Source organism: Carassius auratus, unplaced genomic scaffold (genome assembly GCF_003368295.1).
Source record: "Carassius auratus strain Wakin unplaced genomic scaffold, ASM336829v1 scaf_tig00216229, whole genome shotgun sequence".
Lineage (NCBI taxonomy): Eukaryota > Metazoa > Chordata > Actinopteri > Cypriniformes > Cyprinidae > Carassius > Carassius auratus.
Genome location: NW_020528464.1, coordinates 1 through 55,709, shown reverse-complemented (window position 1 = coordinate 55,709; position 55,709 = coordinate 1). Strand labels below are relative to the sequence as shown.

At 36.5% G+C, this 55,709-nt stretch overlaps 2 protein-coding genes and 1 pseudogene across 3 annotated transcripts; 1 reads left to right on the top strand and 2 right to left on the bottom strand.

Annotated features, from left to right (window-relative positions):
- The first annotated feature begins 2,299 nt into the window (after positions 1-2,299).
- On the top strand, positions 2,300-7,420 carry LOC113097390 (paired mesoderm homeobox protein 1-like). Its single transcript, XM_026262629.1, has 4 exons — positions 2,300-2,401; positions 4,890-5,159; positions 5,334-5,515; positions 6,541-7,420. Exons 1-4 carry the CDS (start codon positions 2,300-2,302, stop codon positions 6,671-6,673), a joined length of 687 nt encoding a protein of 228 aa, XP_026118414.1. The 3' UTR covers positions 6,674-7,420.
- Positions 7,421-26,459: 19,039 nt separating this feature from the next.
- LOC113097392 (major facilitator superfamily domain-containing protein 12-like) lies at positions 26,460-32,999 on the bottom strand. 2 transcript variants are annotated; one of them, XM_026262630.1, is made up of 11 exons: positions 32,330-32,999; positions 31,856-32,066; positions 31,599-31,731; positions 30,570-30,776; positions 30,305-30,397; positions 30,110-30,202; positions 29,249-29,419; positions 28,890-28,984; positions 28,668-28,798; positions 28,490-28,540; positions 26,460-27,596 (listed from the first exon to the last, which is right to left on the bottom strand). In XM_026262630.1, exons 1-11 carry the CDS (start codon positions 32,598-32,600, stop codon positions 27,520-27,522), a joined length of 1,533 nt encoding a protein of 510 aa, XP_026118415.1. In that variant the 5' UTR covers positions 32,601-32,999; the 3' UTR covers positions 26,460-27,519. The 2 variants fall into 2 exon arrangements, with proteins under 2 accessions (XP_026118415.1, XP_026118416.1); XM_026262631.1 differs by lacking the exon at positions 28,490-28,540 and having other exon boundaries at positions 32,330-32,998.
- A 1,459-nt stretch (positions 33,000-34,458) lies between these two features.
- LOC113097393 (casein kinase I-like) lies at positions 34,459-52,084 on the bottom strand (annotated as a pseudogene).
- Positions 52,085-55,709: the final 3,625 nt, after the last annotated feature.

Sequence of the window (55,709 nt, the reverse complement as noted above, 5' to 3'; positions counted from 1 at the left end):
AGGCTACTTTATCCAGATCATTTTACAATTTTACTTTCTTTTTATTGCTACTTTTCTGGGACAAATAATAGAGGTTGCTAGAAGTATACTTTTTATACTGTAAATTTTTTATATATATATATATATATATATTATATATTATATATTTATATATATATATATATAATAATATATATATATATATATAGGGCCTATATATTTTTATATTTAGATTACTCTTAAGCCTTGCTCATGAAGAAAAAAATATGTTAACGGAGGCTGATTAAAAATATTCTCCTATATGGGCCTAGTTTTGCATTCCTCAAAGAAAAGAACTATCATTCTTCACAAAGATTCAAGGTTTCGATATGTGGCAGATTTATGGGCAGAGTAAAATAATAAAAGCAAAGCTGCGCGCTGGCACAGGGCAGCGAGCTGGGCTTCGAGGGAGAAATGGGATCTTGGGGGAAAACTAATGATGAAGAAAGATCTCCTCAATCCAAGCTCCTTAATTAAATGCACGGAAAGAACGAGAGAGGCACTGCACATCTGGATTCAATCTGCACCCCTTTGATGGCATCAAGTGTTCTTTTCCCAGACCTAGAAGGCTGAGGAGTCTGCTTGGAGCCTGAACCCATGTCATTGCGACACAGCAGAGCTCGATCCCCTCCTGTCGAGAGACTCTTTAAAAGCGCACGCAACGCTTCGATCATCTGTAAACCGATTCAAGAAAGAACAACATTTTAGTGTCACATCATGAACTGACACCAATACAGACGCATATACACCCATATTATCCAAGAGCTTTGCCAGTGTTTAACTTTGATCATTTTGAGAGCTCGTGTTAACATCGGTTAAGCTTAAACAAGACCGTTGTCCCTTTATTCAAACTTGTCTTTAAGACCACATAATTTGGTGACAATTTTATTTAGCATGGAAAAAAAAGTAATAGCTTTTTTTTAAAGAAAGAAAAATATAGCAAACATTTTTTCAATGTAGTAATAGTTTCTGACAAAAGAAAAAAAATACTTAGTGACTGACAAATTCATGAGGATCTTCTCTGTTTTCTGGCTTTCTAATGGATTTCTAATGATTGGTTACTGCGTTGAGTGTGATATAAAAAATGTATTCACGCCTTATTTTTTAATAATAGTAATAGTAATAATAGTATTAGTAGTAGTAATGATAATAATGATAATAATAATAATAGTAATAATAATAATAATAATAATAATTTTACAATTATAATAATAATAATGGGAAACTGTGGGAAAAGTTAATTAGACATGCATTTTTAAACTATATACTTTGAAATTTAAACTAGCTATGTATTATAAGCCCTTTATTATATATAGGCTATAGGCTAGCCTACGTAGGCCTATATATTTTTTAAAGCCCAAATATCAGTGAGTTTTAATTAGGAAATTGTTACAATTCTGTTATAAGAGTTTGTATTCAAGTCTGTTACTGTATAAATCGCGTTCTTATTGAAGCCTATTACTGAAATCAACTTAATAGACCAGGACAAAAAAAAAAAACATAAATATAAATCACATCACGTCTCACTGCTGACCCATTAACTTATTGAGATATTTCAGTGGGATGTTAATGGGTGGAGATAAGAGATGACTTCGTTAAACTTTTAGAAACATTTGTTTTGCCACGTAATTCGCTTCTTGAGTGTGTATCATCCCTCCCCAGGGCTTCAGAAGCGCGTGTTCTGCTCTCAGGCTTCCCCCCTCAGCGCCAGTGTGTGTCGTTTGAAGAACCGGAGAAAAGCTCGTCCGACCTCCTACTATTGGGCGTAAGTCGATCATCTGTGCCATCAAAGCTTTCTCGCCAGTTTACTCATTCCCTCACTCTCTGAACGAGAGGAGAGAGTCTCTGTTACAGAAACTAAAAGGGAGTCATCAGGTAAAAGGCGGAAGACTTTGGAGTTCTTGAATTGGAGATGTGTTTCGGTGAAGCCTTTTTTTCCATAAAGACTCATGATTGTCCAGTAAAAGAGCGGTAGCTAATTCCGCCTGTTTTTGGAACACATGACCACTGTACTACGGATGAAGAAATCAAAATCGATCTATCTGTCGAGCATTAGACTGGTTTTTCATGGTCAAGACTTAACCCATGTTGGTTATGGTTAGAGAATATCTTGGGTTTCGTCAGTTTGCGTCATGACTTCCAGCTATGCTCATGTAGATGGACAGACAAGCCACGCTACCTAACCGACTGGAGAGTCCGATCAGCGCAAATCAGGATCATCTGCAGGCAAAGAAGAACTTTTCCGTGAGCCACCTGTTGGATCTGGAGGGAGGCGCGGGAGATGGTGGGGAGCTCAAGCGGAGGAGAGCGCAGGGGAGGCGGGGAGGAGTATGATGGAGTCCCCGGGACTGACCAGCGGCAGCGACACGACACAGCAGCGAGAGTAAGTTCATGAGCAAAACATGATCCCCATGTCCCATAGATTCTTTTAATAGCGAAAACATTCGTAGCATTTAACTCTAATTTAATAAGAAATTATTATAGCGAAGATTTCAACTTCAAAAGACGGATAGCGGGAAATGAAAACTTCTGCTTAGGGTCTCCAAGTTAGGGTAAATGCAATTAAATTGTTCATTCTAGTAATCTTTAATTGGTAGGCCTACACACCCTAGAAAGAACACAACATATGAACTAATAGATGTGATTAGTACCTTACTAAAACTGTCATGTTAGCAGATGAGTGACAGACATCAGTAATGTGTTCTGTAGGCCGTGTATTAGGCGCTATACGAGGGAACGATCGCGTTCTCATTCATTTAGACTAGCTACTCCTTATGACTTTAGTTAGCAATTAATATAGGAAGGCTACTTACTTAATTGTGGTGTGTAAAACTGTTGTAAAATCCCGAACTGTCTCTACAATGAAAATATAGTTTTCATTGATATTAAGGTGTGTAAGTATAAATCAAAATACAATTTTAAAAAGTGATAATTTTGCAAACCCCAAAAAAGTCTGCAAGGGCTGTCATGCATGTAACCTACAATATTTAATTTTATTAGTAGGTCCATTTCTAATTATCTTCTATATTTTCCCTAAGCCAACAAAACAAGTGATCTATAGAATCTTACAAATTCATAATAGGAAAAAAAAAAAAAAAAAAAAAAAAAAAAATATATATATTATATAGCCTATTTTTAAAATCTAGGGCTATTTAAAGACTTAAAGATGTAGGCTAGTCCAAAGTTGCAGTGAATTAAGTATTTTATGAATGAGGTTAATAGACCATTTCAAATAGTAAATTAAACATAATAAAAATTTGGCCATACTGAATGTACCATTTATTAGAGTTAACTCTGTATTTTGTTAGGCATCATCCAAAATTTGCAATTTGAAACATTACGAAAATTATAAGCAAGAGCCTCTTGATAAAGCAACCATTAGCTGCATTCTTACTTTTTTTTTTTTTTTTTTGCACATATATTTTAAATCTGTTACTTTGAACTAAACGTAAATAAATAAAATAAAGAGAATAGGTTGGCGCGTATTCCGCTAGGCTGCTTCGGGGAAACAATAGCATAGCAACACGAATTTAAGCCTCGTGTAAGGGCATTAAGGCCTATGTAAAAAAAATTATTAATATTTTGTGCAACAATTTTACTCAACATTTCAGATGTGATTTAAGCATTCTTTTAAGAAAAAATGACTTCTGAATAACCATAACTGAAGTGAAGATTAATCTCGTGTAGGCCTAAGCGCAGAGTTAATGAAAGACGATTTTCGTTCTCACTATAAGCACAGCTGTGACATGTAGAGCTGTTCTTGCTCCAGACCCGGCACTGATAACCTCTTCTTTCAACTTTGCTTTGAGTTTATGGCCTTTGAGGAATTGGGGGCGAATCAATTCTTCACTGGGGTATTTTCTCCTCATGGGAAGTTTTATGGAGCGGTTTAAGAACTGACTGATGAATCAAAAGAGGCCTGAGTCTGCAACGATCTGCTTTTTTGTCCGGACCAAAACAGGCCCAAACACTGGAATTTTACTACTAGAAGAGGCCAGAATAATTATAGAAATAAAGACAGAGCATAATATATAAATATATATATATGGAAGTATATATATGGATAAATAATTTAAGTGGGAAACTGATTAATTAGTTTTACTTCATAATACAATTTGGCTGATGGGAGCTAATTCTATACAAAACCTGATGACCGCATGTTATTTATAGTTTTATGTTCTGTATTCTATTTCTGTAGGTGTAATATAATTTAAGATTATCATAAAACAAGACTGAGATGACATAAAATATTACAAAATGCATCAATTACTTTATTTGATGATATTTTCCTATAACTTAAATTGTAAAAAAAGGCCAAGATTTTTTTTCTCTCTCTCTCTCTCTCTCTCTCTCTCTCTTTCTTCAGTTATAACTAGCAGAGAAACATAGTCAAAATCACATTTCTGAAAAGATCTAAAGAAATCATGAGGAAAAGTTACTAAATATTAATGAAAAAACGTGCATCAAATAATTTATTGTGAATGAAAAATATAATTTATTAAGGGTCCGGAGTCATATTGACCTCAAAAAATGTTATTACTGTATGCCGGGTGTTTGTTGAAGATGTGTAGAATACAAGAACATTTTCAGATTTTTAAATAAACAGAGATCAGGTGTCCTGCTTACACACTCTTTAAACTTTGATTAAGATATGGTTTTAGTTTCATCACTTTTAACTAAAGTAGAATCAAACTGGAAAATCTGTATTTACTCTCTGTAGCTCCTTTCCATTGAGCTGACTGTTATTAAACGGTTATACATTTCCAGTTCTAAATATTAAAAAAAGAATCTTTGTTTATAATTCCATAACAAAAACGGGTTTCACTATGACTTAACTGTAACCCTATAAATGTAATGTTTTTTTTTTTCAGGGTAAGGCTATTGAATGGGTACAGACCTACTATAATGAAGATATTCATGTCATCCTTATATATGTGTGTGTGTGCTTGTGTTTGTCCCCCATAGATGAGCAACTCAACTCAGAGGAGAAGAAAAAGCGTAAACAGAGGCGGAATAGGACCACGTTCAACAGCAGTCAACTGCAGGCTTTAGAGAGAGTGTTTGAGAGGACGCACTACCCCGATGCTTTTGTCAGGGAGGACTTAGCACGCCGGGTCAACCTCACCGAAGCTCGAGTGCAGGTTAGCAGGTTATTTGTCATTTTATGGTCCAATCATGCTCAGTGTTGTCACATCATGTGGATGCAGCAGTGGCACATCCCTGTACTTTACCTTCACACAGTGCTCCATTCTGATGGTAGGGCTGTCTTTACACTCTGTGTATGTCAAACAGAGCACCTTTTATGATTTTTCTAGGTGTGGTTTCAAAATCGGCGGGCTAAGTTTCGGCGAAATGAACGTGCAATGCTGGCCAGTAAAAACGCCTCATTGCTCAAGTCTTTCTCAGGAGAAGTAACAGCCGTAGAGCAGCCCATTGTCCCACGACCCGCTCCCAGACCCAATGACTACCTGTCCTGGGGCAGCTCACCGTCGTACAGGTTAGATGTCACCACACATTTTATACCTCTGCATTACCATTAACACTGCTGCTGTTTCTCCTAGAGCGGACATTAAATGGGCAGAAGTTAAAGAATATTCTGGGTTATTTACAAATTTATGACAATTGGACAGCATCTGCGACATGAATCTTGTCATCCCTCATTTAGCCAAAACTGTAAATGAAAGAAATTTACTTGTGAATTAATGCTTCAAATATTCAACTATAGCACCATTTCAAAAGTATAACCATGAGCTTGAAATATTAAAAACGTGTTAGTCTGAATTACAAATGTGACTTCTGACTTCATAGGAATTAAAAATCTATACAATAATTGGTAACAGTTTACGAGAAAGTTCCATTTATTAACATTAGTTAACAAGAATGAGCAATGAAAAATTATTTTAATGCATTAATTAATGCTAGTTAATTTATTATTCAAAAACAAAAGCGGCATCTGTTAATATTATTTAATTGACATGCACTATAATGAACGGTTGAACTAACGATAACAAAAAATAATAAATGTATTAATAAATGAATAGTTACTTAGTTAGTGCATTAACAAATATTAACAAATGGGACCTTATTGTAAAGTGCTACACAAATATTTATAATGCAAGTAGCTTTGGATAAAAGCGTATATATAAATCTAGGCAAATATCTACAGAACACTATTTACATGGATCAAAATTGTGCAAAATCCACCGGCAGAAATGACATCAGTGATTCATAACCATACATTTGAGAAGCTAAAGCATTTTAGGGAAAATTTCATGAAAGTGTTTTAATCAAAATACCACCATACATTTCTGTATTTTCTTGACTGAGGGAGTCAAAATGATTAAAAGATATTAAATTATTTTCTTGAAATCAAAATATTGTGCCACAAATGCTGTCCATACGAATGAAGTTTTGACCATTTTTGCTCAAATAAATAATTCTGAAATGTTAATATTATTGAATAATTTATTAATAATAAAAAGTGTGAAATCTCATCCTGACAACTTAACCCTTTCCTTGCAGTGCCATGGCAACTTATTCTCCATCATGCGCTGCCAACAACACAGCCCAAGGCATGAATATGGCCAACAGTATCGCCAACCTGAGACTGAAGGCCAAAGAATATAGCCTGAACCAGGTGCCCACCGTCAACTGAAGCGGACAGCAGGGCTTTCAGAGACTCTGAGCCACATGTCAGAGAACAATCCCAATGTCCTGACAAAACCGGCCCCAAACTATTGACATTAATGTTGTTTTCTGTCCTCTTCTACGTGTTTTACTCTTATCCATCAAACAAATGAAGTAAAAGAGAATATCTTCAAGGTACAGAGCTTTCCTAAACCAATGATTTACATAAGGATGTCATGTTCTTGGTATGTGGGAAAATGACATGTGGGAAAATTCAGTTGCGGAAAGCACAAAATGGACTCTTTCTCTGTTCACACTCACTGTGGCAGCATGAGTGTGGTCATCCCGTTTGAAGACTATAGATTGCTTTCTCGAGACTGTTGCTGACCACAGGGATTTGATGACCTCTGTGGAATCCATGTACTTCAATCTTGTGGACATCTGGGAAGTTTTTAGGATTTCCCCTTGATTTCTCCTTGGAACTCATAAATATGCACCGAGGCCACAAAGTGGGATTTGGATATTTTGATTATTTGGAGCCGGGTGAAATTTGGCTTCCTTGTTACCGTAGTCTAAAATCACCCTTCACTGTTTTCAGTTTAAAACATGCCGGGGTTATTTGTTCATTTTGGCATACACAGAACTCTAGCCATGTATGCAAGTAATGAATTTGGAGCCTAGTTGATTTTACCCATTTATATTGTCGAAATATATCTAAACATGTAATACTCCTTTGCAATAAAGATGTCCAAGCAGTGTAACAGCCTTATGTTTCGGGGAGTGTCCTCGAATGTCTTTATGGCCTAAAAGAGAACACTTCTGCGATTTACGCTGTCAATGTTTTTACCACAAATGTGCTCACTATTGAGCTTAGACTGCTCTCAATCTCTGATTTCACAGTTCCACATATCAGATATTAAAACCTATTACATTATGCACTCGTATAGCCTTGGAGGAAGTGTTTTAGAATAAAACCAAATGTAAAGCATACTCCCACTACTGGCCCATTTAACTTACAGTATTACGCAATAGAAGGCAGGTGAAATCATTCAGAAACCCAAGAGCAGTGAGAGTTAGAGATGCGAGTGCAGATGTTACGTGTGCTTTTCCAAAGCTAAACCTCTCAAAGTGTGTTTGTAGGCTCCCATAGTGTGAACTCTCTGTGTGAACATTTACCTTTAAACTGTAAAATAACTCTTCGTCAGGACTCCCGGGGGCTTCGTGAGAAACAGCAGAAAGCTTCGCAAAAATTCCTGCGGCTCTTTTCCTCTCCACCCTGTTTTCCACTCCACTTCGCTCTTTTATAAGTTATACAAGGCAAAGCAAGGAAATGACAAAATTTCGCTAATCAAACTAGCCATTTACAATGAGTTTCAAACGCTTACAGCGCTGTTGTTCTTCCCCTGCCAGCTATCGTTCCATTAAAGTGCTTGTGTGTTTGCTTTGGATTTGAAAACGTTTTAAAGGTTGACGTGAAAAATCAGCTGAAAAACAGCCTGTGCGTTTTACTACCTGATGATGGAGTCTTTGGTGTCGCGTGGTGAACTTTGATTCCTTTAAGCAGTCTTCAGGGCCGGCACTGTTAATTTTTTGTTGAACAGGAATGTTTACTTTCAAAACAGTGTGTTTATGGCACAGGAAGCGATCGTTCGAGTTTAAGTGGCCGAGGGCTGTTTTTGAATGGCTGACACTGGCTTGTTTATGTACCTGATGGCTCCCTTGGCCTGCTGATTACATGTGACCTTGAGTGACCTCAGGGACCGTCAATTGGAGGAAGGGTGAGCCGGTGAGTTGTTTTTCTTTTCATCTGTCTTTCAGCTCCGTGAACGAAATCTGTTGGCTGTCATCACTGTAATGTTACTCTTTATATATGCCCCAGTGATTTGTTTACATCATGTTTTGTGGGATAAAAGCAGATTCTCAGAATTAATGAAATTAAATTAAAATTTATTGCACGTTATTGCACTAGGATACTTGCTTTTCATGTGCTTAAGATTGTGTTATTTTTTAATTGTCAAAAATATTGCCATTTACAATATATCAGTACTGTGATATTTTGTAAATGGCAATTGGGATTAGAGAATTGTGGCCTAGTGGTAAGAGAGTTTGAATCCTAACCCTAGGGTTGTGGGTTTGAATCTCGGGCTGGCAATACCATGACTGAGGTGTCCTTGAGCAAGGCATTGAACCCCCAACTGCTCCCCGGGCACCACAGCATAAATGGCTGCCCACTGCTCTGGGTGTGTGTGTGTGTGTTCACTGCTGATTGTGTGCACTTTGGTTGGGTTAAATGCAGGGCACGAATTCTGAGTATGGGTCACCATACTTGGCTGAATGTCACGTCACTTTTTTTTTCATTGGTCATCAGCTAATTATTTATTGGTCAATATTATTGTTCATGCTCATTTCTTTACACGTAGACTAACTTTGTGGTCATCTAAAGGTTAATCGAGTTAATCTACACTACTGTTTAAAAGTTTGGGGTCAGTAAGATTTTATTTTTTAAGAAATTAGAATAGCTTCAGTCAGATGAGCTTGAACATACAGTGTCATTCCAACTGTAAAAAAATGGTTGAAAAAGTAGCTTTACATTAAATAAATTGTCACTTCTTTGTAATGTTCTGTTCCTTTCCAAATACACCTCTTTGCATCCAATAAGTCTAGATTAGGTCCGTGTACTTTCCTAAATGGTTGACCTCTCTCAAGTTAACATTGATGGACAAGATGCGTGTTTATCAACGATCCCAGTTTGAGCTTTTTCTAAAATGATCTAAAATCTGTATTAAAATTCCAGTCATCATTCCAATTGTGATGCCTTTCATGTGGCTTCTCCCCACAAGCTGGGCTCGTTCCATCCAATTTACAACGGACTCTTTATGATCCAAGCAGTTCATGAGTCAAACCATTTCCAAATACAGCCGTACTCTAAGGACCTGCAATATATGGGATGTTCACTTTGGACAGAAAGCCATTTCCTTTTATTTCAACAGTTTTAACTTGACACAGCTCTCTTTGAACCATTTATATCAAGGTCAATGGGCCTTGAAGGTTTCTTAACAAACTGAGTCTCTGGTTGGACGATTTTTTAATGACACATGCAGAAAACTGGACGGAATTGCTACTGTCCTCATGCCAACATCAACCTTACACCTAAGAATGAATCTAAAAGTGAAGAAGTTTTCTCCTGTAATGTTCTTAGGTGGGCTCCTATGCTCATATACGTTTGCTCACACTTTTGATCCTATAAATAACAAAAAAGCTCGTGTCCCTAGGAGAGTTGTTAGAGGAAGCCACTAGAATAGAAAGAAAAAACAACTTTCATGTTGTCTCCTCTGTCCCCCTGCATGAGCGTCCATCTTACCTTTCACAGCCTGGGCTCGCTGACCCCAGTGCTTCCAGATGTCTGGAACTCTGACCTGAGCCCCAGCGGCCCAGATCATACATCCACCCCACCCCCACATCCCTCTGCACCCTGCAGCCCACTGACAGAGCCTCCCCATGGACAGACAGCTCACCCCCATCAACCTCCACATCTGGAGCCCATTAGGAAGGAGACAGTCAGAGAAAGAGAGAGAGAGAGAGAGAGAGAGCGCTAAAGAGAAAGGGGTGGGGGTTCAGTTAAACTAGAGTTTGGCTGGAGTTGCGGTTTGATCTCTCCTCGTGCCGTTACCTTTGAAAATCCACTTTTCTTATGTATAGCTCTGTATAGTAATAATCACAATGCTCTTGTGTTGTTAATCTCAGAGGGAAATGAATACAATTACCATGCAAGAAATAAAGATTTATTATAATTATGGCCACATGGGTTATAGTCTCATGTTTAGACTTGTACAGATAACATATAATTTTTTATGGAAAAAGGAAAATAAAAGCTCTTGCCATATAACAATTCATTGTAATCATGGGCTGTCAAACACAACCCCCATAGAAGCACCACAGAGCCTAAATAGACTTCTTAATGACTTTAAAAAAACTTGTTTTCTAGTAAAAATCTCTAAAAATCATTAAAAACTAAAAAGTGATTTGAGAAGCAACACTGCATAACTTGGAAAACGTCTGCCAGTTCAGTAAGACAGAATAAACTTAGTCTTAATATCTTATGTAGTTTTGTTCTCAATTAAATTGGTATTGTTTCAAAGATATTTCAATAATGAAATATTAAAATTAATTTCAGTTGTTTGTCTAACGGATATTTTGATTAGCGATTTTAAAAGGAAAGAAAAATTACATAAGACACACCCATTAAGATTTTTTTTGTAGTTCATGAAAGAATTATAAATATTCCTAATGCAATATAGTTCAAGTCTTTTGATCCTGAGTTTTTAAGTCATAATTTTCACCCCCACTAAAGTTTTAGTTGACATCAACGTCCAGATTTGAAAATGGTGTGTAAATATCATTGACAGTGACTTCAGTCAAACTAGTTTGGAATACACTTGAGCCAAATATAAAATAAAATGTAAACAATAGAATGTAAATGATAAAATCTGCTTTTCAAATGAATTATATGTCAGAATATAGAAAAAAATAGCTTGTTTCTTGAAGACGGCATTCCAGATCGTGTGAGTTATGAGTCTTTGAACGTTGTTATGAATTTTTCAGGCATGACGAATGCTGGAGATGATGAATGCAGGCTTGAAAATGACCCTGGTGATCCTCAAGCATTGAATAATATTCTCTGAGAGCCCCGAAAGAAGCCACTCCTGACCTCATGAGATACACTGACCCAGCAACAGTCATGATCAATATGTTGGAGTTTAGAGAATATTAAATTGAATTTCAATTCTTTTTCTAATGGTCTGTCCTCAAACAACCTCTAATTTCCATGATGGAAGTCTTCCAAATTGTCTTCAGGAGAAGTTAGTTGAAAAGGACATCTCCAGTTGATGATAATGCCTACTGGGAAAGTTCAAACCCAGAAATCATCAACACAAACAATCCCAACAGTCTCTGTTCTCTCTCAGAGCAGCACAAACCTGTCTGACTCTCATTTCCTCACCTTTGTCATGCTTCATTACTTTAAATACACAGGCGTTCAGGGCGAGAGAGTGAGCCAGATTTGAGGTGAAACTATAAATGTTCCATAATGGAGGAAATATGTCTGAAATGATTCAACAGCTGTTAGGAGCATAAGTTAACTAAACCATTTCAGTCTCTATCCATTTTGGATCTTGTGTATCTGAAGTAGTTGGATTAATGAATCATTTTGAGAATAAAAAGGCTGGTTCTTTAAAAAAAATAAAAAAAAATAAAAAATAACATCCAGAGGTGTCAGACATGAGATTCAGTTTCAATGGATAATGTGATGGCACTCTATAATTCAGTGGGTCAAAGAGTTTATTATAGATCTATGTATTATAGACCATTTGTATATCATTATAATTTACATATTATTATAATAATTATTTTAGATCATTTATTTATCATTAAAATGTACATATTATTATTATAATTATTTTTTTTAATTTATTTATCATTATTATTTGCAGTACATATTATTAATAATAATAATAATATAGTTGTTGTGTGGGTTTACCATTTTAGACTGTAACAATAGATTATATATTATAGATTTTTTTATATAGCATTATTAGTTATTATTCTATATATTAGTATATTATTATATGACTACTATATCATTATTATTTTAGATTATATATTATAGTTATTTTATTATAATGTATGTATATATGTATTATTATTATAGATCATTTCTAAATTATTATCATTTACACATTATTATTATTATTCTTATAGATTATGTATTATCACTTATTTATATAAAATTATAGGTTATATATATTATTATTATTATCAATATTTTATTTATAATTGTAACTTACATATTATTAATTATTATTGAAATTCTGTATAATTATTGTTATTATTATTCTCTCCCCCACATTTTACAATTCAATTTTTTATTTCATAGTAGCTTAATAAAACTTTTATCTTTTATTTTCTTTTATCTTGAGTGGGTCACCTCATGTTTGGCCTCCATATTGAGATCACATGACACTTCAAAACTGGTCACTTTATCTCTGTAACTGACTTTATCACTCACTGCAATCATGAGAATACTGTGTTTCTACAAAAACATGAGCTTTTGTGTGATGCTGGTAAGTCTAAATGATGGTATATGGGCCAGTACAACATAAACAAAAAATACTGAGTGTACCAAATGAACTTCACCTTTCCTTTTCTTCTATGTTGCTTTAATGGCAACTCCCTCCTTCCTAAAGTGAAGGAAACAACACTACACTAAAACTCCAGGAGAAGGAAAACAGGTTGGGGCGGAAGACGGCATGAGAGAGTTTTTCTAACAAAGTAGCCACACCATAAATCTGCAGCACGGGCTTATGGAAGGAAGTAGTGATATTATACATCTGTCCCAGAGGCTTTGCACCTTCCTCCTCAGGCTGATTAAGTGGACTCATTCATAAAGGCCAAAAACAAGCCTACTATTGTGCTACCTTATCATAACTCATCCGTATATTCAATACAATCAGCCCCCTGCTGCAGGTAAAAAAAATCCACTGATTTACACACTTAATTACAGACCTCACTGGACCAAAGATTTGATGACAAACTAGCATGTTATCACTTTGTTGAGTTTGATGAGAAAAATGCATTGATAGCAAATGATCACATTATGGAAAGTGATTAACAAGCAGACCCTGGAAAATGACCCTGACTGAGATATGTTAAATCACAATTTTTATAAAGTCTGTAATAGAACTGAGGATTCATTTCAGATTCATTTCAATCGCCTAGTAGTTTGTTCGTTACATTACTTAGTTAGATCTTGTTTTGTACCAGATGAATACTACTTTAAAGAAATTTATACTTTTATTGAGCAAAGATGCATTAAATGGATTAAAAGTGTTGTTTGATCCAAATAAGTACATCTGATAAAACTTCAAGTGATTAATCTGGTCGAAATATGTATTTTAACGTAATTTTTTTTATTTTCCTAAGATTTCTAATTCAACAAATGTTCTCTTGAACATTTTATTCATTGAAGAATCCTGACTAAAATGAATAATGGCTCAACAATAAGTTGTTTCTCAAGCATCTAGTTAACATTTAAGAATGATTTCTGAAGAATCGTGTGACACTGAAAACTGGAATAATTCATCACAGTAATAAATGACATTTTAAACATATGAAAACAGAAAACTGTCATAATATTTCACAATATTACAGATTTTACTGTATTTTTACTCACGTCTTAAGGCCCGTTCACACCAAGGATGATAGCTATAAAAATAACGATAAAGATGTAGTTCTAAAAATCGTTCTCAGTATTAAAGAATAGCAGAGTCCACACCACAGCTAAAACGATAAAGAAAGACACAGAAAAAAATCTATCATTGGAATCACTCTCAAAACTATTTTTCTCCAGCTGATGAACGAGAAAAAAATGACAGCCAATCAGAATCCATCCAATGAGTAACAAGCTCAATAATTAAAAGTGGCAGACGAGCATGCGCTTAGAGTAAACAGACGATATCGTTTGCTGGTGTGAACGCTAATATCGTTGTCTTTATAGTTATCTTTATAGTTATCGTTCTTCTTGTGAACGGGGCTTTAGTGAGTCTAAGAGACTCCTTTCAAAATGTTCAAACAATTTTACCGACCCCAAACCTTTAAACAATATATCATTTGCCACCTTAGGTTAACAGCATTGTTATTTTAGTGTAAGAGCAGCAACAGAAGTCGAGCTATTTTAATTCATGAGTACCTTGACAAGCAAAGATTTAAAAGTAACTTCCTGGATATGAAATCCATTTTAGGTTTCAGTCATACTAATGAGATATTTAATTATATCACATCCCGTGTATGTGAGTGTTCTTTCCAAACAGGGTCTGGTCAGGAGGCCGAGAAAAATCTGCCTTCAATTTCCTTTCTGGCAGCAAACTGACAGCACGTGGAAGTGAACCGTGATGTTTAGCTTTCCAATTACCAATTATGACTCATTGGCGAGAAGATCTCCATGATACTAAATGCTATTATCAAGCACTTTAGATCTGATAGCTGCGTTTGTAGATGCTGATAGCAGTCAGAGCTGATTTGCATCTTTGTTTGGTTTTGCAGCTGTTTCCCTTTATTTAGCAAGTCTGGTGTAGTGATTTTCTCATATTATTAATTTTTTTTCACTATGAAGTCTTCTAAGAGACTTTCGGAGTATCAAAAAAAAAAAAAAAGCAACAGTTCCTAAGCTAGTATTCATAGTATGCAAACTTCTTTGTCATATGTTGACTTACAGACGTTACATCATAATAACATTATCTTTGATGACTTACAGTTTTCATTCACTTTTATCATAATCAGACGGGAAGTAGTTAGAAAGCCTGTGTAAACAAAAAAATAATGTGTAGAAATTAATCTGGTTGATCTGGTAAGACAAAAACATGCTTGTGTCATCTGTTTTAAATCTGCTAGTAATTGCGTTGGATAGTATTTTAATGACGTTCACTCTCTTTCTCTTTCTCTCCTTGCGTTTTCTCACTCTCCATCTCTCTCTCGCTTTTCTTTCTCGCTCTCATTTGGTTTTGATTAGGGTTGATGAGGATCTCTGCCAGAGTGTTTCACAAACACACTGGTGGGCAACCGCGGCAAGCCCTGCAACTAGATTCCAATGTGTGTTTTATTTACATGCTAGATTTACAAGATTCCCTAATTCATTTTCCAGTCCTTCATGATGAGGGGTAAAACGTTGGGTCCTCCAGCCCTTGTTGGTGATGTCAGTGTCAGATCGAGTACAAGTGTAAAGCTGCACATAAAAAAGAAATACAAATTTTATAATAGAATGCAACACAAAAAAAAAAAAAAATGCAAAAAATGGAGGATCACATTCAAAGGTTTTCCTTTGCGTTATTTGTTGGCAGTGTTTGTTTCAAATCAAATTCAAGATGTTGCTTATTGATTCTTTTAAATGGACACTTGATCCAAAAACATCTCTCATCATTTATTCACCCTCATGATGTCCCAGATGTATACAAATTTTCCTTCTTTAGATGAACACAAAGGAATATTTTTAGAAAAATAATCCATCTCTGTGAGTTCATATAATGCAAGTGTACAGGATTTCGCTTCAGAAACAACACAAAGTGAACACAATGGTAATCTATACAACCCCGGTTAATGAATAAATAATGTATTCTAAAGGAAAACGATAGGTGTGTTTAAGAAAAACATTCATATTTGTGGTTTGTGTGGTTTTTGACGCATCAGATTTGGAGGTCCCATACACTTGCATTATATGAACTCACAGAGATAGATTATTTCTCTATAAATATTTTTTTTTGTTCATCTGAAGAAAGAAAGTTTCTACAAAATAAAAAACTGGGATGGCACAAGGCTAGATAAATTATGAGAGACCTTTTTTTTGGGGTGGAGTATCCCTTTAAGAAACACACACACACACACACACGTTTGTTTTTGTGAAAAGTGGGGACATCCCATAGGCATAATGGTTTTTATACTGTACAACTGGTATAATTCTATGGCCCTACACCAACCGTACACCTAACCCTAACCCTAACCCTCACAGGAAGCTTTCTGCATTTTTACTTCCTCAAAAAAGCTCATTCTGTATGATTTATAAGCGTTTTGATAAATGGGGACATGGGTTACGTCCTCATAAGTCACCCTCTCCTTGTAATACCTGTGTCATACCCATGTCATTATACAGAGTTGTGTCCTGATATGTCACAAAAACAAGAGCACACACACACACACACACACACACACACACACACACACGGAGCATTGCTCTCTTCACACGAACACTGCTCCATTGCAACTCCTACCTACCACAATTGTCGAGTTAAGTTGCTAAGAAAGTCATACTGACTCTTGACTCAGAGTGGAAAGAATTCCCTCCTTAAATCTGGAAACTCTGACTACAATGTCAAGGGGAATAGCTGAAAGACCACTTCAAGGGTGGAGAGTGAAGGCGTGGGTTTTTGTTTTCCATCATCATGCGAGTCCAAAGAATGACTAAAGAGAGGGATCAGTTATCCTTCGCCACCACTGCACAGGAGAGGAGGTGTGAGGGAATTATTATTTATCCCACACTACAAATGGTAACAAACACTCTTCCATGCCTGAAGTCTTTAACAGACTGACTTGATATGTGCCACATGGTTTCTGACACATTAAAACACCACACACAAACGTGTACACAAACAAATGCACTGTGCTTCAGAGGAGTGGGTGCTTTGAACAGAACTGGGCTAAATACAATTTAGACAAAAATCATTTGCTTAAACCATACATCTGAAGCCCAAATTCCTACTTTGAAGTTCATATAAATGCAATTAACTCCGCGTAGCAATTTACTGTTAAACTGAATTGAGAAAAATGATGTTAGTGGTAGAGAGTGATTCTGAATCGCTCTTTCATGCCGTGCTGTTTGAATCTGGCCCTTGTAACCATGCCGTGCGCTGTACATCAGTACTATCAGTTTTCAGCCAGTCCTCAGTAGGGATCGTTGAGGAATGCTGTGCATTTCCCCTCTCCGAGCCCAGCCTGGCTTCAGCCTCGTGTCACATGATCAGCTCCTCATCAGCCTCACAAACTCCAGCCAATGGCAAATTATCTGAAATGAGGCAAATATTAACACACCGGAGCGAGCTGCTGGGTGACTCTTAAGAATACATTGGTGTTCTGTGGGATGATCAGACGGTACACACACTACTACTACTACCACTACTACTACTACCACTAATTAGTATACACTAAGTACTGTACAGCACCATATTTTTAGTATTTGGCGACTATTTATAATGCATTGTAACCTCAAAATTGGGCAGCAAGAGACCCATGTTTTAAGCATGCAGTAATCCTTAATACTCTTCTGTATGTTCTGTATGACGGGAATTGCATGTCCTTTTCAAATAATACCTACTCCACTTTTCACAAACTGAAATATAATAAATAATAAATAATGCTTAAATATAATAAACATATTTGTTAGTCTAGGCCAAATGTTTCAACGTTCAAATGTGGTTTAATTTTTTTCCCCCTCCAAAATAGCACTTTTTTCTAATAACAAACTGCTTAATATTATGCTGTAAGTTCAGCCAGTAGTTAAAAGACCTCTTTCCCCCCATCTTGGCCTTCATTTTTTCCTTCGTTCATGTAGTTTAGTCATTTTTTACAGTCACACAACTCGATTACATTTATCTTCTTTGTCTTCTCTCTCTTTTCTCAAATGATTAACTGAATCCAAAATAAACCTCTAAAACGGTCTGGTTTGAGCACAGGAAAAAACGTCAACACACCGTACGTTCACATCTACCACATTGTTGAGATCATCCATTTTTATATTAAGAGACAATCTGCTTGTTTATTATACACCTAGGCCAGAACAAAATGTAACTTTTTGAGAGACCGTGGCACTGTGAAGCTTTTGCTGCGTTTTTGCTGGTGGGATGTTTGGCATACTCTTTTCAACATACTATGCTTTGAGACACTTACTCAGAATCTCACATACTATTTAGGATGGATAGTATGTACACTGGGACAGTGAGTCATTTACTCAACTGATTCATTCAGAAACTGATTCCCTCAGTAGTAAAACACCAGTGCTGTGTGTTGCTTCGCTGCTGTGCCTTTATTTGGAAATATTTTAGCAGAAAAAAAAACTGTATAAAATGTCAGTTACTTATTACGTACGATGTTTATTGAACTGTTGTGTAAAAGCAGTTTCACGCCTTAAATAATGCTGTTGGTTTTAACATCAGTACTGAAAAAACCTAAGTGCCTAGAGAGGTGCCAACAAACCAATCCAGTGAGGTATCATAACATGGTACTGTAGTTTGAAGAGGCAATTCTTATTCTGTAAGTGTTCTGCAGAGATCTCTGTAAGCTTTACCAACTCCATAATAGAGATGATTTACGGCTATGTGGAGTGCATGTTTCTTGTCCACAGGCAGGTCATTTGAACAGCAGCTGTCTAAACACAACACACGTGGTGGGTGTGACGATCCAGTGGCAGCGTGCTCTCTTCCACTCTTCTCCGTCTCTCACTCGCTTTATTCACCCGCCGCAGCAACGGTGAATAAAACATGCCAATTTCAACAGGGACTGATAGTAAATCACCTCAACAGAGACATCAGACGACACAGATATGCGTGATCGAATCCAAACCTCTCTTCTCAAAACTCAAAAAGTTTAGATAAATATGCAAACCTTAAAAATACTTACTTCATGACTAATAATACAATTGTGTAGTTATTCATGGATAAATTCCAGTTAATTTCCCAGTTTTTGTTTGTAGCATATTTTAGAAGTGAATGTTGAATTCTGGCTTCAATTTGTAACATATGGCACCAACATGGTCCAAAGAGATTCTCCAGAATCAGCCATTGGAAATATGAGCATGTTACTCATTGATAATCAGGCCTTGGGGCCTGAATCATGTTAAAGAAGGGGGATGAATACATGTCTTTCTTGGAAAGCAACACTAAGTTCATGTTTTTCCCAGGCCCTGGTGGTTAGAGGTCCAGTTTGCTAAGATATCTAGAGGAGAGAGCTGCCTCCCTGCATAACAACTGATGGTGGCATTGACAGCTTGTTTTCTATAGGCTCTGTCAATGCCAATCACATCTAATTTACATATAGCTTCAGTCATATTCAAACATACTACAGAAGGGAGACTTTAAATTTAAAAAATGTAAATAGCCTATCAAATCCCATGATTGGTTCCTTGGAGTATTGTGAATCTCAGTTAAATTGCAGTTGTCTTTTAGCCCACACCAGTGCTGTTTTACACATTAGGATGCTGAAATGTGCACTTGCACAAAGATTTTTGGAAACTGACCCATGGTGTTCCTCCTGGATTGGTACTATATCCACACCGGTTGTCTTTGGATGGAACAACAAACTTTTATAGCCCTGGACAAAGTAGCTTGATGGATAATAAATAGACATATTTTGAAAGTGCCAGATGATGTAATATGATGAAAAATGAATATAGCCATATTTTAAATAGTAATAAAACATTGAAAGCTCTGAGTGGACCGATCAATACACCAGAGAACAATAAATGAAGATGATTAACTCATTCATTGCATGAATTCAAGTACAAGGCTAAATGCGAGCCAAAGTCGAGTCCTTCTATATTTGCAAAGCTGAAACTATGAAACATTCGGTTTATTTGAGTGTTAAGCTATGAAACATTACGAATATTTAAACTTTGAAACATTTTATTTATTTGAACTCCAAACTTTGAAACATTCTATTTATTCGAACCCCAAACTATAAAGCATTCTATTTATATAGTGACTTTGTTTCTAAAAGAAAAATGTAACTTTGTTTCTAAAAAGACAAGTAATAAAGCGGAGGTTTTATGCACTAAATGCTTGATCAGAAGAAACTGACATTATTTTAAAATCAAACAGAACAGAGAAAAGAAACTCCAAAGTTTCCAGCTGTTTTAGTGTAATTATTATCATTAATTTAGGCCATTTGTTGCAACAGCCTCTCTTTTTTATTTCTGGACAACTTTGTTCATTTCAGTTTCATTCTAACTGTCAGATTGATCATGTTCTTTAACAGCTGGATTTTATTTTATTTTTTTCCAGCACCAACTGTTTCTATTTCCTGTTGTTGTTTTCAATTAGGTTATGAAGTCTTTAAATGTCCCTCACCATTAAAACCTGTCTGATCTGTTCCCCGTGATGGTTTTAATCATCTTTAATGAGTGTGTGCAGTAAATGTTTAGGACCTGCTACATGTTTGATTGCTGCCAATATGGATGTGATTGTGGCCTCTTGGATTCCCCCAAATAAAAACCATACCAGCATTATTATCTCTCTTGAGGTTTCACCTCCTGGATTTTTCTCTCACTTTAACCAGCAGGGCACTGCTTGCCATCTGACTACAAGGCTTTAAAGTGTTGTGTTCTAACAGGGGAGTGAAGAACAGACCCTTTCTTGTCAGCTGTGAGAATATGCCGAAGGTTAAATGCTTGATTTCCAACAGCACACGATCAAGAAAACACTATTATTCAAGCGGTCTGAGCCTATATTACAAAGGTTGGGATTATATACCTTATGATCCAGACATCTCACTATAAAAATGTCTTTTGTAGATTTTAGATGCACGCAAACTAATATTATTTTAGTATATATATATATATATATATATATATATATATATATATATATATATATGATAATTAGTAATACAGTTTATTTGAAATAATGCATGGTTTTAGTCAACTATAATAAAATATGGTCCAATTTTCCTGAATTAACCCATATTTGCAGTGCACCTGGACAGCGTTTAATCATGTTCTCCCATTTCCAAAATTTGAAAAAGTTGAAATCAGGATATGGCACCCTTCACAAACAAGCAGTTTTGGCTCCACTCGATGGCCATTAAGAGGAAGTCCATCCAACCCTTTCACAGGCACAGAGGGCAGGAGAAAATAAATGCTGTATAAGGACAGAAAACCTACTTGACCACACATTACAACAACTGCAAGCTTAAGTGTAAGCTCAAATCACAATGTTGCTTCCGCTTCCAACATAATAGTAAATTAAATGCACAGTAAACTTGGCTAAATAAGAAAAGAATAAAACCTCTATACTTTTCTCAAATGATTAACTGAATCCAAAATAAACCTCTAAAACGGTCTGGTTTGAGCACAGGAAAAAACGTCAACACACCGAGTATGTTCACATCTACCACATTGTTGAGATCATCCATTTTTATATTAAGAGACAATCTGCTTGTTTATTATACACCTAGGCCAGAACAAAATGTAACTTTTTGAGAGACCGTGGCACTGTGAAGCTTTTGCTGCGTTTTTGCTGGTGGGATGTTTGGCATACTCTTTTCAACATACTATGCTTTGAGACACTTACTCAAAATCTCACATACTATTTAGGATGGATAGTATGTACACTGGGACAGTGAGTCATTTACTCAACTGATTCATTCAGAAACTGATTCCCTCAGTAGTAAAACACCAGTGCCGTGTGTTGCTTCGCTGCCGTGCCTTTATTTGGAAATATTTTAGCAGAAAAAAAAACTGTATAAAATGTCAGTTACTTATTACGTACGATGTTTATTGAACTGTTGTGTAAAAGCAGTTTCACGCCTTAAATAATGCTGTTGGTTTTAACATCAGTACTGAAAAAACCTAAGTGCCTAGAGAGGTGCCAACAAACCAATCCAGTGAGGTATCATAACATGGTACTGTAGTTTGAAGAGGCAATTCTTATTCTGTAAGTGTTCTGCAGAGATCTCTGTAAGCTTTACCAACTCCATAATAGAGATGATTTACGGCTATGTGGAGTGCATGTTTCTTGTCCACAGGCAGGTCATTTGAACAGCAGCTGTCTAAACACAACACACGTGGTGGGTGTGACGATCCAGTGGCAGCGTGCTCTCTTCCACTCTTCTCCGTCTCTCACTTGCTTTATTCACCCGCCGCAGCAACGGTGAATAAAACATGCCAATTTCAACAGGGACTGATAGTAAATCACCTCAACAGAGACATCAGACGACACAGATATGCGTGATCGAATCCAAACCTCTCTTCTCAAAACTCAAAAAGTTTAGATAAATATGCAAACCTTAAAAATACTTACTTCATGACTAATAATACAATTGTGTAGTTATTCATGGATAAATTCCAGTTAATTTCCCAGTTTTTGTTTGTAGCATATTTTAGAAGTGAATGTTGAATTCTGGCTTCAATTTGTAACATATGGCACCAACATGGTCCAAAGAGATTCTCCAGAATCAGCCATTGGAAATATGAGCATGTTACTCATTGATAATCAGGCCTTGGGGCCTGAATCATGTTAAAGAAGGGGGATGAATACATGTCTTTCTTGGAAAGCAACACTAAGTTCATGTTTTTCCCAGGCCCTGGTGGTTAGAGGTCCAGTTTGCTAAGATATCTAGAGGAGAGAGCTGCCTCCCTGCATAACAACTGATGGTGGCATTGACAGCTTGTTTTCTATAGGCTCTGTCAATGCCAATCACATCTAATTTACATATAGCTTCAGTCATATTCAAACATACTACAGAAGGGAGACTTTAAATTTAAAAAATGTAAATAGCCTATCAAATCCCATGATTGGTTCCTTGGAGTATTGTGAATCTCAGTTAAATTGCAGTTGTCTTTTAGCCCACACCAGTGCTGTTTTACACATTAGGATGCTGAAATGTGCACTTGCACAAAGATTTTTGGAAACTGACCCATGGTGTTCCTCCTGGATTGGTACTATATCCACACCGGTTGTCTTTGGATGGAACAACAAACTTTTATAGCCCTGGACAAAGTAGCTTGATGGATAATAAATAGACATATTTTGAAAGTGCCAGATGATGTAATATGATGAAAAATGAATATAGCCATATTTTAAATAGTAATAAAACATTGAAAGCTCTGAGTGGACCGATCAATACACCAGAGAACAATAAATGAAGATGATTAACTCATTCATTGCATGAATTCAAGTACAAGGCTAAATGCGAGCCAAAGTCGAGTCCTTCTATATTTGCAAAGCTGAAACTATGAAACATTCGGTTTATTTGAGTGTTAAGCTATGAAACATTACGAATATTTAAACTTTGAAACATTTTATTTATTTGAACTCCAAACTTTGAAACATTCTATTTATTCGAACCCCAAACTATAAAGCATTCTATTTATATAGTGACTTTGTTTCTAAAAGAAAAATGTAACTTTGTTTCTAAAAAGACAAGTAATAAAGCGGAGGTTTTATGCACTAAATGCTTGATCAGAAGAAACTGACATTATTTTAAAATCAAACAGAACAGAGAAAAGAAACTCCAAAGTTTCCAGCTGTTTTAGTGTAATTATTATCATTAATTTAGGCCATTTGTTGCAACAGCCTCTCTTTTTTATTTCTGGACAACTTTGTTCATTTCAGTTTCATTCTAACTGTCAGATTGATCATGTTCTTTAACAGCTGGATTTTATTTTATTTTTTTCCAGCACCAACTGTTTCTATTTCCTGTTGTTGTTTTCAATTAGGTTATGAAGTCTTTAAATGTCCCTCACCATTAAAACCTGTCTGATCTGTTCCCCGTGATGGTTTTAATCATCTTTAATGAGTGTGTGCAGTAAATGTTTAGGACCTGCTACATGTTTGATTGCTGCCAATATGGATGTGATTGTGGCCTCTTGGATTCCCCCAAATAAAAACCATACCAGCATTATTATCTCTCTTGAGGTTTCACCTCCTGGATTTTTCTCTCACTTTAACCAGCAGAGCACTGCTTGCCATCTGACTACAAGGCTTTAAAGTGTTGTGTTCTAACAGGGGAGTGAAGAACAGGCCCTTTCTTGTCAGCTGTGAGAATATGCCAAAGGTTTTATATATATATATATATATATATATATATATATATATATATATATATATATATATATATATATATGATAATTAGTAATACAGTTTATTTCAAATAATGCATGGTTTTAGTTAACTATAATAAAATATGGTCCAATTTTCCTGAATTAACCCATATTTGCAGTGCACCTGGACAGTGTTTAATCATGTTCCCCCATTTCCAAAATTTGAAAAAGTTGAAATCAGGATATGGCACCCTTCACAAACAAGCAGTTTTGGCTCCACTCGATGGCCATTAAGAGGAAGTCCATCCAACCCTTTCACAGGCACAGAGGGCAGGAGAAAATAAATGCTGTATAAGGACAGAAAACCTGCTTGACCACACATTACAACAACTGCAAGCTTAAGTGTAAGCTCAAATCACAATGTTGCTTCCGCTTCCAACATAATAGTAAATTAAATGCACAGTAAACTTGGCTAAATAAGAAAAGAATAAAACCTATATTTGCCATTCATTAACAGCATATCATGAAAAGTAGGGTAAAAGGAAAAAAGCAGTGATTAATAGCACCATTAGTAGTTTACTTTAGAGAGTGTTCCAGATCTTCAGGGAGCAGTCTATTATTATTACACAAAGCATATTAGAAATACACTGGCTGAAAGGCACAGCAATATGCAAATAAAGCAAGTTAAAAGAATGGCTTGCCTGTAGATTTTGGTTTTCATTGCAAACAGATTAGTGCCTAATGAGGAGCAGATCATGGCATGATTCTTGTGTAAATTAAACAGCAGGTGTTAAGGGCTGCGGGAGGCACAAGCTAATGTATACTACATGTTTTTTAATGTGTATCAACAGTACTGCACTTAAAGGAATATTTCACACACAAAATAAATACATAAAAATAAATAAATTAATTAATTAAAAATGGCTGAAAATGTACTTATTACTCCTCAGGCCATCCGATGTAGACGAGTTTGTTTCTTCTTTAGAACAAATTTGGAGAAATGTTGCATTATATGACCTGCTCACCCCAGTGGTTTTCAATCACTTTTCAATCACTGAAACAAGACATTAACTTACGGACTGGAGTCGTGTAGATCACTTTTGGATTATTGTGATGTTTTTATCAGCTGTTTGGACTCTCATTCTGACGGCACCCATTCACTGCAGTGGATCATTTGGTTAGCAGGTGATATAATACTTAATTTCTCCAAATCTGTTGTGATGAAGAAACAAACTCATCTTGGAAAGCCTGAGGGTGAGTAGTTACGTATTCAGCAAATTCTCATTTTTGGGTGAGCTCTTTCTTTATAAATGCAAAGGGAAAACTAAACGTTTTCTCAAATGATCCACATATAAGAGATCAGTCCAAACATGCTGAAGGTTTCTCTCCGAAAGTACTAATAAAAATGCCTGAAAAGGCGGAAAGTAGGCTACAACCGTACAGACAAGTAACTTCTACACAGCACTGTTATTGTTTAAAGCTCAAAGAGAAGCAAAGTGTGCTGTGCCGTACAGCGTCTCTTAAACAATCTATTGTTACACAATAACATAATGGATAATTCACAGTGGTTTCTATAAATGCTGTTCCAATTAGTGATAATTGCCCTTAATAGGATACAGCTGAAGGCATGGTTTTGATTCGTTTTCTTCCCTTCAAAACAAAGATGTTATTAATAAATATTTGGGGGGATTTTCCGGTGGTCAATTTTGAGCAGTGTTGTACATGAATGGAGATGAATAGATCAGGTGCAACTAAAAATTATTTACACATTAACAAACGAATAAACTCCAGGTTTGGATGAATAACCAACTCATGCCGCTTTTATTTTTATTTTTTTACTACCCACACTGTTTTATAAAGAGAAATTATGCATTAATGTATTGAAGTACTATTACTATTACTCTTGTATACTCTCGCAACACTCATATTAAGCAAACTTTGATTACTATTATTACAATAATGTGTGAACAGTATTAAAACAAATGAATGAGTCTCTTTTATAATGTGTGTAATTGTTTGGAGCATCAGGAAATGAATGCAGTCACACAGCCAGCACACAACAGGCATTAGTTAACATTTTAAACATGAGACTGTATCCACCTCTCGGACTCTTCTGCCACCTTCTGGACAAAAGCTACACATACGGGACATTCAAGATGTCACACTCCTCACCAAGGCTGTATGTATTTGATCAGAATGCAGCAAAAACAGTAATATTGTGCAATAATATTACAGTTTCAAAAGGACTGTTTTCTATTTGAATAGGTTTTAAAATGTAATTTATTCTTGAGCTGGCAAAGCTGTATTTTCAGCAGGAATTACTCTAGTCTTCAGTGGCACAGAATCTTTCTAACTTGCTGGTTTGGTGGAGAAACAAGATTTATTATAATTTTTTAAAATTAATTATTATTATCAATGTTGAAAAAAAAAAAGCGGTGCAATTGAATGATTCCCTGCTAAGTTTTTTTTTTTTACTCTTTTATTTAAAATTTGTTTTGAACAAGAGATCAAAAATAAAAATGACAAATACAAATGCAATCGTCTTTTACAAACAATGATTCCACTACAGTTGACTATTTGATTCAGTCCAGTTACATTAGAGCATCAGCCTTTGATTGGTTTATTTGAAGTGTTAAAAGTCTTGAGCATCACGCAGGATCAGCTGACCAGATGTTGAAACTACTCACAATGACACTGCATTCCTGCTAAACAGTAACTAGTTACAAAAACAGGTTACATTGCATCACCTCTAGATACAGAAATGTCCGTTCATAAAGAACATTTATTCTGTTCAGTAGATTCTATGAACAGAAAACATGTCAGACACAAACGTCTCACATATGAAAACATATTTATGCATATACATTTCTTTTGAAAGATAACAATGCTAGTGGATACGTGGAAAAATACTCATTATTGACTCTCTGGTGATAAGCCACGTATCTCAGAGCTGAAAACATGCCTCGAAATGTCAAAACATGGCTTCATATCACCTGATTTAAAATAGCGATTCTTCCCTTTTCGTGAATTCCCTTATGAAACATCAGTATAATCTAAAATCCTGCATCCATCATAACATGTGCATCTTCTGTTAACTTCATGATAACGTCAATAGTTTTACAGAGTATTTAAACAAATTCCCTTATTTTTATGGATTTGATTTTTTTTAAAAATTGAATAAATGTATAATCATACATAAAAACAAACTGTAAATGATAAACAAAACAAATGTGCGTTAGAAAAATAGTCCCTTCATAAAAAAAATAAAAAAAGTGTCTGTCTATGGAGAACTATGAAAAGAGAAGCCACAATTTGAACACACGGTAGTGTTATCAACTAATCAGATCTAAAGATTCACCACATCTTTGGGTCTCAGGGAAATGATCTTGTGTGTCGAGATGTGGCCTCCCTGTAGTAAAAACTGGCCTGTGCCAATCTGATTTGAATTCTAACCTTCACCACTGTGATGTAAGTGTCAACCCAAAGCTCTCTGCATCTGAACTGATGAATCTGCTGCGTGTTCAGTTGACTGACGGCTGCTCAGAGCTCTCCGAGTCCTCTCCATCACTCCCCATGAGGCCAGGCACCTCAGGCAGATCTGAAAAACATTACAGACATTAGATATTGCATGTACAAATTCATGTACAGTATCGGTCAAATGTTAAGGGTCAGTACAATCTTTTTTTTTTTTTTTCAAAGAAACTTAACAAGGGCACATTTAATTGATAGTAAATATTTATACAATACATATATTTATTTTTACAAAAGTTATGTTGTTTTAAACTTTCTATTCATCAATGAATATTAAAAATATAAAAATAAATGTATCACCGTTTCCACAAAAATACTGAGTAGTACAATTGTTTACAGCACTGATGATAATAATAAGAAGAAACATTTCTTGAGCAGCAAATCAGCGCATTTACACTGATTTCTGATAGATCACGTGACACTGAAGACTGTTGAACATATAGCTTTGATCACCAGAATAAAATTACATTTTAACATATTAAAATCAAAAAGAGTCATTTTTAATCTGTAATATTAAACAATACATATGACTGACCCTAAACTTTTAAAATAGGTAGTTTAAATATTTATTTTAAACCTATGGAAACAACCTTTTATCATCTGATTTTTTTTTTTTTTAATACTTTTAAAAAGGTCATAATTTCGTTTATCAAGACCATTTTCCACATTCTTCACCTTCAGTAGCACAAGGTTTTGCAAACATTCGCACATTGTATCATTAGTTCTTCTGGGGTTTTCAACAGATGTGCTTAGAATAACTGCATCAAAGTATTTCGAATAGATTCGGTTTATATGAATTCACACTGACTTTTCTGACAATCCATCATCTCAAAACATTTTCAATCATTTCAATTTGCCTTGTGATTTGGCCCCTTTAAATTAAAAGTGGAAGATTGATGTTTCTGATCATTCCGTTCAGATTTCTGATTGTGATTTCAGATGCTGACGTGTGGCCCTCACCCTTTAAGTCTTTGCTGTTTATTGAACCATTGATATGATCCTGCTTAAATACTGTAATACAAAACATCACGTCAGCCATGAGGTGAAGCGGTTATCGAGTAACACTATTAAAAAGAGTAAGTCAAAGAGGAAGTACATGTTTAAACGTGAGAAAGACAGGACTTGTTTAGGTTCTTACAGCGCACAATCTTTATAGGCCAGATAAGGATTGTGCAGAGGCTCAGAGCTGCTAAAACGGCCACTCCACCAGTGACGATGACCATGATATAGTGATAATACCACACGCAGCCTGGACAGCATACCATTGTCCTAGAAGAGAGAAATCACATGCAAATATAAGTAGTCTTTCTCTCTCACTTCAAATTCTAGTATGCATTCATGCAAGCATGTGCATGCTTACCGGCATGGGTGTAGCGTCTGAATAATCATAACTCCCAGCCCATTAGCCACCTTGTCTGTGAAGCTCATAGCTCCATAAACAAAAGCCCCACTTTGCTGTCAGGAGGACAAGAAAAGTCTTATTAGAAACTTGAACACTTCTTTAAAAGCATATTTTTAGTTCTCTGCAACCATTTTTACACTTTTGAGTCGCTCTGAAGCATATGCCTTTTTCACTGCTGCTGACGTTTGCATATCTTACTGGCTCGATCATGCGTTAGTGTTGAAGCCGCTAGTGCTGAATAAGCTAAATAAAACATTAGCTTGAAGCTGTTCCTTCTCATGTTTAGTTCCCCAACACAGACTGAAATCAGCACTTACTGTTTGGTCTCCTATGAGCTCAGCCGTCATGGCAAGCGACATCACCAGGATGGTAGCAGAGCCCACCCCCAGCAAGACCGCTGTGCCGTACACCTTTTCTCCCATGTGTGCGTCCAGCAGCACCCAAAAGGAGAACGCCATAATCAGCAAGAGTCCCAAAAAATAGGTCATCTATCGATAAAGACAATGAAACTTCAAAGTAAACAAAATTCTTCTACCATATTATATTAGTTTCCAATACTGTACATTAAATATCTAGTGAATGTTTTTTTTCTGTAGTTTTCAGATGGTCCTTAGGGCTTACAATGATTTAAAACGAGCTTTAAATAAGCTAAAACAACTATACAAGATTTCTCTTATTTTAATTGACCCACCAGCTTTTTTAATTATTTTGTGGAAGAATCCGGGTTCTTGAAAAACCTGCCAATCTTATTTGGCAGTTACAAGATCAGTTGATTAAGAATAGAAGGGAAGCATTGCAACACGATTTAACAGTTATATAGGCCAGAATAAAATTGGCTTGATAGGCAATTTCCTATTTTGTTCTCTTTTTGCCCTCTTAACGAAGAAAAGAAGATTTGGATCACTAATGCAGCCAGGATGCACTTCATGTGTGTTTTTAAAATCTATAATGGACACCTCCAACTCAAGCTTGGGCTCAAAGAAAAAAATAATAAATCACACATCCCCCCACTTGTAATTGCAGCTTTACAGTGGTGTTTGTGTCTGCTCAACTTCACACGTATATGACGCAGCAAACCTGAATGTATCTCTGGATTGTTAATCACTTCCAGCAATGGGAAGATTGGGTATTTTATCTTCTGTTTCAATCAAAAGACACGCATGCAAACTCATACTCACACATTTGCCTATTAGCTTGCTTAGAGGCTTCATGATAAATGAGGAAGCAAAGCCACTTAGGAACATGACCAGGGGAATGATGGCTATGTACTTCTGCAAGAAAGAGGATCAAACAGAGATCAGTGCCTTTTTCTTCAATGCTTTTGTTGATGAACTGGGTGCAAACTAAGTGTAGTATTACTATAGTTGTTTTACCTTTGGCAACATTAGTGTGTAGGTCAGATACATGGATATGTATGTTTGCGACAGGTTCACTATCAGTCTGGTGGACATATAAAGCAAAGCCACCTGAATAACAGAGCAGGGATTAGAGAGGTTGTCAGTTATAATGGACAGGTGCTGAATACGGTCCTGAATGTTTTCACACCGCTGTGATTGAGTGATAAAATTGTGTTTCAAGTCACTATTCAGATTAATCACAAAAACTGAGAACTGCATTAGTAACAGGGGTACTGCTAACCTGGTAGAATGATGGCTGTCGCAGCCAGTTCTTCCACTGCAGTAGACTTGTGGGAGGAGCAACAGTGGTGTTGTTAAGAAGAGGCTGGCGCTCCCCAGGACTAGACCCCTCCTCCTCCTGACCGGGACGTGCCCCCTTCTCCCGTGTGCCCAGGTGAAAGAGCAGCGAGAACAGAGCACCAATGCCCACGACTGTAAGACTTAGACCCTGAGTGTGAACAGATGTTAACAAAATCAATTTAATAAGTCATGGCACTCGGTGGCCATCTCTGAAATGCTTCCAGGGCATGCAAGTGCAGCTCCTATCTCTTTGAATGGGGAAACATCAAATTCTCCAAAAAAGTTCACCTAGTTTACGATTAAATTTCCTATTTGAAATCACCAATGAAATCAGACAACAACGGTCTTATAAATGTTGTTGCTTAAGCACCAATAGCATTAAAAAAGGGATATTTTTCAGGCTAGACCAGCCAACGCACAAGCACAGTCCTGAGCATGCATCTCCAGAACGCTGACTGGCGGGGCTTCCTTCGATAGAGCGGCCAGACTGAGCGTTGCATTGTTCCCCATTTAAAACTATACGAGTGACATGTCTTGGGTGTTCTATAGTCTTTGATATCACTGCATAAAACTTGTTTAAGAGCTGTTTGACCAGGCCTACATTATGTAACATGCCATGAAAGCAGAGAACATCACCCATTTTCCTGTTTATACTTCATTTTTCACTGTGATACAGAACGCTCCCCAAGAGAGCCAGCTGACAACATTACTTGTCCTCTATTTGTTTTTTATCAAGTGTCACTGTGAAATCATTCCTACTATCATCAAGTGTGTGGTATCGTGGTCTGGTCTTCTTGCCTGTGGTCTCCCATGGTTTGAAATCGGCTGAGATTTTAAAATCATCTAGTGTGCAGCCAGCTAAAGCAGTACACTAGCACACACAGTGGGATGGGATCATCTTTAAATTGACCTATTTTTAAAACAGGATGAAATGACAAGGAAACCGTTCAGCATTATGACTTAAACTCACTCTGAAAACAGGGATGTCACCCAGGCCAAGGTTTTCCATAATGGCAGGATCATCTCCTTCCTGAGTCTGAAAATGAAACATCAGCCAGGCCACTCCATACACTGTGATGTTGGCTATCACAGTAAAGGCATACCTAACGGATACAACCAAAATACAATAAAGAGCTAAGACATCAGCCCGGTCACTACAGACAAAGTCCTTCAAACAACATCACGAGAATAGTTGATCATTACATGCGCAGATGTGCACGAGTTTACCTGTACGCAGTGAGCTCCACCTTTTCATGTTCGCAAGTCACCAGCTCGGGAATGAGGGAGAGATGGGATATCTGGGTGGCCGCCCATCCAAACTGGAAGATGACGATGAAAGGGGTGAAGTAAGTGAGACTGACCCACTGTGGGGTGTCCACATCACAACCCAGGCACTGGTTAAATATAAAGGGGAACGACAAGAGGACGCTAATAGTTCCTAAATAAAGTACAAAGAGAGTAAATTAGAAAAATATCCTACATTAATATGCAAATGAAAAACCTGAAACAGACAATTTACCCCAAAACAAATAGTGACATAATTTACTAAGGACATACTATCAAAATTAAAGTGAATTCATTCCTGAGGAGTTTTTTTTTTTTTTTTTTTTTTTTGAAAGTCATACAGGTCTAGAACAACATGGTGAGGACAGACAGACTCATTTTTGGCTGAACTGTCCCTTTAAGTTCCTCGTCACTCACCGATTAAATGCCATGTTTTTCTCTTCCCATATGATCCACAGCCGGGTGTCTTATCAGACTCATAGCCGATGAGCGGTGTACACACTCCATCCGCTATCTGCCCCACTAGCAGTAACACACCAGCATACGTGTTCTCAAAGCCCAGCACTGAGTGATAAAACACCAGCAGGTATGTGAACCACATAGAGGCGCACAGGTCGTTGAGAAAATGCCCCACTGAGTAACTCAAGCGCCTGAACGCGGGTAAAGACTCTCCTGAGGAGTCCGGCATGATCAATGCGATACAGTCAACCCTCAGTCGGCTAAAAATGCGTATTTCCTTTTAGCAACCTCAGCATATTGTCCTCTCCAGCGCCGGCGTCCACACTGAAGGGAGAATGAGTCTGGTGTGAAGTCCAGGGCTCTTCCATCACTGTGGAAAGAGAGTCCGTTCCTAAGGATTTGGTCAGCTGACTTCGTAAATGAGTCACGGTGGAGGAGGCGCGAATCGAAATTGTAACATTCTCTTTCATGGATCGAGGATTACAGTTTTAAATGTCATGTTGGTAAATGTTAATGCAGCATGGTTAATGTTGAATTTGTCTAGTGCGAAAAAACGTAGTACAGCGTAACTTTAGTAGCGCCATATTTTCGGTTCGTGTTGTCATGACGTGTTTATTAAGCCACACCCTCTCTCGTCCGTATCGTGTTGCCATATCCTTTTTAATACAAGCGACTGAGGTGGTCGCAATATATGAGCAGTCGTGGTTTTTTTTGTAATTTACACAACACGCGGTTTTTAAGCTTATTTCAATAATACAGTCGCGTATTTTTTTGGAGTACTAGTGTATGGACAACATAACAATAATGTAGCTCTTGTCAAGTCCCCCTCTGCTGTTCAATCAGTACTCTACATACAATATATTATTTTCGTTTTTCTGCTTTGCTTTCGTTATCTCATGTGCGCTCGAGAGATTTAGTTTAGTAATTTCTTTTTGTCGATTTAGGTTATTGTATTTTTTAGGGAAATCTGGCAACACTGCGTCCATTCATTCATTCACACACACACAGGAAATGTACTTATTGCCACTCAGCAACACTAAATTCAATGCGCATTTAGTTTATTTAAATTACTAAGTTTAACCCCAAAAATTCATTTACTCAACTTCATGTTATTGCATGGACCTGTTTGGTTACCAACATTCTTCAAAAAATCTGTTGTGTTCCACAGAAGTCACACGTTTGGAACACCATAAGGGTGAGCAAATGAAGACCGAGCTGATTTTTGTGTGTGTGTGAGATGAACTATGCCTTTAGTTCACACACTTAAAAACATTTTTTTTCGTTAAAAAAATTACATTAAAACGATATATGAGGTAGTCTGATTTTAAATGCATTTTCTAGACCCCTTCTAGTCATTTAAATGAATACAATCATAACGATTCATGGACATCTTTATAAAAAAAATAAACCTTTATCATCAACCAATAAATCATGAATTAACTGGAAAAGAAGCATTGCTCTACACTAGCAATGCTCTACATCTAAGAACAGCCCATTCATGTTTCTTGACATTCGGTTATAAAAGGTTAATGATTGAATAATCACAGGATGTCATAATTGGTTGCCTTTTCTGCGTTTAAGAAATGAAGAGGAAAAAAGGGAGTTTGGAAGTTTTAAAAAAAATGTCCTGCTCTAGAACTGTTCAGTAAACTATAAGGATGTGACACCCTTTTTTATTTTGAAGATTGCTGGTAATCAAATAGTTGGTGGTTGCCATTGACTTCCATAGTATTTTTTATTTTCCTATTATGGAAGTCAATGGCAACCACCAATTTTGATTACCAGCAACCTTCAAAATATCTTCTTTTATGTTCAACATAAGAAAGCAACTCATACAGGTTTGGAATGACATGAGGGTGATTAAATGATGACAGGAGTTTCATATTTGGGTGAACTATCCCTTTAAGGCACTTGCCTTGCAGCTCCATTTGTATTATATTGCACCGTAACCCGGTGATGCACTGCAACTGCCTCTGTATGTCACATGATGTTGACTGTACTGAAATAATTGTTGCAGAAATAACCGCAATAATTAACCACAACCATAAACTCAAAACAGTGATTGTGCACAGACACAACATGTAACATGAGGCATAAAAGGAAAGCAACATTTAATAGGCATGTAAATCAATACACATCCTCATTCTGATAGGCAACCTCTGTTACTGCGTATAAACCCACAGACTCAAATCGTGGAGCTTTGCTGTGATGCACTTTACAACAGTGAAAAAAAAATAAAATCAGAGAAAAGCCAACAGGCTCCAGTAGACTGGCATGGAGCACACAGTAGAGAACAAACAATCTGAGAGGGCCATGGACACTTCACCTGGATAGGAACCATAGAAAGGGACACATTAGTGTTAAATGTTTTACTTGGAAAGGCACAAACTATGATTCTCAGGTAAATTAATCTAAAGCGAAAAAGAAACGAAAAAGCACAATTTTGACTGAGAGAATCACTTCTGTCCCTTTGGGAGAGACCAGCCTGCTGTATAAATGATCCAACATCTGCCTTTTATTTCTGTTGCTTTCTGTTCATTTCAATGCCGAACGGTTGCTTTTCTCCCCCCAAAAGTGCAATTCACATAGGAGAGATCCAATGCATTTCTCTCCATCTCCCACAGTACCTGAGACCAGCCACTGTGCTACAAGAACATCATCCACATCAACAGGAAAAAAGAGAGGAAGAAAACAAAAAAAGAGCAAATAAAAAAAACACTAAGAACGGTTAAAAAAAAAAATGTTCACACATTCTATAACATGAGTAAAACTGGGAGAGCAGACCTTCAAAACAACTTTTTAAATTACAAAAACAAAAAGGAAAGACAGAATTTACATTGGTTGTCTGAATCTGTGTACTTTTCTCCATACGTCAGTCAACGAGTCTTTCCCCACCTATTTTGATCCCATAAAAAACAAAAACACCTTGGATCACTCATCCAGCCAGCGTCAAAGTGAACAGATGTCTGTGTGTAAGTCTGAGCCTGGTTGCCTTTTAGTTCTCAAATAACAGTTTTGCATGTCATCTAAAATACAAGATTAAACAGTCCATCTGGGTTTAAGTCACATAACATATATCATCTTATTTCTGACCACTGAAGTCTCTTCTGGTCTCCAACATTGTACAAATATATTTATTTGTTCCACTGAATTGTTTCCTTACAAAGGTTGTCAGAGTACTGAGGGGTCCTCTCTGAGCAGATGCCAAACGTGAGGCAGTGAGTTTCTATTCTGAGGTGGAGCAGAGACAGAAAGGGAGAGAACTCCACGTTTCAGCTCAAGTCCTTTGCTTTTGTTTTTAGTTTAAACGCACCAGTGACTCTTAACGTTTCAAAGAGGCCCCTCCTCACTTGTGCCGCTGGAGCGTTTTCCTCTTCCTCCTCTTGAAGAAACAACAGCACCTGAAAAGAGTGAATGAGTTGAAGACAGTTTTGCAATCTCCTCTCTTCATTTTCAAACAGTTTTAGTTAAACAGTTGAAAAAATAAATAAAATTAGAACAAAAACAGGACCAAATGTCTCCTAATGATAGCATGATTCAGACTGCACAAATGTGTAAAACTTTTGTAAAAATTCTACTTACTTTGTATCATCAGCCACCTCTACTTCAGCAGGGGCAGTTATGGGAGCGTTGGAGTGTCCCGCTGTGGGATCGTCTGTATTCACTTCTCCGTTGGTTGAGCTCATAACCTGAACATTAATTTAATGCAGCAGGTAGTGAGTTTTTAATACAGTTTGGCAAAGATGAGTAACAACACAAAACCACAGTACACACTGGAATTTATTTAATCTAAGGGTGCTTTCACACTAGCACTTTTGGTGCGCACCCGGGTTCAATTGACATCAGAGCTCGACTCGTTCAGATGATGTGATCGCTGACTTCCGAACTCGGGTGCGCAATCTGTGAACCGTACCATAGTCCAATTAAAAAGGGTGGCCTGGGGTACAGTTCATGTGAACTCCAATATGGTTCACTGTTGATATGAACGCAATCTTACCAAATCACGGATGTGAACTGCTATTAATGACGCATTATTTGATAAAAATGTGTGTTAGTTTCACTCACTTTCCCGACAAGCATGACTTACACACTGCAAACAGAGAGCTGAATATATCCAATTTCTGTTCGCCTTCAGCATTCTTTAGAGCATTTGCAGTACATTTGTTAGACAGACGTTAAGTGCCATTATGTACCGGAGCTTTGTAAACAAAATGAATGGTTAAAAAAACGTAAATATATAAAAGTGCAGAGAGCACTTACTAAGTTACTAAGCAATGGGGTAAACAGCTGCTGGCTTGATGACGCAAACGAACCGTGGTTCGGACCTAAATAAAATAATATGAATGCAGTCCAGCAGGAGGAGGGGGGAGCAACCAAACTCGAGTTCGGATCAGGCAAGCGAACCAAGTGTGAAGGCACCCTAAATTACACATTATATTTATCAGTTCATGTAACTTAAGTTGGGGCTTAGTAACCTATTAAGGACACTTTTTTAAATAATTAGAGTTGTTCCGATTCCGATATTAGTATCGGAAATATCACCGATACCACGACATATTCTGGCATCGGCGAGTTCATGAATTCATATACCGATCCGATACCATTTTCTTAAACAAGACACAGTTATGAACGCTAGCTTTGCCTAACAGCTGCATGGTTCTTCTTCGCTGCTCAGAATGCATTGCAAACACAGGAAGTTGTGCTGTGTTGCCACAAGCAACCCCTGTTTAGAGCAGCGAAGAAAATAAAATGCGGTATCAGTATGTCCGCTGTTTAGCAGTATTTCAGACTGGACCAACCAGACGGTAAAACGGGGACTAGGATGCCACAAGTACTGGCACTTCACTAACAAGTCGGTGCTGAAAATTAAAAAAAATGTGATGATACCAGCGTCTCTGTAGTACCGGTAGTTACCGACTCCCAAGTATATTCGGTACCCGCAGCTGCGTTCAGTCGCTTCTGTGTTAGTCTAAGTGCAGGGCTCCAGACTGTAGCCGAATATATACTAGTGTCTGTGAATATCAAACTGCAAAATACTATTTAAATATTACTCCTGCAAATTCTACATCTCTGTGAGTGACGGGCGCAGATGCACGGGAGCTCGCTGTCTTGTAGTCTCTTCCATGTGTCACTATATGAGGACACGAACGCATAAACCTTCACTTCATGAGAATTTACCGGTTCAATTGAGAAAACGGTCATATCATAAACACAGACACTCAAAGATCTTCATGGCAACCCATCAAAATAAATATTCAATTTAACGTGAGTAAATTGACAATATATTAAGCTACTGTTGCCTACAGTAGATTTAGCTACATCTCTATGTTGTAATAATAATACATCTCTATTAATAATAATAATTATGCCTAGACGGTTTCTTGTTTTTTACTTGTTTTGTTGTAAAGAGATTGTCTGTCATTTTTTGTATTCCTAGAGTTATTTGTTGCAGTCTTTTATACAGTTATATTGTAAAACTAAAATACCTTTTTTAGTTTAAGTTCTTTTTCGCTTAAGAAAATAAATAATATTTCTGTCAAATTCATGTCAGATAGTAAAAATAGTGTAATAAATACAGTAGTTCACTATGTATTTGCTCTTGTTTTATTAAGTCTGAAGCACACCATAAAATAATTCTAGAAATTTACACATGGGTAGTAGTATATACAGCTGTATATATACTGTACAGATACACTCCCAGGTATCGGATCAGTACTCTGTATCGGCCGATACCCTGAGCCCAGGTATCGGAATCAATATCGGGAAGAGAAAAAGGGTATCGAAACATCTCTATAAATAATTAAACGATTCAAATTAAGGTTGCTTAGCACCAACCAGGGACGGTTAAGTCAAATATTGGAAATACTTCAACACAGAAAATGAGCAAGTTTAGCTGGAAATCTAATATATTTTAAATGAAAATGTAAAAATGTACACCCTGGATAACTAGAGGTTTACAAGCAAACATACATTTGTCTTGCTGAGCTACTTATTTACAATACAAGCAGTATTTTCACACTGAAGTCATCAGATCCCAAGCCTACCCATCAAGAGCGTGAAAGTGATTGTGTTAGACAAAGACAAGAGAGGAAAAGACCATTTAAGTGTTCACAACTGGAAAATGGACCGAGGTGTCTCAAGTGAGAGGATGACAGGAACAGACAACAAGAACAGAGAAAGGAGGAGATCGACACTAACAGCATGCAGTACTGCGCAAACACCCAGTACCTGGACAGAGCCCCCCAGCCTATCGGCCGTGAGATGCGACCCCAGGAGCTCCCTATTGGTCACAGGAGTGGGCTGGGACTCACTTCCTTTAGGTTCTGGAGACTGGCATGACAGCGATGGGGGAAAGGGGTGAGGAGTGGCAAAGAGCATAAGAGATGTTTTTTGAAAAGAGGTGAGGGTGTAAAGAAAAAAAGAACAGAACGAGTTTAAAGAGGAACGCCTTTCATGCACACGCAGACTATTCTAGCTAACAGGATTGAGGTGGAAATATAAGTGTGAATATAAGAGTGAAAAAACAAGAGATCACGCGACATGCAGAAAAGGATAGGGAAGCTAAGCTCTTCCACAAAATAGCCAATCATATCAAAACTTAGAATGTAATGGCCATTTATCTAAGGGACTGTGACCAACACATCTAAAAGACAAAAAACATCTAAAAGAATGACAGCATTTGAGGAAATTACAGATCTTCAGACTAGCAAAAACTACTCTGGTTGCAGGAAGCTGTCTTGGGATTGTTGATGAGTGAAACAAAAAAATACTGTTGACATGATTTTAGAGAGAATCATAAAACACTGAGATAACATTCAAAAAATTACACTGCATAAAGTAATGGTTCTCCAAAAATAACCAAAGAAAATTAAAAAAGGGAAGCTGGTACTTAAAAGTAATAACTGTGGCCCATTCTTCCTCTTTTAGATCAACAAGGATTTGACCGTAAAACTGAAAGTGAAGTATGCCTAATATAATAATTATAACATAAAGACGTCAATACTATAATGTAAACTAAAATTACTTTGTCAAATTGATAAATAAATACATTTAAATTGGTTAATGTTTCTTTTTAAAAGTTAAATTAACAATAAATTAATAAATAATTTAATAAAATATTTAAAAAGTGCAGTTTAATCAAGAGTACAATAGAAATTAAATTACAAAATAGATAATATTACAAAATAATAATAGTTTTAAATATGGATATTAGCCAATATGAAGAGTTTTTTTTAATTTCATTATTTAATTCCTTCATTTTATTTTAAAGTGTCACTTTGAAATTAGCAATTAAATTACTTCTCGCTTGACCACATACTATAAAATTGCACAAAAAAGGGAGAGGTGTAATTTATAATGGCATAAAGGTATAGTGACTTCTCCCACCTGGTTTTTGGTCTGGGGTTGTGCTTTGTCTCTGCTGCTGGGCTGCAGAGGGGTGTCACTAGGCATGGGTCCTATTGGAGTCGGCTGTGTAAACAAAGAAAACTCAACATCCATGTACTTTTTAACATCAAATACAAGTGGTTTATGATAGGAAATCCAATTAGGCTCACCAGCGGCTTGCCAACCCAGTCATATTCATAGTCAAAGACATAGCCATTTCTGTCAAAGAGGTCTGTAAAGAGCTTTCTCAAGTAGTCGTAATCTGGTTTTTCAAAGAAATCCAGTCTCCGGACGTATCGCAGGTAGGTGGCCATTTCTTCTGTGAAAGGATGTCAGAGTTAAGGCAATGCACTGGAGATGTGACAGCACGAGATATGTGGCCATTTGAAAAAGAACTGGCTTACCAGGGAAACTCTCACAGAGCACTTCTATAGGGGTTGACCTTTTGGTATCTCCAATTTTCTGATAGCGCTCCTTCAGTGTGTCAGCCTTAATGAACGAACAGGACACAACAAACATAAGAACATTTTGGGTATCCATGAAGACATTTGTCCAGTAATTACCATTAGCATTAACTATTTCACAGTCCTGTTCGGCATGTACATATTATGTTTTTACTACAGTACTGCTAGGGCTGTACGATATGACGATATATATCGGTTGGACGATATAATACCTATCGTTTCATATTGTGCTCTATCGTTTATTTCATGGAGTCGCAAAATACATTGTATATGGTAAAACTTTTTCATCATTTGAATGACTGCTATATTTAAATGCCACCAAGACAGGACCAGGTGGAGAACGAACAACCAGGACAAAACGAGGAGCTTGTTCCCAAACAAGGGACTACATCTATAGCATGGACACGCGTTTTAAGCACTGTAGTTTTAAAACAACCGATGTTTAAGCCATTGAAACAAACAACAGAGCCAACTTCTGTCTGTTTCTGTGTGAGGACATTTTTTTGGCGCTTTATTGGCTTTGAGCGATTACATAAACACACTGTGTCAGAATCCCTGTCTTTGCAAGTATCCTCATAAACACAGAGATTTAGGTCTAGAAAGAGACTAAACAGCTGAAAAGTAAACGCATATGTAACAGTATATTGGATCCGGACTTCGGTCTTAAAGGGGAAGCTGTCCAATGTTCGTCCTGTCTCTCATTCATATCAATCAAATAGCAGTGAGAGAAAATCTTTTGTAACTTTAATAATAAAACTAATAATAGTGATATATTTATATAGATGTATAGAATCTATATTCATAATACACATGTTAATTATATCAGAAAACGCTGCGACTCATTTGAAGCATGCAACATCCGCTCGGATAAAAGTTCAAAGTGCTCTAAACAGCGCTGTGTGATCCAGGTGAGAAGCGCTTGAATTCAGCGTTTAACACAAATGACTGTAGTTTAAAGCCAAACAGGAGAAACACAGTCAGAAGGCTTTTCAATCTACACATCCCCATCATTTACCATGGATTTACTGTAGTAACACTCACTGCACCATGGTATTGTGGCAGAAATGTAGGATATTCACACAGAATTTTAATACATAAGTAATGATAAGTATAGTATGTATTTGTGATTAAGCTATAGCATGTGTGCATTTATACTGAATGTTTTAGACTACTGTTTTTCATACTAAGAGGCAACCTAAAAAACAGTTATATTTTTACCATGGTATTGTCGTCATTTGAATTGTGTTTATCATGATTTAAATGTATTTTACTATGGGAGGCCAATGCTTAATAATAATAAAAAAAAAGTCTGCATAAAATTGTTACAGATTTTGACAGTGAACAAAAATTTACCTCTGCATCCTAACTTAAGTTTTTATTAAATGTGCATTTTTAAGTGATATTACGATTAATATCAGGCAACCCAAATCTGTTTCTTGATTTGAAAAAATATCACTCATTAGAACATGCAAAAACTAAGAAATTAATTTTTCTATTTAGATATTTATTTTCTTAAGGAAAATTAATGGTTTGGTTTCTGCAACTTTCACTTTGAAGCATAAATCTGTCTTTAAACTTGAAAGATTTGATGTGATAATTATCAATATTGACTGATATGAAAAAATGCTGGCCATATCGCCTAGCCCTAGTACTACCCCTGAACCTAACATTGACCCATGTAGTTACCATGTGTCTCCTGTACAGCCAAAGCTTTCAAAAGTTTGATACATGCTCAGTAAAACCTAGTATACGCAACATTCACCGTGCGCCTGTGCTGTTGTTAAGAGAATGAGACAACTGAAAAGAGCGGAGTCTCTAACCATAGATTTTTACTTTACCAGACTTTAAGTATCTGTGTTTTTGCAGAAGACATTGATCTCTCATACATGAATGTCACGATTCCTCCATTAAATTTGAATACTCAATTTAAAAAAAAATCCTCAAATGCAATTTGCCTGCATCAAGTAAGGTAAATCATTTATAAACCTATGCAAACACACAGGAGGACACATCAGTATATTTCTGAACAACTGTTTATAAAATTTTCAAAATAAAAATCTAACTCGCACTCTGAGTTTGCACTGAGTTTTGATGTCCACATTTTCAAGAAATGACAGTGGCTGTAGCATTTCTGACGTTAAGAAATGGCCCAATATTAAAGATTAAGTGGACATTTGAATTAAATGTTGTTTAGTTAATATTAAACAAGGATAAGATCTTGCAGTAAAGTGTAAAAACAATCGTCAGGCCGTTGGCAGCCTCTGCAGTCATTTCCATTGTTCTATTGTTTATGATACATTATTTATTAACAGTTTTGCTCAATAAAACCATAAGCTCACTTGCTTTTGATACTTAATTTGAACTAATAATTTTTGCGTCATTGCTATTATATTTTAAAGGCTTTTGTTCACTTGTGTCTATTTTTATTACCAAAAAGAAATTAATATAATTATCCCATTAATTGTCAGAATAATCAACCGATTAATCGATTACCAAAATAATCGTTAGTGCCAGCCCTACTCTCATATATACAAAATCTGGTTTAAGATATTTAAAGCAATGTAACAAAATAAAACAAACTGCATTTTTCTAAAATGCTATGATTTTCACATTCAATTTTTGAAACAAACCCCTAAATCAAAATGCATGAAGGCAGCAAACATTTCTTTCACTCCACCTACACCAGTACCTTTAAACCTTGCCAGGGCAGACTGCCTCGTAGGAAGTACATAAACATATGACCCAGCGCCTCCAAATCGTCCCGTCTGCTTTGCTCTGCAAGATAGAAAGACATGCAAAATTATGAAACTGCCAGCTACACTAGAATCTGTCTTCAGTCAGATAAGAAACTTAATTCAATGCGCAAAATAGATTTTTTTTTTTGGATTTAGCATAAATAAACAAAAAAAGGCTAAATCTATCCAATGCATCATGATTAAATCTAAGTGCTGTGCCTGAACATGCAGAGATTTGTGTCTCTAACAGCTAAGCTAGGTTTTAAGGCGTACTTTAGTCTTTATCCCCCCATGAAATTCTAATAACCCTAAACCCTGACAGAGCGAATCGTCCCTGTGTGTGTGGCTCTTACCCTTCCCCAGGTGTGTGTTGATGCTCATGTAGCGAGCTGTCCCTGTTAAGCTTTTGTGCTCCCTGTAAGGGATGTGTTTTTTGGTCTCAGGGTCAATGTATTCTTTGGCAAGCCCAAAGTCGATGATGTGGATTATATGTTGCCTCTTGGTCCCTGGCCGGCCCACCAAAAAGTTCTCGGGCTTAACGTCCCTGTAGATCAGACTTCTTGTGTGCACATACTCCATCCGTGTGATCTATGATAGAGGTAAATGTCATAATAGGGGAGGGCGCTATACTGGTATTATGTTGTTCCATGAAATGGATTTGCTATACTGTGCATACTGTTATACATTCATGAATTCAAATATTGCGTTTATATTGTTTTGTTTAATTTGGTACATTTTGCAAATTTTAACAAGTGATAAAGAGGCTAGGCTGAACGTTTTCGCCGTACTACACAGGCATTAGTAATCAATAGCATCACAAACACAGAGAGCACCGTAACAGACCAAATTAATAAAGCATAAAACAGTGGAAAAACAATATCACAAAAAAAAAAAAAAAAGACTTTTCAGGTCTATGTCCAATCCCTCAATTTGTCTAGTTTTATAAGGTTAAAATATTTTGCCTGTAACTTTTTCTCATATTGCAATATAATATCGATATTGCCAGGACAGTGTAAAATATTGTGATATGAATTTTAGCTTATAATGCCCACCCCCCTTATGTCATGTTGGAACTAATAAATGAAAAAAAATTTTTTTACATCTTTGTCTCATAAGTGAGAGACCACACTGACCAGCTGAATTGCGATCATGAGGACAGTCTTGAGGGAAAAGGTTCTGTCGCAGAGGTCGAACAGGTCCTCCAGACTGGGGCCCAGCAGCTCCAGCACCATGGCATTGTATTTCCCACAAGGCCCAAAGTAGTACACCTGAGGAACACCCTCTGAACACATATTTATATGCTGTTAGAAAACAGATCCACAGAGCTCTGAAATGTAAGTACAAACTGGCAATTCAGCAAAGCATTAACTAAAATGAGGTTACATAATAAGATTACATAAAGACAGGGAACGATAATCTTTTGTTATGTGGTGTTCGGCATTCTTTGATTTTTTTAGGAATAATTATTAGGTCATATGAGGTAGACATGAATCTATTATTATGTACATAACATTTAGGCCTGTCACGATAACATAATTCGTCGATAAAGCGATATTATTGTCATTTTAAAGACCATTTTATGCCACTGAATATATAATCATAATGTAACAGCATAATAATGCAAGAAGGCCTAGACATTTCCAAATGACAACAAAGTTTATAATTTAAGAACATTTAGATCGTGGAAATTTAGTATCAAAATACCTTAAAAATCTGGAATAAAGAGTAAATAAACATTTTCTAACAAAAAGTGCAAAGTAACAAGTAGAAAAAAAGAAAACTGCACAAAGAACTTGTATGGAGATTTTTTCCTGACCTTCTTTTCTCTGTAAATTCAGGGTGCACAATATTGCTGAAAAACACAATCACTATTTAGCAGTCAGATGCCCGTATGCACAAAGGCACAGATACCTAAACAAGACCATATCTGCAGATGAAACAGAAAACTAATCTTTTCCGTCTCGTCTTGCTGTCTGACACACTCCTGAAGTGCTTACACAAGCACAAGCCATATCTCGGAGAGCGTCTCATCCGTTTTCTGTGCGCACAGCCGCCGCACATGTGCAAAGCACGCGCACGCCGCACACACATAGACATGTTTCAGACAGCACGCGAACTAGGGTTGTGCCGATAGATGATAGTATCGTGTATCGATGGTAGTCAGAGATATCGACATAAGCAGATTTCTCTGTCGATAATAATAAAGACGATATTAGGCTCATTTTCCTATTATTATATTGAATAATAATAATAATAACTATTTTTTTTTATTAGGCAGCTTATTATAATTCGGTTATCAAACAGCCCAGCAATTTCACTTCAGCACCGCATTTCTCTCTCTCTCTCACACACACACACGAGCGCACGCAAGCGCAGGAGGATTAGAGCCTGTAGTCGCTGAAGTTGTCCGCTTTGACTCGGATAACTCGTTAAACACATGAAACGAAAGAGATAGAAAACGAGGAGTTGGTGTCCCACACATTTAATGGCTGCTACACGGCAACGCGCTCTTCTCATTCATTAGCGATTAACTATTTGTTGGCGTTACAAATAGAGTAAAGACAATATAATAACAAGGCGGCAGAGCAAACTTATCCATAGTGGTTCTCACGTAGTCCTTCTCTTAAAGACTGATCACTTATAACACACACACTATGTGGTGATGACGTAGAAGGACTGCGTGAGAACCACTATGGATGAGAAGTTCGCTCTGCCGCCTTATTATTTTTATGCACTACGCACTATAATGTTGATGCATGCAAAATAAAGTTTTGCCCGTTACAACGTTTCAATCCACAAACAGACATACATCGTCTGCAGATTTAAGGTATTTCATTGAACTTTAACAAGTAATCTGAATGGCCTATTACCTAATAAATCAATTATCTAAAAAATTAATTTACAATTAAATCTAGTTCACAACAATGGCTGTTGGGTGCAAAAAGATGGCTACTAAAAAAACACTTTAAAGCAAATATGTAAACCGATACATATCAAACTCTTAGAATGCTGAAAAATACCAAGAACCATGATTTTTATCAATATCTCTGAGCCCTAGTCTGGCCTGATCCTTGAGTCAATCTCGCAGTACCTTTGACAACAATCACAAAAACATGATACCTGAGAATCCACGAACACACACAAACAGATTCACAATACAACTGAGGAATGACTAAATATGAAAGTGTACAGTGTCATGATTTTCTAAAGCTCTCCTCATAAAAAATGCATAGCAGAATAAAAAGGGTCTGAGGCCTTAATGCTGGAAACAGAGATCTCTAGCTCAACAGCAGTAAAAGATGAGCGCTTCACCCAGCAACTGTAGGCTTTATTTCATCTGAGCCTTAATAGGCAGTCTTTGACTGACTTTTGAAATAAGCTATAAGTTAACCTTTGACATCTCTGAATATAAGTTAGCCTCTATCTGTCCTGTTGTCCGAAAAGAACACACCAAGTAGATCAATCGATGCACAGAAACCAAAGCTTGTGCTGATTCAATTCGTCATCTGTGCTGTAAAGAGGAAGTGGACAGGATGGGCTAAAAGAACTCACAAATGTAAATAGGATATGGACAGCATATGCCGTGAAACAAAGAAAAACGGTCCCAAACTGTGGTCTGAATATGCTAAATAATCTAATATGCTAAACAGAAAGTTTTAAAGTTGTAATGTGTGGTGTAAGAAGATAAGACAAAAGTACTGCATATTGCTTACCTGAGCTCCCCAACTGTTTGTAAAACCTGTACTCGAGATGGAGCTGGGGTGCTCTGGATTTGATTGGCTCCTATAAAAGAGCAAAATTAACATAATTAGTTTTGGTGACCTTCTTAAGTAGCAATAAGATTCCAGTTATTAACGTTGCTTCAGCATAAAAGCAGTAAAACATAGATGGATAATTTTACAATGTACAAACTCTGTGTAAATATATAGTTGTGAATCCTCATATTCGCACAAACATTCAGTGGCCAAGATAACTAATATGTGGCCTTCTATCATTAGGATATTGCTAGGCATGGAAGATTTTGGGTTATGCCATCACTAAGTGATCAATGTGAGGTGGTCCATTTAGCTGAATGCTGAATGTTTTTACATAATGTGTGCGAGTGCGTTCAGATTAGTGCAGGATCCAGGGTTGAGTCATCTGTGGCACCAACAGCTCTGAACATGTGAAAAAAAGCAATACTAAGCAGGAAGCAGAATGGATGAGCAAAATAAGTGTATACATAAAAACAAACAGATTGCATAAAGACCACGGGGTGTATTAAATACCCAGCAGTGGAGAGTGAGGAGTACAACAGGTTTACGCTTTTAGCATGTATTTCCAGGATGAGTTTACACTTATAAATAGTCAAATCAGAGTAACATCACCCTCTATTTAGTACCAGTAATTGGGTAATGCAGCCTTAATGCAGCTTCTCCAGAGTGGATATTTGTCTTGTTTAACAGAGTCCACATCATCAGGCAGAAATGTATCATAGCAGAATGAAGAGCTGAAATCAGTGTTGTAGCATCTCAATGATGCTGTTTTCAACAGACCCATACTTCAATCGCGTCACTCTTATCAATAAATGTATCACTACATTTTAGGTAAGTGTGATTAAGGATCTCTGTAAAGGTGAGACCAAGGAGCTTAACAACATAAAAGTGACAATGTCTCACTTACATGATCACAGTCCCATTTCTTTTAAAGCAGAACAGTTTGCAAAATGTTAAAGTAATACAGAGAGAAGTGTATTTGAGACCCTAGATAATATTCTAATCACTAACTCATCTTTCCCTGTGTATTTTTGGATAAGCAGCCTTGAAACCAAATCCAATTAAAATATTGATATGGAAAAACAGATTTTATATTGTATTTGCATGGCTTGCACAGCAACTAACCATAAAAAAGTGGACGTTTTTCTAACTAAGAGGGTAGGAGACTACTCCACAATATGACATTGACCAATCGTAAAACAAATATTTACACTACTATTTAAAAGGTTGGGATCTGTAAGACCTCATATGCTTATCAAGGATACACTATTTGATCAAAAAAAGTATTTAAAAAAATTATTTGAACAATTTATATGCACGTAAAATTATATTATTATAAATAAATATACATAACACCAAAGTTAGCAGGTTGAATGGTAGTTTTTTGTAAAATATATATTTACTTTTATAATAATCTGTTTTTAGTGTTTATTAAATCTAATTTGCCATTGAATTCATCTACCAGCAACAGGAGTGTAGTACTCATACATAGCATTCATTACGTTGAAAAGTCGATCTTTTGTTCATTAAGAGTACATTCCACACCACAGGTTAGGAAATTGAAAAAATATGGATGTTCAGCATATAGGTTTTTTAAAAAAGTCATATCCGTGGGAACTGTAGAATAAAAGGTTCAAGTAATTACATGGTAATGAGTAAGCGTAAAAAGATTATTCTTCCAAACGGAACTGGGTGAACAAAAGCGAACACAAGCACTGCATATTAATGTAATGTGGTTTAGATGTTATAATATAAACTACTGTGAATTTATTTTGTAACCCAAAGGTTGCAGGTTCCGGCAAGGATTATAGGTGGGGGGATGAATGAACAGAGCTCTCTTCCACCTTCAATACCACGAGAGACCCTTGAGTAGGGCACCGAACCCCCAACTGCTCCTCGGGCACCATAGCAAAAATGGCTGGCCACTGTTGTGTGTGTGTTCACTACTCACTGCTGTGTGTGTGCACTTGGATGGGTTAAATGCAGAGCAAAAATTCCAGGTATGGGACACCACACTTGGCTACACATAATTTTTTTTTTTTAAACAGCACACACATACACTACAAGGCAGCAGATGAATTTCAGGTGCATTAACTTCTAATATAAAACACAATATCAACTGTTTTTGTGAGGAACTTACCAGTTTAATGGCCACATATTCATTGGTGTAAAGATTTTTCCCGAGTCGAAGCTCTCCAAAGTTACCGCAGCCGATCTTCTTTCCCACTCGGAAATTAGGGCCAACCATAAGCACCCCAGAATTGGACCCAGGACCCTCGGCCACCCCCATGCCCTGTCCTGCTCCCACCAGTCTTAGACATTCTCTTTCCTTCCTCCGCCTCCCCTTTTCCTCCTCCTCCTACTCCTCTCTTATCAAAATCCATAAGCTTGTGATACCCCGGCCTCTCCACGATTACTCCACTGCCATAAAATCACAGAGCCACCAAAACAACTAACAACAGGGGCACAGGGAACGGGATGGAGGAGAGGAATTTAGAGAGAAAGAGAGTGGAGGGAATGGCTTATCCACAACACGGCTCTACACATATAGATTAAACTAAACATTAACTTCTTTTAAAGGCAGGGAAGGTATAGCAGACAATCCAAGGTCAATGCAATTCAGGATGAAGACATCATTTGGAAATCTTCCTTAAATCCAACCACGTTCCTTGGGAGAAAGACAGATGCACACGACCCTAGCTGGTAATAGTGAGGCGGTGTCTGGCATCGGTTTCCATCCTTTGCGTCCACTCCAGGTGGTTTTGCAGAGATATGACAGGCATTCCTTGAGTCCAAGTATCAATGCAGAGCATATCAAAGTTTGCGTTGAGAGGAAACAGGCGGAACATCAGCTGCTTATCACTTTATAATATCTGGGGCAGAGAAAAGGCACAATTAGCACTAAATAGACTGCTTAAAAGTACATAAAGAGAACTGCATTGGCACATGTTCTACTATGGAGGTGAGGAACACACTTTGTATTTATCATTTTAAGGGACAGTTCAGTCAAAAATAACACATTTCCCATTAAGACATTTAGGGATGCAAAGGGGTGGAAAATTTCCAGAAACTTCCAAAAGGTTTAGGAAATATTACACCTTTTTGCAACCCTACATACAGGTTTGGAAAGTAATGTTATACCCGGGTGAACGATCCCATTAATATATTAATGATTTAGAAAACACCTTAACAACTCTTAATAGAAACATTTTGAAAGAAACCCCCAAAATAAAAAATTTTTAACCCCCTTTTTATCTCAGAGGCCAGGGCTAAATAAGAAAGCTTTCTTGCATTACCAATAACAACTTCTAAATCTATTACAGCTAACACAGCGGATTTTAACACTATGAGGCAAGACAATGAATTAAAACATTTATACATAAGCATATACAAGTCCTCCTTAAACACAGTTGGCTTTGTTTTAAAGCTTTAATCTCTTGTAATATCTCAAATAAAACAGAACACGTACAAAAAAAAAAAAAATGCAGGGAGAAAACTGCACCATCACTGCCTCTATGAAACGCTTAAGTCTGAACATTTGAGAGACACGAAACCGGAGACCATCTCCCTGCAGGAAATGTTATCTAGCGTTTCTGACTTCCAGCTCTAAAAATACATCCCTCAGGAGCTCGAGATGAGGCTTGAGGTCATGAGAAGACGAGCCAAGGCGGATTCATCTTGGATAGAACGTCTCGGTTGTGTTGATACTGGATGGAGGCACCTCACCAGATGTTACAGATGATGCCATCCATGGTTTTATTTTCCTTTGACAGACATATAAAACTAGCCATTTAACCTGTATTATATTAGCTGTATACTACTGACATATAGATACTACTCTGACCAACAACAGATTACATCCTGATTGTACCACGGAAACCCATTTGATACCATTAATTCCCTTTCAGCAAAGCTGCTTTGAAAGAATATGTATTGTGAAATGCACTATACAAATGAGATTGAATTTTTAACAGAGAATGTCCCCTTAAAATCAAACGTAAAAGAATTCATGCCCAGTAAACATATTATTAACATTAAAATAGAACAAGAGACAGACAGACAGATAAATAGCTAGCTAGATAGATAGATAGAGCTCCTTGTCAAAGACATATTCACTGCTTATGGTGACATAAAAACATCTAAATGACCTTCCAACAAAATGTTCCTTGTAATCCACTCTGAATGAACTCACTGAAATAATGCATCTTAATAAAGAACTGTCAATTAAACTATTGACAGATTACATCTTATGACAAAGAAAACGGTTGTCTTTACATCCAAACATTTTATGATGCACAACATTTGATCAGTCTAAAAAAAATGTTTATACTAACTGCCTGTGGACTTGTAGCATTAATTCCACTTCCAAAACAAGGTATAAGTATCATAAACTATAATTAAACATTATAAAATCTATAAAGTGAACCATCCAGCTAAGACTATAATTCATCGTCTCATGTCGGATCAGGCCAGATCTAATGCATCGACAACAAAACTGTTTTACAAACGCCAACAAATGTGCTATCAGGCCTGCACAGTGGCCTTCTCTCTCGATTCGGAAGCTGGTTTTACCGATGACCGACTTTTAGTCCGAAAACACGCTATACTGTCAGACATTTATGTCGAAACGATATCTAAAAGCTTAAGTTACTCGCGGAAAATAAATTAGCCAAATGTGCCTGCTAGCCGAATCCAGCTCGAAACCAAAGTATGAGAAAGAAACTTGCGTTGGTAAGATGAACTCCGAACATATTTTGGTACGTTGTGTTCCCTTTGTAAAAGTACATTTTACGAACGTAAAGACCGCAAAGAAGAGACGTTTCTTGTGAATCCTCGAGTGCTGAAGAGCTAATGTTGTCAAGTTAGCCACTGAGTTGCCAACTAAGCAGCAGAAATGAGTGAACACGGCTAACGGCGCTAACTAGCCCAAACAAGCTAACGATATGTGGCCTGCGCTCCAGCGAGCTAACGAGAGTTACCAAACCCGCATAACAACACCAGCGGGGTTATGGAAAATAAAAGACAGCTTGTTATTGTCTACATTCACATGATACATGCGTCAAAGCAATATTTGTTGGACAAACACAGATATTTTGTTGCCAGCCATTAACCGGGCAACTCCTTAATCCTGAACAGTCGAAATTGGTTTAAATTACGTTCACGGAATTTCCCATAAATCGTCCAAGGAGGAAGTCGTATCAACAGATTAGACACTTTTACCTAGATCTCTGTATTATAAATCGATGACAGTTTCCATTTTGTCGGTTTTAATGCTCATTCCTTGAAGCCATTATCATTTTTTCTCCCTCTTCGCTGATGTCTCTTTAAGCCTCTCCGTACAGCTGGCGCGTTTCCTCCGCTGTCGTCGATCACATTACTAGGGCTAAGTTTGCAAACCTTGCGTAGTTGGGTTTGGAGAATACCGGGTCATACAATTCCGCGCTCTTCGGAAAAATAATGCGCAGTTTCATTCAACGTAAAACAACCAGAAACTGAGCCAGATGACGTAGAAACTAGTGTAGACCTAGTATTTTCAATAATGAAAATGTTTGTACTGTACTTGGGTATTATTCACAATATACTCATGTTCCCAGTATTGTCTTAGTATACTAGATAAAGTACTGGACTCACTCAAATTATTTTCGTTTGCAGGTGGGTTAACCCTATGGTTTTTATCAGTCCTTTTTTTTTTTTTTTTTGAAATCGCTACTTCATCGGAATGGAACCACAAAATAATAATACAAATAAATAAATGATAAAAGAAAGAAAGAGACTTTTCGAGGACTTTATTTGAAAAAGCTAAATGGTCATAATATATTTTTTTTTAAATGACTGCCATTTGGAAATACAACACCAGCTTCGACTAATACCTCATACACCAGTTTATCCATGAACTCGTATATCAAAAGTTAAAATATCTGAGACTTATTCATACAGAATTTTGAATATTGAAATAAATCATTAAAGTAGCATTTAGTCTGAAGGAAAAGTTCACACAAAAATGAACATTTGACAATTAATGACCCTCATGCCATCCAAAATGTAGATGAGTTTGTTTCTTCATCTGACCAGAATTGGGGAAAATTAGCATTACATCATTAGGTCACCAACATATCTTCTGCAGTGAATGCATCATTAAGGCATTGTAACTTTTAACTGTTGCTTCTGGCCAAAATATGAAAAATTTTCATCACTGAAGAAAGCAATATTATCACCTGTTTGGAGTGGACTCTCTTCTGATGGCACCCATTCACTGCAGAGGATTCATTGGTTAACAAGTGATGTAATGCTAAAATTATCCAATTCTGAACCAATTCAACTATATGTGTGGATGACGGAAGGGGAATAATGTTTCTGCAAATTTAAATTTTTAATTTTAATTTTCTTTAATGATGATTTATTGGCTTTGTCCAGGAATGTAATGGTACAGAGCAATTTGGCAGGATGACCAAAATATAACGTTTTGTTGACAACTTTAATACAATATAATTTTATTCATCTATTGGTCCTGCTAAGACATTGCTCCGACCTATGATACAACAACCATTTAAACAATATTGTGGAATTAAAGATTTTTGTATGGTCAAAAAGTGAATTACAGACAGAATTTTTTTTAAGCTGAATACTGATAAAAAATTTAAATAGTTCTGCAACAGTTGGTCTTTGATCATTTCAATCTCAATTAAATAATTTTCAATTTCATAAAATTTCATGTAGTTTATAAAATCTGTATTATTTTGCTACTGAATGAACTCTGTGAATCTTTATTTCTGAGTTTCAACAAATAAATCTCCATTGTCTTTTAACTGAATGTGTGTGTGCTTCTGTCCTTCATAAGGGGTCTTGGAACCAGTGCTGATGTGGTATGTGCTGTTCATTTTGAATTGATCTTACCGGATCTCACATTTGCAACGAAAAAAAAAAAATTAAATGTCCCTTTCTGTAAATTTTATAGTATTGAAATAAAACTGTTTAGACAAAATAATACTTGCACTTACCTTTTATTTTCTTGTCTATCATATTCTTATAAAAAAAAAAAACTGTCTGTGTTTTCTGCACTAGACTAACTGAGACTTGTCATGGCACTTGTATACTGTTGTTGTTCTCTCGTTGGTTCTCATTTGTAAGTCGCTTTAGATAAAACGTCCGTTAAATGATTATGTAGATGTAAAAATAATGACGGGATTTTAACACTTGGGGGAGCTTCGTGCTTAATTTCAACCCAACAGATTTATCAGATTGTGATTTGTGTTTAATTCTGATCAACATGAGGACGTAATATCAGCTATTCCGACACACAGGTAGCTCATCTTTAGAAATTATTCAGGTAAATCACATTCTGTAGTCTTTCCAGCACGTCCTGCAGTATCAGTGACTACCTTTATGCATTTGGGGGGAAACATTTTAATTACATTCTGTTTAATTAATTTTTGTAACAATACACTACAATAATGGTAATCACCATTGAGAATAATGATCCCAAAAATAAAAGTAAAACGTTTGGATATTTTACAATTAGGCCTAGCCTATATAGCCCATAGACAGCTATAGCCTAGTTTCCCCTGTTTACCCAACAGTAAATAAATGCATGTCCTCTGTTATTCAGAAACGTATTGAACGTAAGTGAAGGTCTTGCTGATATGCAGGCAGTAAGTATTACACGTGCAAATGTGACCTGCATGCTCGTTATGCATGTGAACTATGGGATAATGAAACGTTTACCAAAGCTGTCATATGAGTAGTTATCTTATCCACACATGTACGTAAAAAAGGCATCTGAGTGCATTTACATGAGGGACAGAAGTTCAGTGATAAAGAGACAAGTTAACACAAGCAATTTGTATGAATATATATATAGGAGAGAAAAATGTAAACAAAAAGTAACCTGACAATATTTTTAGAGGGAAAATTGTAAACAAAAAGTCACTTGACAAGTTCCAGGAGCATCCACAGTGAGTTGCTGCTTGGGGGTTAAAAAAGCAATAACCAACAATCTCTATTTATATTTATATGAAATGTGGAAAAAAGGCTGATCATTAGAACATCTTTATAAATGCAGATGTTCTCTTTGAATTCAAATTACATAGAAGTTTTAAGGCCTTTATGACATGGATGCTGTTGGCGTCCAAGCAAACACAAAAAAGTATAGCCAGTAAAACACATCCAAATTGGAAAATTTGTTCTCACACAGAAATACACAAATTAAATTGTTAAACTATTATACCAATATCCCTTATGCATATTTACACACACACACACAAACACATTTTGTTGGAGTTATAGATATTCAACATAAATTATATTTTAAAATAAATATTTTAGTAATAATTTATATGCAATTTTCAGGTCTAAGTGTAATCATAATGTGGCTTTTATTTACTGATGTCTGTATAAATTGGAAAACTTTGTATAAATTAGAGATGTTCCGATACCCTTTTTCTCTTCCCGATACCGATTCCGATACCTGGGCTCAGGGTATCGGCCGATACCGAGTACTGATCCGATACCTGGGTGTGTATCTGTATATACAGCTGTATATACTACTAGCCCTGTGTAAATTGCTAGAATTCTTTTTATGGTGTGCTTCAGACAGATCCCTCAATAAAACATGAACAAATACATGGTGAACTACTGTATTTATTACAGTATTTTTATTATCTAACATGAATTTGACAGTATTATTTATTTTCATATGCAAAAAAGAACTTCAAATGCAGCCAAAAATCTAACACCGCAAACTAAAAAAAGGTATTTAAGTTTTACAATATAACTGTATAAAAAAACTGCAACAAATAAGTCTAGGAATATAAAAAAAGATCTATTAATCAGATAATCTCTTTACAACAAAACAAGTAAAAAACAAGCAACCATCTAGGCATAATTATTATTATTATAGAGACGTATTATTATTACTGTAGGCTACAACAGTAGCTTTATATATTGTCAATTTACTCATGTAAACCAAACATTTATTTTAATGGGCTGCCATGAAGATCTT

What these genes read in the sequence shown, in the direction of transcription:
- LOC113097390 (XM_026262629.1), top strand. Translation starts at nt 2,300, where the DNA reads ATGGTGGGGAGCTCAAGCGGAGGAGAGCGCAGGGGAGGCGGGGAGGAG. An exon ending in TCACCGAAGCTCGAGTGCAG is followed by an intron (nt 5,160 to 5,333) that starts GTTAGCAGGTTA and finishes TGATTTTTCTAG; the next exon opens with GTGTGGTTTCAAAATCGGCG. An exon ending in GGCAGCTCACCGTCGTACAG is followed by an intron (nt 5,516 to 6,540) that starts GTTAGATGTCAC and finishes CTTTCCTTGCAG; the next exon opens with TGCCATGGCAACTTATTCTC.
- LOC113097392 (XM_026262630.1), bottom strand. Translation starts at nt 32,600, where the DNA reads ATGCCGGACTCCTCAGGAGAGTCTTTACCCGCGTTCAGGCGCTTGAGT. An exon ending in GTGACATCCCTGTTTTCAGA is followed by an intron (nt 30,777 to 31,598) that starts GTGAGTTTAAGT and finishes GTTCACACTCAG; the next exon opens with GGTCTAAGTCTTACAGTCGT. An exon ending in GCCTATAAAGATTGTGCGCT is followed by an intron (nt 28,541 to 28,667) that starts GTAAGAACCTAA and finishes TTTGTATTACAG; the next exon opens with TATTTAAGCAGGATCATATC.